The 72,089-nt window shown below is 43.9% G+C and overlaps 3 gene segments (V, D, J or C); all 3 read left to right on the top strand.

The window, feature by feature from the left end:
* Positions 1-2,559: 2,559 nt before the first annotated feature.
* Positions 2,560-3,034, top strand: LOC134495865 (immunoglobulin heavy variable 3-7-like; the record flags this gene model as incomplete). The annotated part of the segment is given in 2 exon segments: positions 2,560-2,605; positions 2,688-3,034. Coding segments are annotated over 2 exon segments (393 nt in total), but the record flags the coding sequence as incomplete, so codon positions are not given.
* Positions 3,035-20,519: 17,485 nt separating this feature from the next.
* LOC134495866 (Ig heavy chain V region 3-like) lies at positions 20,520-23,239 on the top strand (the record flags this gene model as incomplete). The annotated part of the segment is given in 2 exon segments: positions 20,520-20,565; positions 22,893-23,239. Coding segments are annotated over 2 exon segments (393 nt in total), but the record flags the coding sequence as incomplete, so codon positions are not given.
* A 19,805-nt stretch (positions 23,240-43,044) lies between these two features.
* LOC134495872 (immunoglobulin heavy variable 3-33-like) lies at positions 43,045-48,105 on the top strand (the record flags this gene model as incomplete). The annotated part of the segment is given in 3 exon segments: positions 43,045-43,090; positions 46,081-46,401; positions 48,068-48,105. Coding segments are annotated over 3 exon segments (405 nt in total), but the record flags the coding sequence as incomplete, so codon positions are not given.
* Positions 48,106-72,089: the final 23,984 nt, after the last annotated feature.

Raw genomic sequence — 72,089 nt, forward strand, 5'->3', positions numbered from 1 at the left:
ATTTATATTTAATACAATGTATCCCTGCTCTCTATCCTAGGTACGAATTATTCAACACTCCTGTCTTGACTGCTATAAGGACTTGCCCAAAATCTCAAAATTCTATAAAAAAAATGCACATTATCTGTATGGATAGTGTATCTTTTTTTTCGAAAATTATGTATAAATTTAGGGATGATAGAAGATTGTCCCTTAGTTTTCATGCATTTCTTGCATTCCAACTGGGAGAAGGCAAAGTGATTGATTATCTTTCTCAGCCATTTGGGGAAAGGTTTGTTATAAACAGATTTCTTGAGTTTGCGACATGCGGACCTTCAACGAATGTGCTACGAATATCATTCTCAATAGCTTAGTCTACATCATATGATCTTTTATTGTAAAATGTCCAGAGATGCTCTTCAAGTGAGATGGGTGATGATGAAAGCTGAAATATAAATGAATAAAAGGTCTAGTTTCATTGACACTGCATATTTACAGAAAAATCCCTCATACTTTTTCTTTTGAAATCACCTATGACTTCCCACTCTTTCTCTTCAGTAGCTACTAAATAATTCTTTGTCGGTGCTAGCCAATCCTAGTGACATGATTTGACATATAAAAAAAATATGCGTTTTATTTCTTCCAACGTCCTGACTGCTAGAACAACTGGCCCATAATTTCAAAACAGTTTCAAAGAAATATCTCATGTGAATGGAGAGAGTGAGTATTTTCCATGAATACATTTGTAAATTAAGGGATATTTCTCCCCTCCCCTCCCCTCCCCTGCCCTCCCCACCTCTCCCCTGTCTCTTGTGTGAAATATACTTTAAGGAAAGGTGGACCGTCAATGCACTGAGTGCCTGTTTTATCCTGAGGACTGTATATTCAGTGACAGCTTCTGCTTTAATTGAAGGATAGAAAATGGCCAAAAGGGGTCCGGTGAATGGAGAGATGGAGTTTATGTAAAAAAAGTGGGATACAGTTTGAAGAAAAAAAGAAAAATAAAAAGAGGATAAAATTACGTTTTCCTCTAAGTCTCATATATAGCAAAACCACAGTCATCCACCCTGAATGAATCGTAGAAGAAGGACAAGAGGTTTTATGAATTATTGTCTTATCCAACAGAATACAGAACTGGTACAGAGCAGATTTTGACCAACAAAATGCCCTTCCAACCCGGTCTGCCTGGCGTAAAACGAGGGCAAGGGAAGAACGAGGGGGACCTGCTTCAATCTGGCCAGAACAGCCTCTTTTTGTTGGAGGTCTGCAGAGGGGGTCTGGCTCCCCACCACATAGGGATAGTTTGTACTATATGACCGAGATGGTGCTTCCCAACTCGTTTTTACACGATTTCATGATATTTAGGAGAAAAAATAAGAATACACGACCTCAGGAAAATACAGTATCTCATAGAATAACCCATCACAGGAATTTCCTGTCATATAACAAAGGTGTGGTTTTTGAATACTCCCTAGAACCAGCTTCACTTTCCTGGAGCTCTTTCATTTCTTCGGAGCCCTAATTACCATTTCTTAATGCAAGAATCTGCTTGGAAAGTTAAGTAGATGCCTGCCCTCCTCAGGTTTTCCACCAGGGGGCGGTGTTGCCACACGGAATGGCTTTGCATATGTGTGGGGTGGGGGAGGGGGAGGGGAACCAAGGAAGGGTCTACAGGCCTTGTCTCACTTCAGAGGCATCATTACTTTTACCCTCATTTTCCTGAGAGATCACTGAAGGCAATTCAGAGAAATTTAACATCCCAAGAGATTACATTCCTCACCATGAAGCCACATCTGAGTTGAGAACAGATTTGCTTTGGTAAATATAGAACAAACTGAATTGTATGGAAAATGAAAAGTCATTTATTTCCGTTTCTCAGTCCATGGAATAAGTGTAGGAGAGGGTTTTTTTTGAGTCTTAGTATGAATTAACTCTGGGCAGGTAATAACAGATAAGAAGACCATAAAAATGGCAACCCCACAAAACCCCAATAATTGTAATCAGTACGGCTACTGAGTTAAAAACCAAACCAATAAGAAACATTACACAGGCTTCCAATGATTTATATTCCAACTTTGAGACTTGGATGTGTATGTAAAATTGATCTGTGGCCTATTAATTGCGCCTTATGGCTTGGTCTGCATTGACTTAATTTTGGTTTCTTCCAAAGAACGTGGCCAAGGCAACAACTGTGGAGCAACCATCCTGAACTCCGATGTGCCATCCTCTTTATTTCTGGACTGTAGCATGGCTTTTTGAGGAAATTTCAAGGCCTGATTTCTTTCTGTCACCTTAAAACACTTACATTAAGTGAGGAGCATATGTCAGAAGCTTTAATTATTCCAGTGTAAAGCTGCCCTTTCATCTACGTCCCATGTGTGAAAGGTGTGTCGAACTAAATCTATACCTCAAAGCCCAAAGGGGCTCTTTTATGCTGAGCAATATGTAAATCAGGCCACAATTTCCCCTTTAAAGGAGCCCCAGGGTGTCTCTTTTTAGGCTACACCCATAACAAAAAGTTTGTGCCCTTTCCTGAATCCTTTCCTGTCAAGTCCCCTTTAATCTTTAACGGGAGCAAAAATGATCCTGTGGCTGAATTTGGTTTCCTTCCTAGCAGTCCTCAGAGGTAATTGTTTCGTCCCTAGTCAGGTTCTTTCCATTTTAATTCTTGCATAACGGAGAGCTCATTAAAATATCTTTTATTTTAGGTGTCCTGTCAGAGGCCCAGCTGGTGGAATCTGGAGGGGACGTGAGAAGGCCTGGAGAGTCCCTCCGTCTCTCCTGCCAAGCCTCTGGTTTCAACTTCGGGGGCTATTGGATGAGCTGGGTGAGACAGGCCCCTGGAAAAGGGCTGGAATGGGTGGCACGCATATGGCCCGATTCCAGTAAGCAGTACTATGCAGAGTCTGTGAAGGGACGCTTCACCATCTCCAGGGACAACTCCAAAAGCCAACTCTATCTGCAAATGAACAGCCTTAAACTGGAGGACACGGCAGTCTATTACTGTGCGAGGGACACAGTGAGAGGAAGTGAGTCTGAAGCCTGGCAAAAACTCTCTCTTCCTCAGAGCCGCTCTCAAGTCAGCTCAGCCCCAGAAGGCTGCATTTTCCCAGGGGACTTGAGAGGGAGCTGAGAAAGCTGCCTGAGTGCCAAGAGGAACAAAGAGCTGATCTTGGCCTGGGCAATCTGGGAGCTGTTTTCCATTTGGATAGGATGAAATAGTGTCTTTTCTTTTTTTTAATCCTCCTGAATTTGGTTTCCTTACTAGCAGTCGTCAGAGGTAATTGTTTCCCTCCTATTCAGATTCTTTCCATTTTAATTCTTGCATAAAGGAGAGCTCATTAGAACAACTTTTATTTTAGGTGTCCTGTCAGAGGCCCAGTTGGTGGAGTCTGGAGGGGACGTGAGGAGGCCTGGAGAGTCCCTCCGTCTCTCCTGCCAAGGCTCTGGGTTCACCTTCAGCAGCTCCTGGATGAACCGGGTGAGACAGGCCCCTGGAAAAGGACTGGAATGAGTGGCCAGCACAATTACAGGCTCATCTAACTCTTACTACTCAGACAAAGTCAAGGGACGCTTCACCATCTCCAGGGACAACTCCAAAAGCCAAGTCTATCTGCAAATGAACAGCCTGAAGCCGGAGGACTCGGCAGTCTATTACTGTGCTGGAGACACAGTGAGAGGAAGTGAGTCTGAAGCCCGGCAAAAACTTTCTCTTCCTCAGAACAACTCTCCAAGTTCCTTCAGTCACAGAAGGCTGTGTTTGTGTCATTGGAGTGAGAAGCAGCAGATGAATCTCCATCATAGCAAGTTGGAATACAGGCCTGATCTTAGCATTATCACTGTGGAACCTGGTTAGCAGTTTGCTAGGGGAGACCAAGGAAAATTCAGGGCGGGAGAATAACCTGGGCAGTTTTTAAAAAGTTTAAATCTAATTTGAGGTAGAAAGGTGATTACCTACAATTCTTCCTTGACAAATGTTGCAGTTCAGTCCCCTTTGGTTATCCCTAACGCCAGCCCTCCCCAGTTCAGTTCTGTTCTACATGTTGCCCTTTTATCATTCTTTCCACATTAACATATATTCAGATCCCTTAATCCAGACTCTCTCCCCTCAGCTGGGCAGAGCCAAGAGAGTCAAACTATGTCAATTATGAGCCTCCTCTCCCAGAGGTCCTTGTTGGTATTTTGTTGTGCAAGGAGCAAGTCACAGAGACACCAGTTAGCCAGGTATCCATGGCAACAAATCATTGTCTTATGTGTTTGGCAGAGTCAAAAGGTCAGGCCTCAAGTGGTCAACAAGGTTGAAGTAAGCAAATGACCATATATGGGAAGCCGTCTCTAGGTTGAGTCATGGCAACTGGATTTCTTTCTTTTTGGTTGACACGTTTCTCTGCTTGTTGAAGCAGCTTCTTCAGTCTGGGCCAAGGTTGGCGAGGGGACCACTTATATGTCTTCCAGGGTGGCTGCATTGTCCCTGCACCTCAATGGCTGTTAATTGTGCCATAGAGGTGTGGATTTATTTTGGGATGTCTCACTCCTAGATCCTTTGTTCATCCCCGAGTCGATCATTAAGAGTGGCCTTACTGCTGGTCTTAACCTTCCTGGGGTCTGATGGAAGAACAGGATGAAAAATGGGGGACAAGCTGTGTCTGAGGCCTCCACCTCCACCGAGGGAAGGATTTTCCACTTTGGCATGAATGGATTCCTTAACCCCGCTCTCAAACCACCTATCTTCTCTTTCCAAAATGTGAACATTGTTGTCCTCAAATGAGTGTCCTTTTTCTTTGAGAGGAAGGTAAACTGCTGATACTGGTCCTGTGGTGTTGCTCCTCCTGTGCTGGGTCATCAGCTTCTCCAAAGGCTGTTTGGTTTCCCCAATGTACAGCTCAGAACACTCCTCACTGCCCTGGATTGCATACACTACGTTGCTCCTCATCTGTTTTGGTCTTGGATCTTTAGGGTGTACAAGCCTCTGTCTCAGTGGGTTTGAAATATACTGGTATGTGATCTTTTCCAAATGTCCGTTTTATCCTTTCCGACCTGCTGGCAATGTGAGGAATGACACGGTTCTTCCACTGACTCTGGGTCTCAGCCCTGTCGGCCATTGTTTTAGGTCTAGGGGTAGAGTTAATTTTAATGAAGGCCCAATTTGGACACCCACAGGCCTTCAGGGCTGTCCTCAGGTGCTGTTTTTCTTCCTCTGTGGCATCCATGGTGGTGGGGATGGTCTCTGCCCTGTGATATAATGTCCTGATGACTCCTATTTTGGTCTGCAGTGGATGCTGGGAGTCAAACATCAGGTATTGGTCTGTTTGTGTGGGTTTCCTGTACATCTCTATTTCTAGCTTGCCAGAGGTCCCAATAAGAACCTCACAGTCTAGGAATGCCAGTCTGTTGTCCTTGATGTCTTCCCTGGTGAACCTGATGTCTGCGTCTATGGTGTTTATACAGTCTGTGAAAGACTGGTACCAAGGACAAGAGATCTGCTTCGATCTCCAGGAGAACCTTCATGTCTACTCTCCTCCAGTTTTGTTGTTTATTCATTTAGTCGCTTCCAACTCTTCAAGACTTCATGGACAAGCCCAGGCCAGAGCTTCCTGTCCGTCGTCAACACCCCCAGCTCCCCCAGGGACGGGTTCGTCACCTCTAGAATATTGTCCATCCACCTTGCCCTTGGTCGGCCCCTCTTCCTTTTGCCCTCCACTCTCCATAGCATTAGCATCTTCTCCAGGGTGTCCTGTCTTCTCATTATGTGGCCAAAGTACTTCAGTTTTGCCTTTAATATCATTCCCTCAAGTGAGCGGTCTGGCTTCATTTCATGGAGGATGGATGGGTTTGATCTTCTTGCACTCCAAGGCACTCTCAGAATTTTCCTCCAACACGACAGTTCCAAAGCATCGATTTTCCTTCTCTCAGCTTTCTGATGGTCCAACTCTCGCAGCCATAAGTTACTACAGGGAATACCATTGCTTTAACTATGTGGACCTTTCTTGTCAGTGTGATGTCTCTGATTTGTCATTGCTCTCCTCTCTAGAATTTAAGGTCTTCTGATTTCCTGAGTGCAGTCAGCAACCACAGTAATCTTCACACATAGAAATACAATGTCTTTCACTGCCTCTACGTTTTCTTCCTCTATCTGCCAGTCATCAATTAAGCTGGTTGCCATAATCTTGGTTTTTTTGAGGTTTAGCTGCAAGCCAGATTTTGCACTTTCTTCTTTCACCTTCATCATAAGGCTCCTCAGTTCCTCTTCGCTTTCAGCCACCAAGGTGGTATCATCTGCATATCTGAGATTGTTAATGTTTCTTCCAGCCATTTTTACTCCAGCCTTGGATTCCTCAAGCCCAGCATGTCGCATGATGTGTTCTGCGTACATGTTGAATAGGTAGGGTGAGAGTATACAGCCCTGCCATACTCCTTTCCCTATCTTAAACCAGTCCGTTGTTCCGTGGTCTGTTCTTACTGTTGCTACTTGGTCGTTATACAGATTCCTCAGGAGGCATACAAGATGACATGGTATCCCATACCACTAAGAACTTGCCACAATTTGTTATGGTCTACACAGTCAAAGGCTTTAGAATAGTCAGTAAAACAGAAATAGATGTTTTTCTGAAACTCCCTAGCTTTTTCCATTATCCAGCGGATATTGGCAATTTGGTCCCAAGTTCCTCTGCCTTTTCTAAACTCAGCTTGTACATCTGGCAATTCTCGCTCCATCAGTCGCTGAAGTCTACCTTGCAGGATCTTGATCATTACCTTACTGGCATGTGAAATGAGTGCCATTGTTCACTAGTTTGAACATTCTTTGGTGTTTCCCTTTTTTGATATGGGGATATAAGTTGATTTTTTCCCATCTGATTGCCATTCTTGTGTTTTCCAAATTTGCTGGCATATACCATGCATTACCTTTACAGCATCATCTTGCAAGATCTTGAACAGTTCAGCTGGGATGCCATCATCTCCTGTTGTTGTTTATTCGTTTAGTCGCTTCCGACTCTTCGTGACTTCATGGACCAGCCCACGCCAGCATCATCTCCTACTGCCTTGTTATTAGCAATGCTTCTTAAGGCCCACTCAACCTCACTCTTCAGGATGTCTGGCTCTAGCTCACTGACCACACCGTCAAAGCTATCCCCGATATTGTTATCCTTCCTATACAGGTCTTCTGTATATTCTGGCCACGTTTTCTTGATCTCTTCTTCTTCTCTTAGGTCCTTGCCATCTTTGTTTTTGATCATTCCCATTTTGGCCTGGAATTTACCTCCGATGTTTCTAATTTTCTGGAAGAGGTCTCTTGTCTTTCCCATTCTATTGTCTTCTTACACTTCCGCGCATTGCTTGTTTAAAAATAATTCCTTATCTCTTCTGGCTAACCTCTGGAATTTTGCATTTAATTGGGCATATCTCCCCCTATCACTGTTGCCTTTTGCTTTCCTTCTTTTTTGGGCTACTTCTAGTGTCTCAGCAGACAGCCATTTTGCCTTCTTGGCTTTCTTTTTCTTTGGGATATATTTTATTGCCACCTGCTGAACAAAGTTGCAAACTTCTCTCCAGAGTTCTTCCGGCACCCTGTCTACTAAGTCCAGTCCCTCAAATCTATTCTTCACCTCCACTGCATATTCCTTAGGAATATTAGTGAGCTCATATCTGGCTGATCTGTGGGTCTTCCCTAATCTCTTTAGTCTGATCCTAAATTGTGCAAGAAGTTCGTGATCGGAACTACAGTCAGCTCCAGGTCTTGTTTTTACCGACTGTACAGATGTCCGCCACCTTTGGCTACAAAAGATGTAGTCAATCTGATTTCGGTGTTGTCCATCTGGTGAAGTCAACGTATAAAGCCATCTCGTAGGTTGTTGGAAGAGACTGTTTGTTATGCAGAGTGAGTTGTCTTGGCAAAATTCTATCAGCCTATGTCCTGCTTCGTTTTGTTCTCCCAAACCATGCTTACCTGTAATTCCAGCTGTCATCTGACTGCCCACCTTAGCATTCCAGTCTCCCATGATGAAAATAACAACTCTTTTAGGCGTGTTTTCCAGTAGGTGCTGCAGATCCTCATAGAACTGGTCTACTTCAGCTTCTTCAGCATCTGTGTTTGGGGCGTATATTTGGATCACTGTGATCTTAGATGGCTTGCCCTGAATTCGAATTGAGATCATTCTATCCTTTTTTGGGATTGTACCCAAGCACTGCTTTAGCCACTTTACTATTAATTATGAAGGCTACGCCATTTCTTCTTTGGTTCTCTTCTCCACTGTAGTAGATCTGGTGGTCATTTCTCGTGAAGTGGCCCATTCCAGTCCATTTCACTTCACTGATGCCCCAAATGTCTATCTTTAATCTGGACATCTCACCAATAACCACATCCAATTTGCCCTGGCTCATAGATCTTACATTCCAGGTTCCAAGGGTGTGTTGATCCTTAGAACATCGGATTCGCCATTCACCACCAGCATCGTCGGCCGCTAGCCGTCCTTTCGGCTTTGAGATAGCTGCGTCATCACGTCTGGGGCTAGTTGAACTCATCCTCTGTTCCTCCCCAGGAGCATTTTGACCATCTTCCCACCTGGGAGTCTCATCTTCCGATGGTATACCAACATATCTCCAGTTGTACAGATCCATTGAGTTTTCATGGCAAGAATACTGGGGTGCGATGCCATTACCTTCCCCAGGGATCGCATTTAATCTGACCTCTTTGTCATGACCTTCCTGTCCTGGGTGACCCTTCACAGATTAGCTCATGGTATCATTGAGGTTCTCAAGCTCCAGCACCACAACAAGGTAACGATCCTTGCTGAAGCTGCCGCAGTTACATCCTGGAAATAAAGCTACATGCCTGTCCTCCTGAAATTTCAGAGCAGGGGGCTGTGTTGTCAGATTACTTGCTTTGGCTATGCATGAGGTGGAGCCGGGTGGGGAAATAGATCCAGTGTCTCATTTGTCTCATTTTCGAGTGACATTTTTTTTTCTATACTGATCGTAAAAGTTCACTGAAAAGATCAAACCTGTCTAAGGTCAGAGCAGCTCTCCAATTCAGCTGAGCCCCAAAAAGCTGGATTTGCCAATGGGACTTGAGAGACTTTTTGGAAACCTGATAAAGATTTCTGCTTGCCAAGAGGAATGATGAGGGGATCTTGGCATGGGCATTGTGGGAGCTTTTTTCCATTAGGATGTGAGAAAACCAGGAAAAAATTGTTTAAAAAAGAAAAAAAAAGTTTTAGAGAAGGACAAGCTAATGGTAATGTGGTTTCCTTCACTATATCTTTGGGTGGTGATTGGACCCATGAACTGCACTTTGCAAATAAATTTTTTCTTCCCCTAGTGTTCTGTGGGAATCTAATCAATTCTAATTTATTTAACAAACTATAGATTAGAAAAAGTGGTTTAACACAATTTTAGAACCAAATTGTGTTCTACTCCAGTGGCTATTCAAAAACTTCTTGTCCATATTGGGTTGAAGAACTGATTCTCGAAATACCTTTCTGAATTGGTGAAGAGCTGCAATGCACAGTTTTACTTACCCTGAAAGAAATGCACCTTTGGTCATTCATAGTGATCAATCACTTGTTCCTCATTTCCAAATTGTGATTGTAGTCAGTGACACATTGCAGTGAGCTCCAAGGAGGGGTGGCAAGATGTTGAGGGGGCACTGCCCCTCCCTTCCCTTGGACTTCTCTCCACCTTTTTCCCCCTGAAAATTCTGAGAAGATGCTCTTTGAATTCTAATGTATATCTAAATATAGGTTCTATTTTATTTCATGAAGAGCACATTTATTATAAAAATCACATTTACATTTCTCTTTCAATTTTCCGGCCAACTCTGATAGGGCGTAGGAGGTGGAATGAGAGGAGAAGGACAAATGCAATACTTTTGCCCCAATTTGTTTCCTCTGTTCCCATTACAGGGGGATGTCTTCTGTCCATCTACAACAGAAGAAGAAATCAGCCCTCTAGTGAGATCTTTAGGACTCTTTTTTTCCAGGTATCCAACCAGAGAGTTTGCTGGAAGGAAAGACATAATTATTAATAGGGCATGAGGTTTCCAATTTCATCTTCACTGCTTCCAATCTGATCTGGATGAGACTGGCTTCAGACAAAATACTGGAATGGGATATGATATAGGGTCATGGCTGGAGGCAGGAAATGCCAATGTGGAATAATCCTTCCAAATATCCAAAGAGCCCTAGGCATACTGAGGAAAATTTTGCCTGGAAAGAATCTCTGTGTGGAATTGGGCCAAGGCCTACCCTCCTCACTTCCCACCCCTGAGGGCTGCATTGCCACACTTAATCCCCTTGCCTGTGTGTGGGGTCGGAGTGGGGTAGGGAGATAAAGCAAGTGCCATTGGACTTGGCCTCATTTTGCAGACCTCATTCCTGTTTCAGTTATTTCTTTAATTGTTTACTGAAAAAGTCTCAAGAACACTTCACATCTCGGGAGGCTACAATCCTTACCATGAAGTCGTGTCTTACTATTGCTGCTATTATTATTGTTATGATTGTTATTATTTCAATTAATATTGCTGCCTATTTTGCTGAATTAACTCTGGGCAACCAGCAACTGATAAGAACAGAACTCAAAACAGTAAACAAAGACAAGGAATATATAAAATCCAAACTACTTCTGAGTTAAAAAACAATCTAATAAGCACAGAACAAACCACTGGTTTTATCTAGTTTTTTTTCTCCCTGTGACTTCTCTGATTCAACTCCGACGTACAAATTCTGCCTCATAACTAGGTTGGCTTTCTTTTGGGTGTCCTCAAAAGGGCAAGGAAGTTGGAAAATTGTCCCAAACTCAGATCTGCTGTTCTTTTCATGTTCTAGCTCTAAAATGTCTCTTTCAAAAGTCCTTAGTGCATGTTATTTCTCTGTTGACTTGAATCACTTTGGAGAAGTGGGGAAATTGGACTTCTCTATCTTTTAATTACTCTAATGTAAACCTGCCCTTTCCCCTAAGTCCTCACAGTCCAAAAAAACAAAAAACAAACCTTGCGTTCAGTTTTCATAGAATTGGAAATAAATGCTGAAATCACTAGTATCAGATCTGTGCAACGAAATCTATGAGATCAAGGCGCTGAGGGGCTCTTTTATCCCAAGCAATATGCAAATCAAAACACAGTTTCCTCTTTAAAGAAGCCCCAAGGATTCCCCTTTTCAGGCCATCCCCACCAACACAAAGTTTGCACTTTCCTGAATCCTTTCCTGCCAATTCCCCTCCATTCATTAAACAGAGGAAAAGTGATCCTGTGGCTAAAATCGATGTCCTTATTCGTTATGCTCCAAGGTAATACTTCCCTCTCTACAGCATTTCCTTCAATTTCTGATTTTGTATTCAGGAAGTCTCATTGAAACACATTTTATTGTTTAGGAATTCTGGCAGAAGTCCAGTTGGTGGAGTCAGGAGGGGACGTGAGAAGGCCTGGAGAGTCCCTCCGCCTCTCCTGCCAAGCCTCTGGGTTCACCTTCAGCAGCTATCACATGGACTGGGTAAGAGAGGCTCCAGGAAAACAACTGGAATGGGTTGCAGCAATGGGTACATCTGACACTTACTACTCAGACAATGTCAAGGGGCACTTCACCATCTCCAGGGAAGATTCCCGCAGACAGTTGTATCTGCCGATGAACAGCCTGAAGCCAGAGGACTCGGCAGTCTATTACTGTGCGAGGGACACAGTGGGAGGAAGTCAGTCTGAAGCCTGGCAAAAACTCTCTCTTCCTCAGAGCAGCTCTCCAAGTTGATTCAGTCACAGAAGGTTAAATTTGTGTAATTGGAATGAGAAGCAGCAGATGAATCTCCATCAAAGAAAGTGGAGTCCAGAGCTGATCTCTTAACCTGGTTAGCATTTTGGCTGGGGAAATGAAGGAACTCTCAGAGCAATGGAATAAACTGGGTAGTTCATGAATAGTTATAAAAACTCTCGTCTCTCCCGAAACAGAGTGGATGAGATATCACCCACTTGTGCTCCGGATAGCTGCTGCTCGCAAAGAGGCTGCAGGACACCAGTAGACTCCTGGGGTGGGTACTGGGAGATGAGGAAACCCTTCAAGGTCTCAACCGCAGTGGAGCCAATATGGAAGCTGGGTTCGTCGAACCTCAACTTTGGAATTTATTTATTTAAAAAAAAAAGATTTTTTGAGCAGCATTCAGGAAAACAACAACAGCAACAACAGGAAAATGGATCTTGTCACACTTAAGACATTTCAAAGGATTTTTGAAGAAACTGGGGGAAAAGTTTGCAGCTACAAGAACAGCAACAGTATCTGCTCGTGCAAATGCATTATTCAACAGAGATCTTAATGAAGAACTGAGATATGCGAAGAACAATTTGGAAGCATCTTAAGGATGACAGCATGAAGGCGTAAAAAAAACCACACCTATATCTTATGCAGAAATACTGGAAAATAAAAGAGAAGAGGTTGACTATAAGGCAGAGAAGAAAAATGGAGATGAAATACAAATATTAAGCGAAGAGAGGAACAATGAGCTGGGAAATGACCTAATACAGGGCTTACTAAAGAGGGCACTCAAAGGCTTGGAAACTTTTTTGAGAAAGGATAAGGAACATTTGGATGGAGACGAGTTCCTATGACAGCACCTTAATGTTAAATTAAGGATCAAGAATGCTGGAATATTGAGCAAAACAGAAGAATATAAAGATGACTGGTTTGATCACAGTTAAAATAAGAAAGATTTCTATAAAATGCTGGAAACGTTTTGGAGCCGTTTCCTGACATTGGACAAAAATGTGAATTATTTTTGGATTTGTGGATGGATAAGGGTTGGATTGGAAGTTACTTTTTGTCTTTTCTTTCTTTTTCTTTTTTTTTTCTTTTTGTACATTTTCTTTCTGTTTTTCTTTTCTGTTAGATTTTAGTTCGCATTATGTTAACACTGCATTTTTTTCCTTTTGAAATCACCTATGACTTCCCATTCTCTCTCTTTAGTAGCTATTAAATAACTCTTGGTAAGTCCTTGTCAATCTTAATGTCAAGATTTGAAATGAGACATAACCCATTATTTGTTTAATTTCCTGTATTCTCCTGACTCCTCTAAGAACTTGCTCATAATCTCAGTATGGTTTCAAAGAAATCTATCCTGTGAATGGAGCTTGTGACTGTTTTATCCAAAGACATTTGTAAATTAAGGGACAATTCTGTCCTTTCCTCTCCACTCCTCTTCTTTATTGTCTGGAATATCTCTTCAAAGAAACGTGGAAGGTCAATGCACTGAGTGCCTCTTTTATCCTGAGGACTCTATATTCAGTGACAGCTTCTGCTTTAATTGAAGGATAGGAAATGGCCAAAAGGGGTCCGGTGAATGTAGAGATGGAATTTATCTAGGAAAAAAGGAATACATTTTGAAGAAATAAAGAAAACAAAAAAGAAGGTAAAATTATGTTTTCCTCTAAGTCTCCTACTTAGCAAAACCACAGTCATCCAGTCTAAATGAATGGTAGAAGATGGATGTTCAGAAATATTGTCCTATCAGAGAGAATTCAAAACTAGTACAGAGCAGGTTTTGACCAATGATAAGCCATGCCAACCTTGTCTGCAAGAGTAAAACGGGAAAAGGGCTGGAATGGGTTGCAATGGTAGATTATGATGGAGAAATCTACTACTTGGACAAAGTGAAGGGACGTTTCACGATCTCCAGGGACGATTCCTGCAGCCAGATGAATCTGCAAATGAGCAGCCTGAAGCCAGAGGACACGACAGTCTATTACTGTGCAGGAGACACAGTGAGAGGAAGTGAATCTGAAGCCTGGCAAAAACTCTCTCTTCCTCAGAAGAACTCTCCATGTTGATTCAGTCACAGAAGGTTGAGTTTGTGTACTTGGAATGAAAAGCAGAAAATAAATCTCCACAGAATGAAGTGAGAGCCCAGAGACGATCTTGGAAGAGGCGGTGGGTAATGCGGGGTCAGAAGGAGTCGAGATCTCTCTCTTCCTCCTTACTTTCTTCCCCAAATGCTGCTTTTCCCGCCATACAGATTTCCCTCCTCAAGCAAGGCAAAAAGTGAAAAGGGAACAGGAAGCACCCAGCTGTTCTGACAAAAGATGCCTTTCAGAATTTGCCAGAGATCTTTCAAAGAAAATGACCCATTCAGAAAAACATTCTTCCCAGGCTGAAGAGATCTCCAGAAAAGATTACTTCTCCAGAAAGTTCACCTTCCGATCTAGCAGCGCCAAAGATGAAGAGGTCCCAGCTCGGCAGGAAGCCAAACTGCCCCAAGCAAAGGGAACCCCGACCCAGCAGGGGCCCCACCACAGAGTGCCCCCGCTCTGAATGCCGGGGAATTGTCCCTTCCCAGAATTCCTAGAGAGCGTCCTCTTTCCATCCACCGGCTAAGTGCGCTTGCACGGACATGGCTAGAGGGCGGAAACACTTTCACATAACAATCGCAAAGCTTCTCCATAAAAAAGGCTGGCAGGAAATTCACCTCAAATGACCACCAGATCTACTACTGTGGACAAGAGGACCACAGAAGAAATAGAGTAGCCTTCATAATTAATAGTAAAGTGGCTAAAGCAGTGCTTGGATACAATCCAAAAATGATAGAATGATCTCAATTTGAATTCAGGGCAAGCCATCGAACATCACAGTGATCCAAATATGCGCCCCAACCACAGATGCTGAAGAAGCTGAAGTAGAGCAGTTCTATGAGAATCTGCAGCACCTACTGGACAACACACCTAAAAGAGATGTTATTTTCATCACGGGAGACTGGAATGCTAAGGTGGGCAGTCAAATGACACCTGGAATTACAGGTAAGAATGGCCTGGGAGACCAACATGAAGCATGACATAGGCTGATAGAATTTTGCCTAGACAACTCACTCTGCATTACGAACACTCTCTTCCAACAACCTAAGAGATGGCTTTATACATGGACTTCACCAGATGGACTACACCGAGATCAGATTGACTACATCCTTTGCAGCCAAAGGTGGCGGTCATCTATACAGTCGGTAAAAAGAAGACCTGGAGCTGACTGTAGTTCTGATCATGAACTTCTTCTTGCACAATTTAGGATCAGACTAAAGAGATTAGGGAAGACCCACAGATCAGCTAGATGTGAGCTCACTAATATTCCTAAGGAATATGCAGTGGAGGTGAAGAATAGATTTAAGGGACTGGACTTGGTTGATAGGGTCCTTGAAGAACTATGGACAGAGGTTCGCAGCATTGTTAGGGAGGCGGCAACAAAACACATCCCAAAGAAAGAGAAAACCAAGAAGGCAAAATGGCTGTCTGCTGAGACATTAGAAGTAGCCCAAGAAAGAAGGAAAGCAAAAGGCAACAGTGATAGGGGGAGATATGCCCAATTAAATGCAAAATTCCAGAGGTTAGCCAGAAGAGATAAGGAATTATTTTTAAACAAACAATGCACGGAAGTGGAAGAAGACAATAGAATAGGAAGGACAGAGACCTCTTCCAGAAAATTAGAAACATTGGAGGTAAATTCCAGGCCAAAACGGGTATGATCAAAAACAAAGATGGCAAGGAGCTAACAGAAGAAGAGATCAAGAAGTGATGGCAAGAATATACAGAAGACCTGTATAGGAAAGAGAACAATATTGGGGATAGCTTTGACAGTGTGGTCAGTGAGCTAGAGCCAGACATCCTGAAGAGTGAGGTTGAGTGGGCCTTAAAAAGAATTGCTAATAACAAGGCAGCAGGAGACGACGGCATCCCAGCTGAACTGTTCAAAATCTTGCGAGATGATGCTGTCAAGGTAATGCATGCTCTATGCCAGCAAATTTGGAAAACACAAGAATGGCGATCAGACTGGGAAAAATCACCTTCTATCCCGATACCAAATACGGGAACACTAAAGAATGTTCAAACTATCGAACAGTGGCACTCATTTCACATGCCAGTAAGGTAATGCTCAAAATCCTGCAAGGGAGACTTCAGCAATTCATGGAGCGAGAATTGCCAGATGTCCAAGCTGGGCTTAGAAAAGGCAGAGGAACTAGAGACCAAATTGCCAATATCCGCTGGATAATGGAAAAAGCCAGGGAGTTTCAGAAAAACATCTATTTCTGTTTTATTGACTATTCTAAAGCCTTTGACTGTGTGGACCATAACAAATTGTGGCAAGTTCTTAGCGGTATGGGGATACCAAGTCATCTTGTATGCCTCCTGAAGAATCTGTATAACGACCAAGTAGCAACTGTAAGAACAGACCACGGAACAATGGACTGGTTTAAGATTGGGAAAGGAGTACGGCAGGGCTGTATACTCTCACCCTACCTATTCAACTTGTATGCAGAACACATCATGCGACATGCTGGACTTGAGGAATCCAAGGCTGGAGTAAAAATCACTGGAAGAAACATTAAGAATCTCAGATATGCAGATGATACCACTTTGATGGCTGAAAGCGAAGAGGAACTGAGGAGCCTTATGATGAAGGTGAAAGAAGAAAGTGCAAAAGCTGGCTTGCAGCTAAACCTCAAAAAAACCAAGATTATGGCAACCAGCTTGATTGATAACTGGCAAATAGAGGAAGAAAATGTAGAAGCAGTGAAAGACTTTGTATTTCTAGGTGCAAAGATTACTGCAGATGCTGACTGCAGTCAGGAAATCAGAAGACGCTTAATCCTTGGGAGAAGAGCAATGTCCAATCTTGATAAAATAGTTAAGAGCAAAGACATCACACTGACAACAAAGGCCCGCATAGTTAAAGCAATGGTGTTCCCTGTAGTAACATATGGCTACGAGAGCTGGACCATAAGGAAGGCTGAGCGAAGGAAGATCGATGCTTTTGAACTGTGGTGTTGGAGGAAAATTCTGAGAGTGCCTTGGACTGCAAGAAGATCCAACCAGTCCATCCTCCAGGAAATAAAGCCAGACTGCTCACTTGAGGGAATGATATTAAAGGCAAAACTGAAATACTTTGGCCACATAATGAGAAGACAGGACACCCTGGAGAAGATGCTGATGCTAGGGAGAGTGGAGGGCAAAAGGAAGAGGGGCCGACCAAGGGCAAGTTGGATGGATGATATTCTAGAGGTGACAGACTCGTCCCTGGGGGAGCTGGGGGTGTTGACGACCGACAGGAAGCTCTGGCGTGGGCTGGTCCATGAAGTCACAAAGAGTCGGAACCAACTAAATGAATAAACAAAAACAACAATGTCTAATGCTAGTGACAACCACACTTAGCCAATGAAGTTAAAGGGAGATGATAAAGAAGTCAATGTAAAACAATATTCCCCTGCAATATGCCACAAACTTCAGAAAGGAGAGGCCAGGAGAGGAGAGGAGAGGAGAGGAGAAGAGCCGACTGCCGATCCCTTTTACTATGAGGAAAGCCAGGATGGATGAAAGACGCGTCACTGGCTAAAACAATCTTGGTCTTCTTTTGACCGATTGATAATTCTGAAAAAAAATCAAAGACAAAAAATTAACTTACTTTCATAGATGCAACGGATGGAAAGCAATGATAAGGAGGAAGATCTGTCCTAACAGCCAGGAACCAGGCTGAGACAAGGAACAGGTCTCTAGTCTTTTATTACTGCTACATAACAGAAAATCCTAACAAACTGAAGAAGCGTGGGAAAAACCCAGACATATAAACCCCAAAGGTTAAGGCGGGCTCGATCTGCATCTCTTGGAATGGCTACCTATTTCCTCAGTACTACGCCTGCGCTTTACAGCCTGGAGGGGAGCCCCCTGCTCGCCATCCTCACTCATGACATCACCCTCCCCTCCAGATTCACATTCCATTTCATCCCCCTCCCTTCCAGAGTCTTGATAAGATTCCACGTCTCCTTCTAAGGTCCAATGGGAACTGGGCAACGATGGAAAGTCTTCAAAGGAAAACTCCTCCAAGGACGAATCAGTGCTGCTCTCCATTTCTGATAATGCTTCTGGCCCAGGTGGCTGCTGCTGGAAAATAGCTAGATAATTAGAAGAGTCATCCCCCCTCCCCCCTGGGAAATGCACGCCTGAGGTGGAGGGCTGTGGGCCCCCCCTCCTCTGTAACTGGAGTCAAGGCTTCAGGCGGGGGTGGAAAGTGCAAACTTACGAACTCCTCTGCTTCGGATTCCTCTGCTTGCTCAGCCAAATGAGGAATCTCTGGTAGAGTGCGAGGCTTGGGTTTGTGAGGGAAAAGCTGATGGAATCGATGAACCAGTGCTGGTGCATGCGCATCTCTGGCATTTTCCCACGTGCACTCTTCCTCAGGGTACCCTTTCCAGTGTATTAAATATTGGATGCCCCTTCCCCTCTTCCTAGAGTGCAGAATTTCCTCGACTTCGTATTCCTCCCCCCCCTCCACATTTACTGGAGGTGGGCGGGGGATTTGCGAACGTAAGGTACTTGGGGGAGGGTCTTTGGCTAGCAAGGCTCTCTGAAACACTGGATGGACTTTTATGGATGCTGGCAGCTGTAAATGATAAGCCACTGGATTTATCTGCTGTACCACGGTGAAAGGGCCCACAAACGTAGAGTCCAACTTCTTGAAGGGCCTGGTAGAGGTCAGAAACTTGGTAGAGAGCCACACTTTGTCTCCTACTGCAATCGCTGGCCCCTCTTGTCTGTGAGCATCTGCAGCTCTCTTGTAAGCACTCTTTGCCCTGTTCAGCTGTTCCTTTAACAACTCCTGTGCGGCTTGTTGCTCTTTAAGAAAATCGGCCACGGCTGGAACAGTTCCCTGCTGAGAGGAGTTGGCAAGACCCGAGGGTTAACCCCGTAGAGTGCTTGGAAAGGAGACATCTTGGTAGAGGATGGCACAGAGCTGTTATAAGTAAATTCTGCCATGGGGAGCAGGGCTGGCCAATTGTCTTGCTGATAAGTCGTGTAACACCTGTGATACTGCTGTAACCATTGGTCAATTTTCTCACCTTGCCCATTATTAGCTGGATGATGCGATGATGATAGGTGGATCTGGACCCCTAATGACTGGAAAAGGGCCCTCCAGAACCTGGAAGTCAACTGAGGGCCTCTGTCACTCACCAAGTGATTTATCATGCCTCTATACCTAAAAACATGGTCCATAAATCAACTGTGCTGTGGCTTGCGCAGATGGGAGGCCCTTGCAAGGTTTAAAATGTGCCATTTTAGTGAAAAGGTCCACCACCACTAGTATGGAAGTTAGCCCCTGGACCGGGGGTAAATCAGTGATGAAATCCATGGAGATTGTATCCCAAGGCCTAATGGGGGTGAGTAGGGGTTGGAAGAGTCCTGTGGACTTCCCTGAGAGAGGCTTGGCTCATCTACTGGTATGACAAGAAGCCATGTAGCCCTTTATGTCTGCAGTCATCTTAGGCCACCAGTAGTTTCTCAGAGCTCTATGGAGAGTTTTGAAAACACGTCCATGGCCTGCTGTTTGATGGTCATGGCAAAATCTCAGTACTTCTTCCCTCAATGAGGGGGGAATGTATAACTGCATGCTATGCCAGCAGATTCCTGCCTCCACATTAAATGGGGAGGCAGAGTTTTGCGGGCCCCTCTGGAGGTCATCCATCCTGGCCATGGCATACGGGTCCTGTTGCTGCTGAACTCTGACTCTTGTAAATAGGTACTCTGCTTGTCTGTCTGCTGCTAAAATCTCTGTCTGGTTGCCCCTCATAGATTGCTAAAACTTGTGAGGTTGTAATATAGTAGCCTGTACCTCCTGGTGAGTAGCGGAGGTTGCGTGAATGGATCGAGACAGGGCATCTGCCAAACAGTTCTGCGCCTTGGGTCCATAAGAAATAACAGAATTGAAATTGGAGAAAAACTGGCTCCATCTGATTTGGCTTGAGGTGAGGGATCTGGTATTTTGTAGAAACTGTAAATGCTTGTGATTGGCGCAAACATTCACAAGAAAGGTTGCACCTGCTCGCCAGTGCCTCCACTCTTGAAATGCTGCTTTAATTGCTAGCAACTCCTTGTTAAAAACATCATAGTTTCTCTCTGCTGGTGAGAGCGTGCGGGAGAAAAATGCACAAGGGAGCAATGTATTCTCTGTTTTGTTAGTATATTGCAATAACACAGCGGCAACAGAAAAATCTGAAGCATCTGAATGCATTATGAATTGCTTCGTGGGATCGGGATACTTCAAACACAGCTGGGATGCAAAGACCTGCTTAAATTCTTGGAAGCCTGCTTGTAATGTGTTGATCTGGAGATCTACTCATTTTTGATGCTTTTGCAATGCTGCTGCCTGTTGTTGGATGGCTTGCCAAATTTCCTGGTTTTCCGAAGACATTTTCCCAAATGTCTCTTCCTTTTTTTCCCCCTCCCTCTTTCAATGGGAGTAGAGAGTTTGTTAGGATTGATGTCCTAACCGTCAGGAACAACACTGAGAAAAGGAATAGGTCTCTAGTGTTTTATTACTGCTACATTGGACAGAAAATCCTATCAAACTGAAGAAGGGTGGGAAAAACCCAGACAGAAAACCCCCAGAAGTTAAGGCGGGTCTGATCTGTGTCTCTTTGAATGGCTGCTTAATTCCTCAGTACTACGCATGTGTTTTCCCCCCTGGATAGGGGCCCCCTCCTGCTCGCCATCAGTACTCATGAGAATTAGCCTCCATTCATTAGACGGAACAAGAATGATCCTGTGGCTAAACTTGGTTTCTTTACTAGCAGTCCTCAGAGGTAATACTACCATCTACACAGAGTTTCTTTCCATTTTAATTCTTGTATACAGTCTAAAAATAAAAAGTCTAGTTTTATGGGCACTCCATATTTATAGAAAAGTCTCCCATATTTTTTCTTTTGAAATCACCTAAGCCAACCCATTCTGTATCTTAAGAAGCCATTACATAATTCTTGTTGGGTGCTTGCCAATCTTAGTGTCAAGAACTTAAATGACACATAAACCATTACTTGTTTTATTTCTCATATCCTGACATTATAGGCTTTCCTGTAAGAACTTGCCCATAATTTCAAAAGAGTTTCAAAGAAATCTGTCATGTGAATGGAGAGAGTGACTCTTTATCCAAAGATATTTGTACATTAAGGGACAATTCTCCCCTCCCCTCCTCTCCTCTCCTCTCCTCTGCTCCCCTCAGTGGAATATACCTTCAAGGAAAACTGGAAGGTCAATGCACCAAGTGCCTCTTTTTTTTCCGGAGGACCCTATACTCAGTTACTGCTTCTGCTTTAACTGAACCATACAAAACAGCCAAAAATGGTCCAGCGTATGTAGAGATGGAATTTGCCTAGGAAAAATGGAATAAAATTGGAAGAAATAAAGAAAACTAAAAAGAGGATAAAATTATGTTTTCCTCTAAGTCTCATCTTTAGCAAAATCTTTTGCAAATGAATGGTAGAAGAAGCACAAGAGGTGCTAAGAATTATTCTCCTATCAGAGAGAATAGAGAACTGGTACAGAGCAGATTTTGACCAATGATAAGCCCTTCCATCCCGCTCTGCCTGGAGTAAAAGGAGGGCGAGGGAAGAACGAGGGGGACCTGCTTCAATCTGGCTGGAACAGCCTCTTTTGGTTGGAGGTCTGCAGAGAGGGTCTGGCTCCCCACCAGTTAGGGATGGTTTGAACTAGACGACCGAGATGGTCCTTCCCAACTCGTTTTTACATGATTTCATGATATTTAGGAGAAAAAATAAGAATACACGACCTGAAGAAAATACAATATCTCATAGAATAACCCATCAAAAGTAATTTCCTATCATATAACAAAAAAGCAGCTTTGGATTTCTCCCTGGACCGGCTTAAGTTCCCTGGAACTCTTTCATTTCTTCTGAGAAATGAAAGAAATTACCATTTTTCAATACAAGAATCTCCTGGGAAAGTTATGGAGATGCCTCCCCTCCTCAGGTTTTCCACCAGGGGGCAGTGTTGCCACACGGAATGTGTGAGGTGGGGGTGGGGGTGGGGGAGGGGGACAAAGGAAGGGTCTACAGGCCTTGTCTCACTTCGGAGGGATCATTATATTTACTCACATTTTCCTAAGAGATCATTGAAGGCAATTCAGAGATATTTAACATCCCAGGAGATTTCATTCCTCACCATGAAGCCACATGTGAGTTGAGAACAGATGTGCTTTCCTAAATATAGAACAAACTGAATTGTGTGGAAAATGCAAAATCATTTATTTGTGTTTCTCATTCCACGGACTAAGTGTAGGATAGGGAGTTTTATTAGTATTTTTATGAATCAACTCTGGGCAGCTAATAACCCATAAGAAGACCATACAAAATGGGAACCGACCCCCCCCCCCCCATATACCGTATGTAATCCATAGAGTTGCCGAATAAAAAAAACCAAACTAATCAGGAACACTGTACAGGCTTCCAATACATTTTTTTTTTCTTTAATTCCAACTTTCAGACTTGGATGTTTATGTAAAATTCAAATGTAGCTTATAAATTGGTCCTTATGGCTTGGTCTTCATTCACTTATTTTGGGGGTCTTCCAAAGAACGTGGTCAAGGGAACAACTGTGGAGCAACCATCCTGAACTCCGATCTGCCATCCTTTCCATGTCCGGGCTCTAACGAGGCTATTTAAGGAAATTTCACGGCATGATTTCTTCCTATCACCTTAAAACCCTTAGTTGAATTGAGGAGGGTCTGTCAGATCTTGCTTTAATTATTCCAGTCTAAACTGCCCTTTCTCCTATGTCCTGTATGTGAAAGGTGTGTTGAAAGACATCTATACCTCAATGCCCCGAGGGGCTCTTTTATGCTGAGCTATATGTAAATCGGGCCACAATTTCCCCTTTAAAGGAGCCCCAGGGTGTCTCTTTTCGGGCTACCCCCACCAAAACAAAGTTCCTGCAGTCTCCCAAACCCTCACCTGTCAATTCTCCTCCAATCATTAGAGGGAGCAAAAATGATTCTGTGGCTGAACTTGGTGTCCTTCCTAGCAGTCCTCAGAGGTAACTGTTTCTATCATATTCAGGTCCTTTCCATCTTAATACTTGTATACAGGAGAACTCATTGCAATAACTTTAATTTTAGGTGTCCAATCTGCAGCCCAGTTGGTGGAGTCTGGAGGGGACATGAGAAGGCCTGGGGAGTCCCTCCGTCTCTTCTGCCAAGCCTCTGGGTTCACCTTCAGTGACTACAGCATGTACTGGGTGCGACAGGCCCCAGGGAAAGGGCTGGAATGGGTGGCTTACATAAGGCATGATTCCAGTACTATTAACTACTCGGAAAACGTCAAGGGACGCTTCACCATCTCCAGGGACAACTCCAAAAGCCAACTCTATCTGCAGATGAACAGCCTGAAGCCGGAGGACTCGGCAGTCTATTACTGTATGGGAGACACAGTGGGAGGAAGTGAGTCTGAAGCCTGGCAAAAACCTTCCCTTCCTCAGAGCCGCTCTGCAAGTCAGCTCAGCCCCAGAAGGCTGGATTTTCCCTGGAGGCTTGAGAGGAACCTGAGAAAGCTGCCTGAGTGCCAAGAGAAAGTAAGAACAGAACTTGGCCTGGGAATTGTGGGAGCTGTTTTCCGTTTGGATAGAAAGGAAATGGTAAATCTCAGTACCCTCCTGAAAGACAGCAGAGGGAAATTGTTCTCAAGTTCTGCTCTCAAAAAGTATCAGGAAATACAGAATTGATTCAGTAATTAGAACTCTTCATACTTTTATTGGTTTTGAATTTCAACCCTCATTGACTCTTTCTTGAAACGCAGATCTTCCCCTCTGCCTCTTTGGGTGCATTTATTTCTCTGTCTTTATATCCTCTCTCCCTTTTTCCATAGATGTACTACATATATGTACACACACACAGACAGACACACATGAATGCATGTACAGACATATAGGCATTTGAAAGTTTAAATACGTTTACAATCATTTCCTCTGCTAGCAGTCGAAATGTAGTAATAAATTCAGGATGCTGCAAGGCCTGCAAGAGTGTGGTGTGGAGTGACACCAAGGAAGGGGGCAGAAGTCAGAAAACAAGGCCTAAAAACTTTCTGCCAAGGGTAGCCTAATTGCGGTCGTGTTATAATACTTAGAATAGCAAAGGAACATAGATCGGGGGTTTCAGATCAGTTCCGGGGAAAGTCATGTTCTAGGTGGTTCAGGAAAATTGCCTCCCCACCTGCCGCCCTCCCCAGTAAATTCTGGATGGGAGAAAGGTTGGAATCGCTCAGCCTCTTTGCTCAACAGGGAAATTAAATGGAAAATAAATATTGAAATAACTCCTATGGTGTCACCTTGTAATTTTTGATACTTGATTTATGAAAATCAACACCAGAACTTCCACATGGGAATGCTAGGTCTTATTTATAAAATGTAACCTTGCTCTATATCTTAGGTAAGAAATATTGAACACGCCTGTCTTCAACAACCCTCCAAATTGATTCAGTCACAGAAGGTTGAGTTTGTGTAGTTAGAATGAGCAGCAGCAAATCTCCACAGTATGAAGTGAGAGCCCACAGCTGATCTTGGAAGATCTGGTGGGTAATGTGGTTTCATAAGGAATCAAGATCTCTCTCTTCCTCCTTACTTTCTGCCCCAAATGCTCCTTTTCCCGCCATACAGATTTCCCTCCTCAAGCAAGGCCAAAGGTGAAAATGGAACAGGAAGCACCCAGCTGTTCTGACAAAAGATCCCTTTCAGACATGGCCAGAGATCTTTCACATAAAATGACCCATTCAGGTGAACATTCTTCCCAGGCCAAAGAGATCTCCACAAAAGATTCCTTCTCCAGAAAGTTCACAATCCAAACTAGCAGCGCCAAACATGAAGAGGTCACAGCTCGGCAGGAAGCCAAACTGCCCCAAGCAAAGGGAACCCCGACCCAGCAGGGGCCCCACCACAGAGCGCCCCCCCTCTGAACGCCGGGGAATTGCTCCTTCCCAGAATTCCTAGAGAGCGCCCCCTTTCCATCCACCGGCTAAGTGCGCTTGCACGGAGATTGCTAGAGGGCGGAAAGACTTTCACATAAGAACCGCAAAGCTTGTCCACATAAAGGTCTGGAAGGAAATTCCAGACTGTGGCAACTGCCGTTGTTCTACCAGATCTTTGAAAATCAGCTTTCAACCTGTTCACACAACGGCCTGAGCATTTTTTATTCCCAGCTCTGAATGAAGATGACGAGATTTCCTTCCAACAATGGTTAGAACTTCGGAAGGGGAGATGAAGGGAATCTCAGGGCAGTGGAATATACTTGGCCGTTTTTAAAAAGCTAAAATTTAAGCTGAGGTAGAAATATGGATTCCTTACCGACAATTGTTCCTTGAGATATTTTGCAGTTCAATCCCCTTTGGTTCTCAATATCGCCACCACTCCCCAGTTTAGTTCTTTTCTACTTGTTGCTCTTTTCTTGTTCCCTCCACATCAATATAGAGGAAGTCCTCCTTTAACGACGGATTGCTTAATGACCGTTCAAAGCAATGAGGGCCTTGGAAAGGCTTCTTTCCATTTTAATTCTTGTATGCAGGACAGCTTATTAAAACAAGTTGTTTTTTTTAGGAGTTCAGTCTGTTGTCCAGTTGGTGGAGTCTGAAGGGGACCTGATAAGGGCTGGAGAGTCCCTCCGTCTCTCCTGCCAAGCCTCCGGCTTTGACTTCAGATGCTCCTACATGCACTGGCTGAGAGAGGACCCTGGGAAAGCACTGGAATGGATTGCAATGGTAGATTACGATGGAGAAACCTACTACTTGGACAAAGTCAAGGGATGCACCACCATCTCCAGGGACGATTCCCGCAGCCAGCTGTATCTGCAAATGAGCAGCCTGAAGACAGAGGACACGGCAGTCTATTACTGTGCAGGAGACACAGTGAGAGGAACTGAGTCTGAAGCCTGAAAAAAACCGTCCCTTCTGTAGAGCCGCTATCCAATTTGATTCAATCAATAGTATAGCGTAAAAGTAATATTACAGAGTATAGCAAAGTAATAATAGGTAACACTGTATGATATTGTCTCTTTAGTAATATAGGCTATAAGCTAGGATATTAATCTATAGCCCTGGAGAACACTGACATAGAAATTTGTAAGTTTCACTTTTGTATTTAGATATGTTTTGTTTCTTTCCTTAGAATAAAACATCACCCCACCTCTTATAGGGAGAGCCAGGCAGGTCTAGTGGTTAAGGAAACGGGCTAGAATCCAGGAGGACGTGAGTTCTCGCCCCGCCTGAGGCCTGAAAGCCAGCTGGGTGACCGTGGGCCAGTCGCTATCTCTCAGCCCAACCCGCCTCACAGGGTTGCAGTTGTAGGGAGAATGGGAGGAGGAGGGAGTATTTGGTAAGATCACTGCCAGAGTTATTAATAAAAAAATAAAATAAAAATAAAGGCAGGACAGGAAATGAATGAATGAAATGAATTAATACAAAAACTCCAATTGTCATAGGTTCTGCTGCTCTGGGGGGATCTTTTGAGCCTGAGGCAATCAAATTGGGCCTAGTTTAAAAAGATCCCATGACAGGTACAAGAAGGAAATATTAGGGCAAGAGAATGTACTAGGAAGCTTATATATATAAATGTTATAGTTTCTTGAGAGGTACAAATAGGGACTCATTAACTACATTTCTTCCTTGATCAATATTTCAGTTCATTTCCCATTTGGTTCTCCGAATACCGCCATCTCTCCTCAGTTAAATTCTTGATTGTTCTGAGATGTTTCCATCCATTCAAATTCATATGTAAAAGCTGTGTGCAAAGAAATCAAACCCCAATGGCCTGAGGGGCGCTTTTATCCAGAGCGATACGTAAATCAGGACACCATTTGCCCTTTAAAGGAGCCCCACGGTTTCCCCTTCATGCTACCCCCACCAGCACAAAGGTTGCGCTCTTTCCTGAATCCTGTCCTGTATTTCCCCTTTGTTCATTAGCAGGGGCAAAAATGATCCTGTGGCTAAACCTGGTGTCCTTAGTAGTAATCCTCAGAGGTAATTCTGACCTCTCTAGAGAATTTGCTTCAATTTGCTGTTCTTGTATACAGGAGGTTTCACCCAAACACGTTTCTTTGTAGGTGTCCAGTCTGAGGGCCAGTTGGTGGAGTCTGGAGGGGATGTGAGGAGGCCTGGAGAGTCCCTTCGTCTCTCCTGCAAAGCCTCTGGGTTCAGCTTCTGCAGCTATGGAATGAACTGGGTGAAACAGGCCCCCTCAAATAAACCAACTTTATATTCCTTCCCTTTATGTTTAACAATCTTGACCTTTAGTCTCTTTAATTTTGGGGTAAACTTTTTATTCGTTAAAATAGAATACAAAATCATAAAACATTGTCATGTATATAACATTCTAGAATACACCTAACACCACGTATACACATATAAACAAGAAAGACAATAACAATAACCACATACTAAAACATGGTTTCTGACTTTTGTAGCTATAGATCTACAAATAGTTATCTTTGTAAGGCTCTTATGCTAAATATGGCAACCAATATTAGATTGTATACAGGTAATCTAATATCGGTTGCCAGATTTCTTTAAATCTCGTAATATTTTTTTCTTTTATTAAAATTGTTAATTTTACCATGTCTGCTAGCTCCAATATTTTCATCACCCACTCCTCTATTGTTGGTATATTTTCCTTTTTCCAATATTGTGCATACATAAACCCAGCTACTTTGATCATATATTATAAATAATTACCATATTTTCTCTCTTAATCCACTTCCATTATACCTAAGAAAAATAATTCTGTTTTTTTGTTACAATTTCTATCTTAAGAATTTTCTGAATCATGCTAAATATTTGTTCCCAGATGTTTTCTTCTTTTTTACAGGTCCACAATAAATGGTAAAATGTTCTGTCCTTTTGTGAACGTTTTACAACAAATATTAGAAACACTTTTATAGAATTTTGCGAATTTCTGTGGGGTTAGGTACCATCTGTAAATCATTTTATACAAGTTCTCCTTTAAATGATAACACAAATAAATATTAATCCCTTTGTCCACATTTTCCCCCAGTTCTCTAACAAAATATTATATCCAAAATTTCTTGCCCAATTAATCATACACTCTTTAATTTGTTCATCTTCTTGATTTAATTCTAGTAACATTTTCTACATCTTTGTCATAATATGCTCATTATTTATATATAACTGTTTTTCGATCTCGTTTTTTCTTTTTAAAATTTATATATTTTTTAACTCATTTAAATAATTCATTTAACTTCATATATGTGAACCAATGACACCGGTGTCCTTCTCCTTCTATTTCTTCTCTTGTTTTTAGCATAGGTGTATCTTGTTCATATTTGATTATATCTTTTTATATTAACCAATTTATCTAATCCTCTGAACTTTCCCTCCTTGCAAAAGCTTCTTGTGGAGATATCCACACTGGTATTTTTTGTAATAATCTACTGTTATATTTATCCCAAGCCCTCAATAATACTTTTCTAATAGTATCATTTCTCAATTCTTTGTTCATTTTTACTTTTTCAGTCCAAATAGATGCAGCCACCCACATCTGAGTTCATGTCCCTCTCGCTGTAGAAGGTTTGGATTTTCTAACGTTAACCATTCTCTTATCCACAGAAAGCAACAGGCTTCAAAGTACAATTTAAGATCTGGTAAGCCCAACCCTCCTCTTTCTTTAGCATCTTGCAATAATTTTAATTGAATTCCCTTCTTTTTCCTTGCAAAATAAAATCTGAGATATCTTTTTGCCATACTTTAAATATTTTTTCATTGATTAGGATTGGTAATGTTTGGAAAAGAAATAGCATCTTTGGTAATACATCCATGTTGATTACGGATATCTTTCCAAGCAAAGATAGTTGTAATTTTCCGCTTCTTTCCATATCAATTTTTATTTCCTTCCAAATTTTCACACAATTCGTTTGAAATAATATATTATTATTTGTTGATAATATTACTCTGAACTATCTAATCTTTTTTTCTATTATAAAACCTTATTTAGTTATTGAAGTTTCTTGTTTTTGAGTCATGTTTTCACTCAACATTTTCGTTTTTTGTTTATTTACCTTAAATCCTGCCACTACAAATTCCTTTAATTTCTTCAACAAATGTTCTATATAATCTAGGGGATTTTGTAATAGGAATACTAGGTAATCTTCAAATGCTTTTAATTTATAAATCTGTTTTTTTCTAATTTTTACACCTTTTATTTGACCGTCCCCTCTTATATCTCTATTCAGGACTTCTAGGACTAGAATAAATAAGAGAGGTGATAGGGGGCATCCCTGTCTCGTTCCTCTTTCTATTTTGCAATTATCTGTCAATTCGTCATTCACTATAATCTTAGGACTTTGTGTTGAGTATCTTGCTTCAATCCCTTTCACAAATGATTTCCCAAATTTCATTTTCTCTAAAACTTTAATCATAAAACACCAGGTCAAATTGTCAAATGCTTTTTCAGCATCTTAAAATATTGAAGCTATTTGGCATTCGTTATGATGTTGTCCATATTCCAAAATGTATTTTCCCTGATTTTAATAATCATTTTATTCTCCCTATCTTTCCTTATTTTATAAGCCAGCCATTTTCCTGGTTTATTAGCAAATTCAAAGTGTCTTTGTTTTGCATACCTTAATTTCATTTCTATTTCCTTTGTTGTCAGCAGCGAAATTTGTTGCTGTAATAATGTTTTTATTACACAGCCCTAATTCATACAAGCCCTGATTCGTTCCCCACCTCTCTCACTGGACCTGTTTTGGTCTTCCGGAGCTCAGTAATTTCTTCCTACCTCCCTTTCCCGATTAGAATACAGGCATCTCCTTGGAGGGTTAAGCCTTCTGCCTCATCTTCTCCAGTTTTCCACTAGGGGGCACTCTTGGTCTGCAAAATCCCCCTGAATATGGAGCCTGTAGAAAGGGTGTATTCAGAGGGGATGACACTTCTGAGGCTGATCATTTCCACCATTTTTGGATGAAAACTCACTGCAATTACAGCTCCCTCTACAAGAGAAAAAAATACAATAATTATAAATTTTTCCTATGGGGAAGGTTCTGATAATTAATTCCAAACTCTTATTTCCGATCCATCTGTACCCTTAGACCATCTGTAACGATCACCAATTTTACACTAGTGAGCACTGGGTGTCCTTTCAAAGGTGCCATCTGTGGCTTGAGGAAAATGATGGCAATTCCCTTTTCTCCCAGAGGGCTAAACCTGCTGGAGACTGCTGTGTTGTGGCCTCCTCATGAGGAGCCACTGTCTGGAGGACATGTGGGTGATCTCAAGTCATCTTCTCCTTATCCAGAGAGGAATTATGAAGAGTCGGTCTACACGCCCACTATTCACTCCACTCTGGTCCTCAGTTCACCATCTCTTCCCCGGAAGTTCCCACACACTTTTACCTCCCCTAATCTCCCAATCTGCCTTGCCTGTTAGGACAAAAGAATAAGTGTCTCCAGATAGGAAAAAGTCCTTTGGAAAACCTAATGTATATCTGACTGGGGGATACAATGTATTTCACCAAGATCTAATTCATTATAAAATTAACCTTTGTGTTTCTGTGTCCATTTTCCAGCCATCTACAATACAGCATAGCAGGTGGAATGAAAGGACAAAGATAAATGCAATCCTTTTGCTCCAGTTTGTTTCCTCTACTTCCGTAACAGAGGGATTTATTTTGTGTATATTCTACCTGAGAAGAAGAAATCAGCCCTCTAGTGAGACCTTTAGGACTCTTTTGTTATAGGTGTCCAATCAGAAAGTTTAGTGCAGGGAAATGGAAAATTATTAATATGGCCTGAAGATTCCAATTTCAACTTCACTCTTTGCAATGTGATCGGGGTGAGCCTGGACTCAGATAAAATCCTGGAATGAGATATCATCATCCAATATCCTGGAAGCAGGTAGGAAATCAAACTTTTAATTAATTGTTCTAAAGATCTAAACTGTGCAATACACATTCCATATGTGAGAGGGGGGAAAAGCAGGGGTTCACAGAACCCCTGAATGTGCCTTAAACTTATCTAAAGGAGAAAAAGAGCTGCCTGAAAGGAAGGAGGGGGAGAGTGAAAATGGGTGCTAAAACAGTCATTAGGTTTAGAATTTGTAGCTGATGATAATAGGGGATAACTGGTGCCAGCAAGGTTATGCAACGGGGGAGGGATAGTTGGGATTGTGTAGATTTTCTTGTGAAGTAAGGAGGAAATACAGGCCCTGATATACATCAAAACGATAAAAATTAGCACGGAGTCGAACACATTCTTAAGGATGTAATCAATAACCATACATGTCTCAAGGAGGTGTTGATTACTGTCATCACATATCTGTTTTTCCTCTTCCTGACAAAAAGGCAGTCACGGTTATCTTGACCTTTTGTAAATTAAACTAGGATCTGGTGAGCCATCCGAGTCAAAAACAACGATAAGGATTTCAGGAACATCCTGACATCCCGCTGGCATTGTAAATTTGTAAATCAAAGTGGCTACTTCAAGGTAACAGAAAGAATGTGAGCTGAACCTTCAAAGGAGGAGGATGACAGGCAAGGAGGGTATAAAGGTATAGTGTTAACTTCGTTCAGGGTTCCTTCTTGCAAGGAGGAACCCGCCTTTGCAAACGCGTTACAAATAAACTCTTTTCTCTGCATCATCGAACCTTGTGGATTGGAATTCTTCTGGGAGGTTTTTCCCGCTGACACATATATTCAGGAATTATCTGCCTGAGAGGCAGTGATTCATCAAAGTGTCCAGACTACCAAGGCCATCTACCAAGAAGCTCTGCTTCTCTTTTATCCTGAAGGGTATGTTAATGCAGAGACACCCTTCCTCTTTATATGCCTCCTTCACCTCCCTCCTCTAGCTGTAGCTAGAGGTCCAGAGCCAGACTGCCTGGAACTTCTTCTCTGACACACTGAGAAAGGAACATGAGCCTTTTGCTCCAACTCATTTCCCTTTTAGCAGCCTTCCAAGGTAATGGTTCTTCCATCGAGAGATGGAAGCTAAAAGGCTCTTATATGCTAGAAATTAATGGACTGGAGCAAGATGGATAAAGTCTGCATTTCAATATTCCCTTTCCAGATGTCCAAATGGAGCTGAGGCAGGTGGAATCTGGAGGGGATATAAAAAGGCCTGGAGAATCCCTCCATCTCTCCTGCCAAGCTTCGGGCTTCACGTTCAGCAGCAATGAGATGAGCTGGGTGAGACAGTCTCCAGGAAAGGACTGGAATGGGTTGGGAGGATAGAGGATGAATTAAATTGAAGGTGTGGGGAACCTGTCCATCCACAGTCAGAAGGAGGGAGCAATGGCACAAAGAGAGCACACTACAAGGTCTGACAATGGCTGAAATAAGACCTGCGGTTGTAACTGTGACTTGCCTCCTTCTTCTGCTGCTTAAATAGGCTAAAGCAGAGATTAAACAGCAGTGGTCCTAGATGCAATGAAGGAGGGATAAAGAGGCTCTTAAAAGGATAGAAACAGTTGTCTCAATAGTAATTTAATATATAGCAAATAAGAAAGGGTAATGTTTTATGCTATGTCTCATGCTAGTGACCGCCATACTTAGCCAATGAAGTTAAAGGGAGATGATAAAGAAGTCAGTGTAAAAAATTATTCCCCTGCAAAATGCCACAAACGTCAGAAAGGAGAGGAGAGGAGAGGAGAGGAGAAGAGCTAACTGCCAATCCTTTTTTCTTTGAGGAAACCCAGGATGGATGAAAGACGCGTCACTGGCTAAAACAATCTTGGTCTTCTTTTGACCGATTGATCATTCTGAAATTAAATCAAGGACAAAAAGTTAACTTACTGTCATAGATGCAACGGATGGAAAGCAATGATAAGGAGGAAGATTACCCTTTATTGCAAGCATCGATCATCATGTTCCAGTTCATAGAAGGAAGAGGGATGAAGGAAAGGTGAGGGGTGTTGCCTGCGGAGTGGGAAATTCCAAGGGTCTGACTCGCTGGGGGGTTCCTTTGGCCTCAAGGGGTTCAAATCAGGTTTAATCCTTGCTAAGGAAAGGAGGAAGGATGACACACAGTATTTTCAAAAGGGGAAGGAGGGGACGTGAGAAGGCCTGGAGGGTCCCTCCGTCTCTCCTGCCAAGCCTCCGGATTCAGCTTCAGCAGCTCTTGGATGAGCTGGGTGAGACAGTCCCTTGGAAAAGGGCTGGAATGGGTGGCTTACATAACCTCTGGTTCCGGTACTTCCTACCCGGACAAAGTGAAGGGACGCTTCACCATCTCCAGGGACAACTCCAAAAGCCAAGTCTATCTGCAGATGGACAGTCTGAAACTGGAGGACTCGGCAGTCTATTACTGTGTGAGAGACACAGTGAGAGGAAGTGAGTCTGAAGCCTGGCAAAAAACTTCCATTCCTCTGAGCTGCTCTGCCAGTCAGCTCAGCCCCAGAAGGCTGGATTTTCCCCCAAGACTTGGGAGGGACCTGAGAAAGCTGCCTGAGTGCCAAGAGGAAGGAAGAGCTGATCTTGGCCTGGGCATTCTGGGATCTGTTCTCCTTTTGGATAGGAATAAAATGGCAAATCTCAGTACAGAATATACATTGAATAGTGTCTTTTCTTTTTTTTAATCCTCCTTAAAGACAGCAAAGGGAAATTGTTCTCGAGTTCTGCTCTCAAAAAGTATCAGGAAGTACAGAATTGATTCAGTAATTAGAACTCTTCATTCTTTTATTGGTCTTGAAGTTCAACCCTCATTTACTCTTTCTTGAGATGCAGATCTTCCCCTCTCCCTCTTTGGGTGCATTTGTTTCTGAGTCTATATATCCTCTCTCCCTCTCTCCATAGATGTACTACATATATGTACACACAAAAAGACACACACACATGAACGCATGCACACACATATAGGCATTTGAAAGTTTAAAAATGTTTAAAGTCATTTTCCTCTGCTAGCAGTCGAAATGTAGTAATAAAATAAGGATGCTGCAAGGCCTGCAAGAGTTTCGTGTGGTGTGACACCAAGGAAGGGGGCAGAAGGCAGAAAATAAGGCCAAAATCAGTATCCTCCCTGTACAGAAAATGCAATCATTCCTAGAATAAGACTTCAAAAGGAATTTTCTATCCTGTAAGAAAAGAGCATATTTAGATCTTTCCCTAGACCTGCTTAGACCTCCTGGAGCAGCTTCATTGCTTCTCAGCCTCACTTCCCCTCCTGGAATGTCAGAATCTCCTTGGACAATCAGGCAGATGCCGCCCCTCCTCACCCTCCCCAGCAGGGGGCAGTGGTGTCACCCTGAGTCCCATTGCCCGTGTGTGGGGAGGGGGTGGGGTGTAGGGAAGTAACAGAAGTGGCATTAGATATTCTCTCATTTTGGAGCCATTCTTGTTTCTTTCTGTTATTTCCATATGTGTTCACTGAAAAGGTCTCAAGAGAATGTCCCATCTCAGGAGGCAACAGTCCTCACCATGAAGCCATGTCTGAGTCGACAACAGAAGTGCTTTGCTAAATATAGAGCAACTGAATCTTTTGGGGAATATAAAGTGATTTATTAGAATTTCTCAGCTCACAGAGAGACTGTACTTGCTGGCATTTTTATTAGTATATGGCATTGGTATTACTATTGCTATATTATTATTATTATTATTATTATTATTATTTCAATTTGTATGGCTGCCCATTTTTCCAAATTTACTCTGGGGAACTAGCAACTGATAAAAACACAACTCAAAATACCAACCCAAAACCAAGGTAAAGGTAAAGGTTTCCCTTGACATTAAGTCCAGTTGAGTCCGACTCTAGGGGGCGGTGCGCATCTCCGTTTCAAAGCCGAAGAGCTGGCGTTTGTCTGTAGACACTTCCGTGGTGATGTGGCTGGCATGACTAAATGGAATGCCGTGACCTGCCCACCGAAGCGGTACCTCTTCATCAACTCACACTGGCTTCTTTTCAAACTGCTAGGTTGGCAAGAGCTGGGACTAGCAATGGGAGCTCACCCTGTCATGCGGATTCTAACCGCCAACCTTCTGATCAGCAAGCTCAGCAGCTCAGTGGTTTAACCGCATCCCCACAAAGCAATATTTTAAATTCATACAACTGCCAACTTAAGAACCCATCTAATAGGCCAAATACACCCCACAGGCTCGACCTATTCCATTTCTCCCTGTGATTTCTCTCATTAAACTCGGACTTATAAATTGTTCCTCCTGGATTGGTCTGCATTCAGTTCTTCTGGGATTCTTCAAAACGGCATGTTTTATAGGAGGGAAGGTGGAAAAATATTTCCTGAACTGAGATGTGCCATTTTTTGCATGTTCTATCTTCAACATGTCTCTTTCAAACATTCTTAGTGCAAGTTCACTCTCTGTTACCTTGACTTACTTTTGAGAAGTGCTGAAATTTTGCATGCCTCTGTCTTAATTACTCTAATGTAAACCTGCCTTTCCCCTACGTACTCACAGGAAAAATACAAACAAAATCTTCCCTTTGCTTTTCATAGGACTGGAAAGTTATTTCAAAAATCACCAGTGTCAGATGTGTGCAAGGAAATCCATGAGAACAATGCCCTGAGGGGCCCTTTTATCAGAAGTAATATGTAAATCGAGGCACAATTTCCTCCTTTAAAGGAGCCCCATGGTTTCCCTTGACAGGCGACACCCACCAACACAGAGTTTGTGCCCTTTCCTTTATCCTCTCCTGTCAATTCCATCCATTCCTTCAAGGGAGCAAAAATGATCCTCTGGGTAAACTTGGTGTCCTTCCTAGCAGTCCTCAGAGGTAAAGTTTCCTCCCTCTTCAGGATCTTTCCATTTTCCTTTTTTTACATAGGAGAGCTCATTGATTTTTTTTTTTTGTTTTTTAATAGGAGTTCAGTCAGAGTCCAGTTGGTGGAGTCTGGAGGAGACGTGAGAAGGCCCGGAGAGTCCCTTCGCCTCTCCTGCCAAGCCTCCGGATTCGACTTCAGCAGCTATGAGATGAGCTGTGTGAGACAGGCCCCTGGAAAAGGACTGGAATGAGTGTCTAGCATATTTCCAAAGTTGCTTGGCTCTACCACTTTCTATTCAGACAAAGTCAAGGGACACTTCACCACCTCCAGGGACAACTCCAAAAGCCAAGTCTATCTGCAGATGAACAGCCTGAAACCGGAGGACCCGGCTGTCTATTACTGTGCAGGAGACACAGTGGGAGGAAGTGAATCTCTAGCCAAGCAAGAACCTTCCCTTCCTCAGAGCAGCTCTCCAAGTTCATTCAATCACAGAAGGTTGAATGTCCGTATTCAGACTGAGAAGCAGCAGATTCCTGTCCATCGTAGCAAGTGGGAATACAGACCTGATCTTGGAATTATCACTGTGGAACCTGGTTAGCAGTTTCGTAGGGGAGACCAAGGAAAATTCAGACAGTAGAATAAACTGACAGTTTTTAAAAAGTTTAAATTTAGTTTGAGGAAGAAAGGTGATTACCTGCAATTCTTCCTTGTCCAATTAAGCAGTTCAGTCCCCTTTGGTTTTCAGTATCGCCAACTCTCCGCAGTTTTATTCTTTACTACATCTTGCTCCTTTCTCATTCTTTCCACATGAATGTATATCCAATTCCCTTAAACCAGAGGCTCTCTCCCCTTAGCTGCCAATTCTGTCTGCCCAGAGTAAAGCTAGGATGAAGGGAGAACAGCATTGCCTCAACCTTTCCAGAAGAGCCTGTTTTGGTTGGAGGTGTGCAGACAGGATCTGGCTGTGAGGGATGGTTGGTACTCGCTGACACAGATGTGATTCCTAAAATATTCTTCCGTGATTTCATTGGGTTTAGGAATAAAAATAAGAATTCACCCACCCCAGAGAATACAATCTGTCATAGAGGAACACTTGAAAAGGTATTTCTAGTCAGGTAACAGAACAGCAGCTTTGGATGTCTTACTAGACCTGCTTAGATTTCCTGAAGAACCTTAATTAATCAATCAATTAATTAATTAACCTTAATAAAAGGGAGCCAGTTTGATCTAGTGGTGAAGGCTCCAGGCTAGAAACCAGGAGACGGAGAGTTCTAGTCCCACCTTAGGCATGAAAGCCGGCTGGGTGACTTTGGGCCAGTCCCTTTCTCTCAGCTCAACCCACCTCACAGGGTTGTTGTTCTGGGGAAAATAGGAGGAGGAAGGAGTATTAGGTAGGTTCCCTGCCTTGAGTTATTTATAAAAATAATAAAGGCAGGAGAGAAAATAAATTAATAAGTAATAATAATTCATTCTCAGCCTCAGTTACCACCCTGGAAAAGAAGGTAGATGCCTGTCGTCCTCCCCTTTTACAGCAGGGGGCAGTGTTGTCACATTACTTGCATTGCCCATGCATGGGGTGGAGGGGGTTTGGGGAAGTAAATCAAGTGCCTCATTTTGTCTCATTTTGAAGTTACGATTATTTGTGATTATTTAGTGAAGCTATGTGTGAGTGGACCACAGACGTGCTTTGCTAAATATAGGGCAAAGTTAAATTTTTGGAGACTACGAAGTGCCATATGTTTTATTTCTCAGTCCACAGAGAGAGTGCATGTGATAGCATTATGATTAATGGTAGTATTTTTAGTATTAGTATTATTATTTCAATTTGTATGGCTTCCCATTTTGCAGAATCAAGTGTTGGCAGCTAACAACCAATAAACATATAAACCAGTATATAAAATCCATACAACTGCTGAGTTGAAAGCATTCACCTAAAAAAAAAAAAAGACCCCACGGGATCAAGCTATTTCTGCACTGCCTGTAGTTTCCTCAATTCTAGCTTTGCGACTTGGACATGTAAGTGTAAATTCAACTGTGAGTGGCAAATGTTGCCTTATGGCTTGGTCTGCATTCAGCTGTTTTGGGTTCCTTCCAAAGAACATGATCAGGGGAACAACTGTGGAGCAAATGCCCTGGATTCTCATGTGCCATGCTTTTCATGTAAGGTCTCCAACATGGCTATTTAAGTTAATCTCGGTGCATGTTTTCTTTCTCTCACCTTTAAACGTGTTCCGGAACTCCAAAGATCCTTTATCAGATCCTTACTTACTTACTCCAGTGTAAACCTGCTCATTTTTTCTAAATGATAATAACAACAATAATGCCAATTTGTTCCTCTCTTGACTGCTTTTTTTGGTCTAGAATGTTATTTAAAAATCACGTTTACATGGGGTGTGCACAGAAACGTTTACATGAACGCCCTGAGGGGCTCCTTTATCAGAAGTAATATGTAAATTGAGCCACAATTTCCCCTTTAAGGGAGCCCCACGGTTTCCCTTTTCTGGCTACACCCACCAACACAACGTTTGTGCACTTTCCTGAATCCTCACCTGTCAGTTCCCTCCATTCATTCAAGGGAGCAAAATGATCCCCTGGGTAAACTTGGTGTCCTTAGTAGGTAATTGTTTCCTCCCTATTGAGGTTCTTTCCATTTTAATTCTGGCATCCAGGAGAGCTCATTCAAACAACTTTTATCTTAGGTGTCTGTTCAGAGGTCCAGTTGGGGGAGTCTGGAGGGGACGTGAGGAGGCCTGGAGGGTCCCTCCGTCTCTCTTGCCAGGCCTCGGGATTCACCTTCAGCAGCTATGCCGTGCACTGGGTGACACAGTATCCAGGGAAGGACTGGAATGGATTACAGTGATAGGTACATACGCAACCCCAATTAATTATTCGGATAAAGTCAAGGGACGCTTCACCATCTCCAGGGACGACTCCCGCAGCCGGCTGTATCTGCAAATGAACGGCCTGAAGCCAGAGGACACGGCAGCCTATTACTGTGCAGGAGACACAATGAGAGGAGGTGAATCTGAAGCCTGGCAAGAACCTTCCCTTCCTCAGAGCAGCCCTGCAAGTTCCTTCAGTCACAGAAGGTTAAATCTGTGTATTATACCCGAGAAAGTTCAGATAAACCTCCATGAAAGGAAGTGGGAGGCCAGAGCTGATACTGGAAAAAAGTAGTCTGGAATCTGGTTGTGAGGCTCCAGCTGGCTTCCGACTCAGAAAATGAAACTCTTTCTGAATCAGAAGGAGAAAGAGAAACGTATCAAGCAGAAACCGGGAAAGCAAAACCCAGTAATGACTCAGCAGCACGGGAAAAGTTCCGGACGATGATTGGCCAGTCATCGGAGGAGGATTTGAATCCTCCAATCAATGTGCAGGAAAGGTGTGCAGAAAAGCGTGTGAAGGAGAAGGCAGCCTGATTGGCCGCAGAAGGAAATAGGTGCGCAAAGGACAGGCATAAAAGGCAGACACGAGAAGAGCAAGCTGCCGGAGACAACCGGTCCTTTGAGCTCACAGCCCAGTGGAAGAATCCTTACCTGTGTTGGAGATGTCATCTATAGCTGGAGAGGAATCAGCATAAATGTTTCCTATGGTAGAGGACCTGTATCCTGTACCTGCTGCCACAGAGGATCTTCTTCCTGCCAAATCCAGCAACCTCAGCCTTGTGTCCAGCTTCGGGCCTTGCCGCCTCCATTCTGCATGTTCCAGGCACATTCCGAATCTTGTTCGTAGCTGCCAGCTTTGCTCAGAGTCTCCAGTTCAGTTTCATCGTGCTTTGATTATCCAGCATTGTTCAGGAACTTCAGACCTATCTAGTTGTGCTCCAGGTTCTCAACCTTGTTCAGGATCTGCAGTACAGTCCAGTCATGTTTCAAGCTTCCAGCCTAGTCAAGAGCCTGCAGTCCTGCCTAGTCATGTGCCAAGCCCCCAGCCTAGTCCAGAATCTCCAGCCAAGTCCAGCCTTGTTTCACGTCATCAGCCTTGTCCTCAGTCTTCAGCCCAGTGTACCCGGTTCAGCCTGGATTGTCCAGTTCAGTCAAGTCCTGCCTCCAGAGCCAAGCATTGCCCGGTGGTTCCAGATCGGTCTTGCCTAGCTTCCAGGTGCCAGCCTAGTTTGGGTGGTGTTGCAGTTCACAGACACTCATCTCCAGTCCCAGTTGTGACATGTGCCCTATCTTCTTCCGGTCTCCCAGCTTCAGTCAGCGAATCCTGCTTAGCTGCTTTTCCACAGTCTCCTCCTGCAAACTTGCTGGTTCTCCTGTTGTTGCCAGCATGGTCTTAATAGGAACCTGCCTACCTCATTGATCACAAGGACTCACTATTGTAAATAGTTGTATTAATAAAGAGTGTTTTTGATAATAACCCTGTCTGGCCACCTCAGAATCTGAACAGGACACTGGTTAGCTCTTCTTTGGGGGACAAGAAGGAAATACTAGGGTGGGAGAATATACTAGGAAGGTTTTTTTTAAAAAAAATAACTTAAAATTTCATGAGAGGAAAAAATAGGGATTGATTATCTACATTTCTTCCTTGATGAATATTTCAGTTTATTCCCATTTGGTTCTCTGAATACTGTGATGTCTCCTCAGTTAAATTATTTTCTATATGTTGCTCATTCGTCATCCCTTCTATATTAATAGATATTCAATTCCCTTAATCCTGACACTCCCTCCCCACTGCAGGGTAGAGCCAAGAAACCAAAACTTTGGGAATTGCAGAGATCCTCTCCCAGAAGCCTTCTGTGTCTGTAGAGTTTGGACTCTCTTCCTGCCTTGGGGTGGCTTCCTGGCAGTTCCTGCTGCCATCCCCTCTCCACCCAGGGATGCCTCGACCTGCCGTCCTCCCCACTATCTTCGGGGTGGGGGAAAGATTGGAATAACTCAGCCTCTTTTCTCAAGAGGAAAACTGAATGGAAAATGAATATTGAAATAAATCCTATGGTCTCACCTTGTAGTTTTTGATCTGTGATGAAGGAAAATCAGCCCCTCAACTTACACAGGGCATGTTCTTTACCCTAGGTATGAATAATTCAGCATGCTTGTATTGACTCATATAATGATTTGCCGAAAATCTCAAAATTGTTGCAAAGAAATCCATATTATGTGAATGGATGGAGTATCTCCTTTACCAAAATTATATATAATTTTAGGGATGATAGAAGTTTGTTCCTTAATTTTCATATATCTTGCATTCCAGTTTGGGGAATGCAAAGTGACTGATTATCTTTCTCAGCCATTTGGGAAAATGTTGGTTATAAATTGATTTCTTGACTTTATGATGTGTGGACCTTCAACCACTGTGCTATACATATCATTCTTGATTGCTTAGTCTACATCACATGAACATTTATCGGAAAATGCCCAAAGATGCTTTTTGAGTGAGATGAGTGGTAACAAAATTGAAAATATAAATAAAAAAAAAATAAAAACTCTGGTTTCATTGACACTCCATATTTATAGAAAAATCTCTCATACTTTTTCCTTGGAGATCACCTATGACTTCCCATTCTCTCTCTTAAGTAGCTATTAAATAATTCTTGGAAGGTCCTTGTCAATGTTAGTGTCATGATTTGAAATGAGAAATAAACAATTACTTTTTCTATTTCCTCTAATCTTCTGACTCCTATAAGAACTTGCCCATCATATCAAAATAGTTTCAAAGAATTATATCATGTGAATGGAGGGAGTGACCATTTTATCCAACAACATTTGTATATTAAGGGACTCCTCTCCTCTCCTCTCCTCTCCTCTCCTCTCCTCTCCTCTCCTCTCCTCTCCTCTCCTCTCCTCTCCTCTCCTCTCCTCTCTGGAATATACCTTCAAGGAAAGGGGGAAGGTCAATGCACTGAGTGCCTCTTTTATCCTGAGGACTGTATAATCAGTTACTGCTTCTGCTTTAATTCAACCATATGAAATGGCAAAAGGGGTCCGGTGAATGTAGAGATGGAATTTATGTAAAAAAAGTGGAATACAGTTTGCAGAAATAAAGAAAAATAAAAGGAGGATACAGTTATGTTTTCCTCTAAGTCTCATATTTAGCAAAACCACAGTCATCCCCCTTGGATGAATGGTAGAAGATGAACAAGGGATGTACAGAGTTGTGCTCCTATCAGACAGAATACCAAACTCGTATAGAGAAGGTTCTGACCAATGATAAGCCCTTCCGACCCAGTCTGCCTGGCGTAAAACGAGGGCGAGGGAAGAACGAGGGGGACCTGCTTCAATCTGGCTAGAAGAGTCTCTTTTGGTTGGAGGTTCCAGAGAGGGTCTGGCTCCCAACCAGTTAGGGATGGTTTGTACTAGACGACCGAGATGGTCCTTCCCAAGTTCTTTTTACATGATTTCATGATATTTAGGAAAAAAATAAGAATACATGAGCTAAAGAAAATACAATATATCATAGATTAACCCATCAGAAGGATTTTCCTATCATATAAAAAAAGGACAGCTTTGGATTTCTCTTTAGACCAGCTTAAGTTCCCTGGAGCTCTGTCATTTCTTCAGAGCCCTAATTACCATTTCTTAAAGCAAGAATCTCCAAGGAAAGTTAAGAAGATGCCTCCCCTCCTCAGGTTTTCCACCAGGGGGCAGTGTTGCCACACGGAATCGCTTTGCATATGTGTGGGGTGGGGGTGGGGAAGGGGAGCAATGGAAGGGTCTGCAGGCCTTGTCTCACTTCGGAGGCATCATTACATTTACTCTCATTTTCCTGAGAGTCCACTGAAGGCAATTCAAATAAATTTAAAATCCCAAGAGATTAAATTCCTCACAAGGAAGCCACATCTGAGTTGAGAACAGATGTGCTTTGCTAAATATAGAACAAACTGAATTGTTTGGAAAATGCAAAGTCATTTATTTATGTTTCTCAGTCCATGGAATAAGTGTAGGAGAGCGGGTTTTTTGAGTCTTAGTATGAATTAACTCTGGGCAGCTAATAACACATAAGACGACCATAAAAATGTCAACCCAAAAACGCCCCAATATTTGTGACCAGTACGGTTGCTGGGTAAATAACCAAACCAATAAGAAACATTGTACAGTTTTCCAATGATTTATATTAAAACTTTGAGAATTTGTTGTGTCTGTAAAATTGATCTGTGTCTTTTTAATTTGACCTCATGGCTTGGTCTACATTCACTTATTTTGGGTGTCTTCCAAAGACCGTGGTCAAGGGAACAACTGTGGAGCAACCATTTTGAACTCCGATGTGCCATCCTTTCCATGTCCGGACTGTAACGTGGCTATTTAAGGAAATTTCAATGGCTGATGTCTTTCTGTCTCCTTAAAACCCTTACTTGAAACGAGGAGCTTCTACAGAGGTTTTAATTATTCCAGTGTAAAGCTGCCCTTTCTCCTATGTCCCATGTGTGGAAGGTGTGTTGAACTAAATCTATACCTCAAAGCCCAAAGGGGCTCCTTTATGCTGAGCAATATGCAAATCAGGCCACAATTTCCCCTTTAAAGGAGCCCCAGGGTGTCTCTTTTCAGGCTACACCCACCAAAACAAAGATTGTGCCCTCTCCTGAATCCTTTCCTGTCAAGTCCCCTCTACTCTTTAACGGGAGCAAAAATGATCCTGTGGCTGAATTTGGTTTCCTTCCTAGCAGTCCTCAGAGGTAATTGGTACCCTCCTATTCAGGTTCTTTCCATTTTAATTCTTGCATAAAGGAGAGCTCATTACAACAACTTTTATTTTAGGTGTCCTGTCAGAGGCCCAGTTGGTGGAGTCTGGAGGGGACGTGAGGAGGCCTGGAGAGTCCCTCCGCCTCTCCTGCCAAGGCTCTGGGTTCACCTTCAGCAGCTCCTACATGAGCTGGGTGCGACAGGCTCCAGGGAAAGGACTGGAATGGGTGTCGTATATATATCCAGCTTCCAATGCTATTTACTACTCGGACAAAGTGAAGGGTCGCTTCACCACCTCCAGGGACAACTCCAAAAGCCAACTCTATCTGCAAATGAGCAGCCTGAAGCCGGAGGACTCGGCAGTCTATTACTGTGCAAGACACACAGTGAGAGGAAGTGAATCTGAAGCCTGGCAAAAACCTTCCCTTCGTCAGAGCCGCTCTGCAAGTCAGCTCAGCCCCAGAAGGCTGGATTTTCCCAGGGGACTTGAGAGGAACCTGAGAAAGCTGCCTGAGTGCCAAGATGGATAAGGAAGAGATCTTGGCATGGGCAATGTGGGAGTTATTTTCCATTTGGATGGGAGGAAAGCAGAAAATCTCAGCAAAGAAAGTATACTGAATCATTAAAAAAGATAAAAAAAAAATCCTGAAAGACAGCAAAGGCAATGTGCTCACAAGTTCTGCTCTCAAACTATGCTTAGAAATAAAAAAAAATGGATTCATTCATTAGAATTCTTCATGCTTCTTTTGGTTCTGCAGTTCAACCCTCATTTATTCTTTCTTCAGACACAAATCTTCCCCCCTTTGGGTCCATGTGTCTCTGTGTGTATATATAATCTCTCTCTCTCTCTCCACAAACACACAAATGCATGCCTGCACACGTTTGAAAATTTACATATCTTTAAAATCATTTTCCTCTGCTAGCAATAGGGATGTAGCAAGGTAATAAACTCAGGATGGTCTAAGACCCCCAAGAGTGTGGTGCGGTGTGGCACCAAGGAAGGGGGCAGAAGGCAGAAAATAAGGTGTAAGAAGATCAGGAAAGGATAGTGAAAAAGAGGTCACGTTATAAGAAATATAAGGAAAATGTTGCTAATCAAGAACCTCCTCTCTCAGGAGCCCTCTGGGTCTGCAAACTTTGGACTGTGTAGCTTCTTGGTAGTTACTGGTACCACCTTCCCTCAAACTGGGGGGTGCCTAGACCTGGTGCCCTGTACACTAACTGCTTAGAATCCCTCAGCCTCCTTCCGTAACAAATATAGCCAAATAAATCCTGTGGTCTCATCTTGTGAGACCTGTAGTTTTTTCAGTGTGATTAAAGGAAATCAGCCCCAAAACTTCCACACTGTAGGCAGTCCCTCATGTAACCAGGCTCTATGCCACAGAGAGTTTTATAGGAAGTGACCAGCACCTTGAATCGAATCTGTGCAGCTTGCGAAGTAGAGTTATTAGGTAGGCATAGGGAGGGAAGCCCATCACTTCCTGCACCACTGCATTCTGAACCAAGTGAAGCTCTGGGGTGGTCTTCAAGGGCAGCCCCACATAGAGTGAGCATGAGTGACTTGGCCTTTCTTTAGGAGAAAAACCAAGAATCCCCCACCCACAGAAAATGCAAAATAATAGAGTAATGCTTCAAAATTGATTTCCTATCTCCTGGAGATCCTTCATTTCTCCTCAGCCCTATTTACCATTTTTGACTGCCAGAATTTCCTGGGAAAGTTAAGTAGATGCCTCCTCTTCTCATGTTTTAAACCAGCGGGCAGTGCTGTCCCTCTGAATCTCTTTCCTTATGTGTGGGGATGGGGGTGGGGCAGGGGAATAAAGGAAGGGTCTGCAGACATTGACACATTTTGGAGGCAACATTTCTTTACTCTTATCTTCCTCATAGATCACTGAAAATCTCTCAAGGAAATGTAACATCTCAGGACACCACGATCCTCACTCAGGACAGGTTTCAGCTGACAACAGATGTGCTCTGCTAAATGTTGAGGAATCTGAACTCCTTGGGGAATTAAGACTTTTATTTGTATTTTTCACTCACAGGGAGCTTATTTCAGGGCATTCGTATGAGTTTTAGTCTTGCCTTTTCCTTATTTCAATTTGTACAGCAACCCATCTTGTGGAATCAACTCTGTGCAGCTAGCAACCGATAAAATCACCGTACAAAATAACAACCCCAAAACAAGCAATATATAAAATCCATACAAATGTCAATTGAAAACCAATCTAATAAACAGAAAAGACCCAACAGCGTCCAACTGTTTCTGCTTTTTCTGGGGGTCCCTGATTCTGGCTCTGAGACTTGGACGTGTAAGTGCAATTCAACTGAAGCTTACAATGGTGCCTTAAGGCTTGGTCTCCATTCGATGTTCTGGGTTTCTTCAAAGGACGTGGTCGAGGGAACCACTGTGGAGCAAACCTCCTGAACTCACATGTGCCATCCTTTTCATGGTCGGTCTCTCACGTCCCTGTTTAAATTATTCTCAGTGCTTATTTTCCTTCCCTTAGATTAAAACACTTTCCTGAACTGCAGTGATTATATCAGATCTCCTTTTACTAACTCCCTTATTCCATAATAATAATAATAATAATAATAATAATAATTATTATTATTATTGACTGTCTTGACTATTTTTCGCTCTGGAAAATTATTTGAAATGGTGTGTGCAAAGAGATATTTACATCAAAGCCCTGAGCGGCTCTTATATCCCAAGTGATATGTAAATCAAGGAACAATTTCCCCTCTAAAAAAGCCCCATGGTTTTCCGTTTCAGGCTACACCCACCAAGACAAAGTTTCTGCACTTTCCCAAAGCCTTTCTTATCACTTCCCTCCATTCATCTGAGGAAGCAAAAATGATCCTGTGGCTGAACTTGGTGTCCTTCCTAGCAGTCCTCAGAAGTAATTCTTTCCACACTAATCAGGTTCTTTCCATGTGTTCTGCTTGTATACAGGAGATTTCACGGAAACACCTTTCTTTGTAGGTGTCCAGTCAGAGGTCCAGTTGGTGGAGTCTGGAGGAGATGTGAGAAGGCCTGGAAAGTCCCTCCGTCTCTCCTGCCAAGTCTCTGGCTTCACTTTCAGCAGCTATGGCATGCACTGGGTGAGACAGGCTCCAGGGGAAGGACTGGAATGGGTTGCAGTTATTTGGTATGATGCCAGTAAGCAGTTCTATGCAGAGTCTGTGAAGGAATGCTTCACCACCTCCAGGGACAACTCCAAAAGCCAGTTCTATCTGCAAATGAACAACGTGAAGCCAGAGGACACGGCAGTCTATTACTGTGCGAGAGACACAGTGGGAGGAAGTGAATCTGAAGTCTGGGGAAAAAATACCTTCCCTTGATGAGAGAATATCTGATTCTGAAGGCTGGATTTTCCACACTTGAGGGGAACCTGAGAAAGTTGCCTGATTGCCCAGAGAAATGAAGAGCAGATCTTGACATGGGCATTGTGGGAGATGTTTTCCATGTGGTTGGTAGGAAACCTGAAAAGATAGTTTAAAAAAAAATGTACAGAAGGACAAGTGAATGATAATGTGGTTTCCTCACTTTGGGTGTTGAGTGGACCTAGAAATTGCAGATTGCAATTCACATTGCAAATCACTGTTTCTTCTCCTAGTGTGTCATGTTCCCATTTCAATGTGCTGTTAACATTGTAACGTTTCACATGTCATCTTCTGTTCCGTGTTCCTTCACCCGGGGTTTTTCCATTCCTTCACCCTCCGTTGTTTTGAGGGCTTGGAATGTATGTTTGGGTTTGCGCTCCTGCTCAAGGTTACTTTCCCAGGCGCGTCTAACGGTTCCTAGCACCTGGGAGGGGGAGCGCCCTGACGAGGAATGTGGCGGAACTTGCTCACAGGCAAGGCTTTTAAGTTTGTATTTGGCGTGCTTTTGCTCATTCTCAGCTTTCTCTGTATTTGCATACTATTCCTTTAATAAATCAGTTATCTTTAAGCCCGAACTTGTGAGACTGAGTATTTGGGATTAGGCAACCGTTACATAAAGCTGAGAATCATTTCATCCATTTTCCGCTAGCCCCATCCAATCGTTGGATAAGAGGGAACGCTAGCGATGGCTGAACATCAGCTTCGCGCAAGTGATGGAAGCGAGGAGGAGCGGGAGGCAGCAAGGATCCGGCCAGCTCTAACCTCGAGAGTGCAAAGAGCAGCACGTCGGGAGTTGCGGGATGTCCAACTGGATGAGCTGCTGATATCCATGCAGGAGAGCCTCAGGAGTGAACATAAAACTGTTATGGAAAGAGCACCGGGGAGGGGGTCTCCACAATTATCATGGGAGCCCGAAGTCCCCTTGTCACCGAGGGTGGTGGTAACCAACCAACCCCTGGAAGAGCCGGTCACTCCAGCTCGTATGAGGGCATTAGAGGATAAAATGGATCTAATAGTGACAATCCTTAAGGATCTACCCAGAGATGCAGAGCCCACCCCGGAGGATTGGGAGGAAGAGCCGTCACAGTACCCCAGGCATAGTACCCTACCAACCAGGGGGAGAAGCAAGACTCGATCAGCCCGTCAGGCGGGGGGGCGAGAGGCAAGACCTCCTAGGGATCGGCCACCCATGGGGGCTCGGCGTACGCTGACATTCGCGGAACCGCCACAGCCAGCTGAGCCGGCAAGAAACTTCCCACCATTTGGAGTAAAGTTTGATGGGGATCCCACTACGCTCTCCTTCTTTATCACTAATGCCAAGCATTAAATGGAAGATTGGGGCCGGAACTTTCGGTCAGAACATGGCAAAATCAATTTCATTGCCAACAAACTGAGAGGAAGGGCAGCTGACTGGTATGTGCAACTGTGCCAGGCTGAGGCAACTGAGTTAGAGGACTTCGAGGACTTTTTGTGGGCACTTAAACAGCATTTCGAAGACCCTCTAGCCCAAGAAACAGCTAAAAATGCCCTGAGGAAACTCTACCAAGGGTCCCTCTCAGTTGCCAATTATGCGTTGGAATTTAAAGCTTTGTCGGGGAAAGTGGAAGACTGGTCTGAGCCAACCTTAATTGAAATGTTTAAGCAGGGGCTAGAACCAGAAATCCTTCGCTGGGCACTAGGAAGAGATGATCCCAAAACGCTGTATGGGTGGATTCAGTTGGCGGGCAGCGCAGAAAATGCCCTGCAAACCTATGCCCATACCAAAGAGCTTAGACAATCGCGTCTTGCTAGAGGAGCGCGCACATCTGGACTTGCCAGGTGCCCCAAACCGAAAACCTGGGAAGAAGAAAGGGAATGGCGATTCTCCAAAGGTCAGTGCCTGAGATGTGGAAAAGAAGGGCATCGAGCCACGTCGTGCCCGAGACGCCGTCCAGAGGAATGACAGACGAAACCTGCAATGAAGTCGCCTGCGCCTACTCTACCGCGGAAACTGAAAGCGGCCGTCGCAGAACTGGACCCCCCAGAACTACCCTTCGGAGAAGAGGAAGAAGAGTTGCAATTCGAGCAGCCGGCGGGAAAGGCCTACCACCTGCCCTGAAGGGTGCCCTAGGGCAGGTGGAAGAAACCGGGCGTAACCACGATTCGGTGAGTGGAAATTTCCCCACACTGACTGTTAAAGTTAAACTGAGCTCAAAAACCAAAACTGTGGAAGTTTGGGCCATGCTAGACTCGGGCTGCTCCCGTTCCCTTATGCACCCTGATGTCGTAGCGGCTCTGGAACTACCCACGTTTCCTTTGCCAAGACCTATGATCTTCACCCAATTGGATGGAACTATGGCGGGAGGGAAAGCAGTCAATCATTCCACGGGACTGGTCGCCTTGCAGATGGGCTCCCATCAGGAAAAGCTGCCATTTGTGGTAGCTCCAGTGGGGGGTCCTCTGGTTATCTTGGGGATGCCTTGGTTTGTGCAACAAAACCCTTTTATCAACTGGCTACATAGAACTGTGACTTTTGCAGATGGATTCTACAAAGTACCCGAAAAAGACCTACTGGAAGACATGGAGGGTGGAGGGGTAGCGTATACTACTGTGCAAACGCTTCAACCTCTTGAGGGACTACCCAATCAGTATCAGGATTTTGCTGAGGTATTTGGGGAAAAGGAAGCAGATCGCTTGCCACCCCACCGAAAAACGGACTGTGCCATTGAATTTTTACCAAACGTAAAATTACCTCACCCAAAAATATACCCCATGTCTCCCAAAGAGCTCACTACGCTAAGGGAGTTCATTGACAAAAACCTGGCTAGGGGTTTCATTGAGCCTGCAAATTCCCTGGTAGGAGCCCCTGTCCTATTCAGGCCAAAAAAGGATGAGTCATTAAGGCTTTGTACCGATTTCCGCGGGCTCAATGCGGTCTCAATATTAAATAAATATCCTTTGCCCCTGATCAAAGATATGTTATCACATCTGGCCAGAGGCAAAATCTTCTCAAAACTGGATTTGAGAGAAGCCTATTTTCGTATTCGCATAAGGGAAGGGGATGAGTGGAAAACAGCATTTAACTGTCCTCTTGGGGCTTTCCAATACGAAGTCTTACCCTTTGGTTTATCCGGAGCACCTGGGGTCTTTATGCAACTAATCAATGAGGTCTTGCATGACCACCTATTTAAGGGGGTACTGGTATACTTGGATGATGTATTGATTTATACTGAAACCATGTCAGAACATATCCACTTGGTGCGTCAGGTACTGGCTAAATTGAAAAAAGCAGAGTTGTACGCTAAACTGTCAAAATGTGCCTTTCATCAGTCACAAATTGATTACCTCGGCTATCGCATTTCAGCTAAGGGCATTGAAATGGACCCTGCAAAAGTAGAAGCTATTGTGGCATGGGAGCCTCCCCGTACCAGGAGACAATTACAAAGTTTCCTTGGATTCGCTAATTTTTATCGGGCATTCGCCCAAAATTTTGCTGAAATTGCCCTCCCCCTTACTGAACTGTTAAAAACTAAAGGACAGGGGGATACGCGACGTTCAAAGAACCCAGGCGCGCTCCTTAAATGGACTCCTGCCTGTCAGCAAGCGTTCGAAGCGCTCAAACAAATCTTTACCACAGAGCCAATTTTACAGCATCCAGACCCCTCTAAACCCTTCGTTGTACAAGTCGATGCTTCTGATTTCTCCATAGGAGCAATCTTGTTACAATCTGACCGCTCTGGCGCCTTGAAACCCTGTGCTTACCTCTCTCGCAAATTCACTGAAACTGAGAGGAGGTGGCACGTTTGGGAAAAAGAGGCTTTTGCTGTAAAAACGGCTTTAGAAACATGGCGACACCTATTGGAAGGCACTTCCAACCCTTTTGAAGTCTGGACTGACCATAAAAACCTGGAAGCTCTAAGCACCAGTCGGAAACTCAGTCCCAAACAGCTGCGCTGGGCTGAGTTTTTCAGCCGCTTCGACTTCACCCTTAAGTTCATACCAGGCAAGAAAAACTTTTTAGCTGATGCACTCTCCCGCAGACCCCAAGATGCTGGCCCAGGGCCAACGGTCCAAGGCACCGTCTGGACCAACAAACAATTAAGTTTGGCAGCGGTGACTCGCAGCCAGACCCGAGCGCAATCAACGCAACCTCCAGCTGCTCTGCCTTCCAGCTGCTCGCCGCGCTTGTCAATTCCATCCGATTTGCAACAACAGTTGCTTTTCCACCTTAAAACAGATACTTGGTTACAAACCAATAGAAACAGTTTAACCTTCACTGACGATCTTGCCTGGCACAACGATCGCCTCTATGTACCCGATGCTATGCGAAAAACCATACTCCAGCGCTGCCACGATGACAAGCTGGCTGGACATTTTGGCTATGTAAAAACTCTGCACCTTGTTCGCCGGCAATTCTGGTGGCCAACTTTACTCAAAGACCTGAAGGCATATGTTACTGCTTGCCCTGTGTGTGCAGCGATAAAGCGCAAAACAGGCAAACCCCAAGGTCTCCTTCAACCCGTTGCCACCCCATCTGTCCCCTGGCAGGACATTTCCATGGACTTTATCGTTGATCTACCCCCTAGTCAACGCAAAACTGTCATTTGGGTGGTCAAAGACTTTTTCTCCAAACAAGCCCACTTCATCCCATGCGCTTCTATCCCCACCGCACAACAGCTGGCACACCTCTTCCTCATCCACGTGTACCGCCTCCATGGTATCCCCGCCCGTTTGGTGAGTGACAGAGGCACACAATTTACGTCACAATTCTGGCGGGCGTTTTTAAAACTTTTGGGCACCAAACAGTCACTTTCCACCGCGTGGCATCCGGAAACGGACGGATCTACAGAGGCGGTTAATTCTACACTGGAACAATATCTCAGGGCTTTTGTTAACTACCAACAGGACAATTGGGTCGACCTACTCCCATTTGCAGAGGTCGCCTACAACAATGCCGCTCATCAAACCACTGGTCAAGTTCCTTTTAAAACAGTTTTTGGATGTGAGTTTGTTCCTATTCCTGAACTTCCCCATCCACAACCGCTGCCAGCTTCCCTTACTGACTGGGCGGACTCTCTCAAGCACTCATGGATTAATATTCAACAAGCTCTCCTCCATGCCCAGGCTACTTATAAACGCCATGCCGATGCAAAGCGTTCCCCAGAACCATCTTTTGCTGTCGGAGATAAAGTCTACTTGCCAACTAAGTTTATCAAATCCCCACAACCTCCAAGAAACTTGGCCCTAAATTTGTCGGACCTTTCCCAATTATCGCCCAAATTAACCCTGTTACGTTTAAACTTGATTTGCCTCACAACCTTAAACGTTTACATCCTGTTTTCCATTGTAGTTTACTCAAGCCCTACCTGCCGTCGGACCGCTGGCATCCCCAACCCATTCCACCACCTCCGCTCATGATCGACAACCAGCAACACTTCGAGGTGACATCCATCCTCGACTCCTGACGCCAGCGCTCCGCTTTACAGTACCTCGTCCGCTGGAAACATTTCCCTCATCCTGAATGGGTTGCTGCTCCAGACGTGCTTTCCCCTCGTCTGGTAGCCCAATTTCACTCTGCCTATCCTGACAAACCTGCTCCATAGTCTTTCTTTAGGGGGGCAATATGTCATGTTCCCATTTCAATGTGCTGTTAACATTGTAACGTTTCACATGTCATCTTCTGTTCCGTGTTCCTTCACCCGGGGTTTTTCCATTCCTTCACCCTCCGTTGTTTTGAGGGCTCGGAATGTATGTTTGGGTTTGCGCTCCTGCTCAAGGTTACTTTCCCAGGCGCGTCTAACGGCTTCTCGCACCTGGGAGGGGGAGCGCCCTGACGAGGGATGGGGCGGAACTTGCTCACAGGCAAGGCTTTTAAGTTTGTATTTGGCGCGCTTTTGCTCATTCTCAGCTTTCTCTGTATTTGCATACTATTCCTTTAATAAATCAGTTATCTTTAAGCCTGAGCTTGTGAGACTGAGTATTTGGGATTAGGCAACCGTTACATAGTGTCATCTTGGCATCTAATCAATTCTCATTTCTTTAGGAAACCATGGATAAGGAAAAAAAGGTTTTTCACATTTTTTGGACCACATTCTGTTAGATTCTAGTCCCTGTTCAAACAACTGTTGTCCATATTTGGTTGAAGAAATGATTCTAGGAACACTGTTCTGAACTGGTAGAGAGCTGCAGTGCACAGTTTTATTTAACCTGAAATAAAAGCCCCTTTGGTCATTCATAGTGATTCATCTCTTCTTCCTCAGTTCCAGGTTCGGCCTGTAGTGCAGAGAGACATTGCAGTGAGGTCCAGGGAGGGGTGCCAAGATGTGGAGGGAGCACTGCCCCTCCCTTTTTTTGGATTTCCATCCAACTTTTTTTTTTCCTGAAAATTTCTGAGAAGCTGCACTTTGAAATCTAATGCATATCTACCTATGGGTTCTAATTTATTTCATCAAGAACTAATTTCTTATAAACCTCACTTTTGTGTTTCTCTGCCCATTTTCCAGCCAACAGCAGTAGAGCTTGGGGGGTGGAATGAGAGGAGAAGGACAAATGCAATACTGGTGCTCCAATTTGTCTCCTCTGCTTCCATTAGAGGGGGATGTCTTCTGTCCATCTACAACAGAAGAAGAAATCAGCCCTCTAGTGAGAACTTTGGGGCTCTATTGTTTGAGGTATCCAATCAGAGAGTTTGCTGGAAGGAAACAAACAAAAATATTAATATGGCCTGAAGATTCCAATTTCAACTTCTCTGTTTGCAATCCACTCTGGGTGAGACTGGCTTCAGATAGAATGCTGGAATGGGGCATCATATAATGCCATGGCAGCGTGCAAGAAATGCAACTGTGGCATAATCCTTCTAACTATCCAAACAGCCATAGGCCCACGGAGGAAATCTTTGCCCGGAAAGGGTCTCATGGGGACATTGGGCAGAGGCCTCCCCTCCTCACTTTCCACACCAGGGGGCAGCGTTGCCACACTGAATCCCATTGGCTGTGTGTGGGGTGGGGGTGGGGCGGGCAGATCAAAGAACCCTCATTGGATGTGGTCTCATTTGGGGGGCATCACTATTTTTCTCTGTTCTTCTTGTAAAAGTTCACTGAAAAGGTCTCTAGGACATTTCACATCCGGGGAGGCTCCGGTCCTCCCTGTGAAGCCATGTCTGAGTTGACAAAAGGTGTGTGTCCTGATTACCAGGAAACACACTGAGGCGAGGTCTTGGTCTCTAATATTTATTAGTAGTACTTAACAAGAATCCTAACAAACTGAGAAAGCGTGGGAAAACCCAGCCATATAAACCCGAAAGGTTAAGGCGGTCCCGATCTGTGTCTCTTTGAATGGCTGAACAGTTCCTCAGTGCTACGCATGCGCTTGACAGTCTGGGTGAGAGCCCCCTGCTCGCCATCCTTACTCATGACATCATGCTTTGCTAAACACAGAGCAGACTGAATTCTTTGGAGAATGCAATGGGATTGATAAGTATTTCTCAGTCCACAGAGAGAGTGTATTTCCTGACATTTTTATTAGTTATGATTTTAGTATTGATATTGGTATTACTACTGCCTCTATTATTGTTGTTTTTGTTGTTATTTCAATTAGTATGGTTGCCCATCTCGCTGAACCAACTCTGGGCTACTAACAACTGATAAAAACCGCACACAAAGTAACAACCCAAAACAACCAGTTTATGATATCCATACAACTGCTGAGTTAAAAAACAATAGTAAGCAAAGAACACACCATAGGCTCAATTGAGTTTTTCTCTCCCCGTGATTTCTCTGATTCAGCTCCCTCTTACAAATTGTGCCTCATAGCTAGGTCGGCATTCTTTTGGGTCTCTTCAAACGGACAAGGAAGGTGGAAAAAATATCCTGAGCATAGACGTCCTGTTCCTTTCATGTCTCTTTCAAAATTTATTTGCAAATGACAAACCAAGATTGTGAGCTGGATCATTTTTTTCTTACTGGATTAACAAAAGAGGCTTATTAAAGGGACAAAGAGTGATGGGACAAATCTGTGTAAATACCCATGTAAGGAATATGCAGAGAAACCTGTAACTCAATGCCCTGAGGGGCTCTTTTATCCCAAGTGGTATGCAATTCAACACACAATTTCCTCTTTAAAGGAGCCCCATGTTTTCCCTTTTCAGGCTATACACACCAACCCAAAGTTTGTTCAGTTTCCTGAATCCTTTCCTATCAATTTCCCTCCATTTGTTTGAGGGAGCAAAAATGGTCCCCTGGCTAATGTTGGTGTCCTTATTTGTAATCCTCCAAGGTAATTCTTCTCTCTCTACAGAATTTCGTTCTATTATCTGCTTTTGTCTTCAGGGAATCTCATTGAGACACCTTTATTTATTAATTTATTTCTTAGGAGTTCAGTCTGAGGCCCAGTTGGTCCCCAGAGGGGACATGAGAAGGCCTGGAGAGTCCCTCTGTCTCTCCTGCCAAGCCTCGGATTCAACTTTGGGGGCTATATAATGGACTGGGTGAGAAAGGCCCCTGGAAAAGGGCTGGAATGGGTTGCAGTTATTTGGTACGATGCCAGTAAACAGTGCTATGTACAGTCTGTGAAGGGACAGTTCACCATCTCCAGGGACAACCCCAAAAGCCAACTCTATCTGCAAATGAACAGCCTGAAGCCAGAGGACACGACAGTCTATTACTGTGCAAGAGACACAGTGGGAGGAAGTGAGTCTGAAGCCTCGCAAAATCCTTCTATTCCTCAGAGCAGGTGTCCAAGTTGATTCAGTCACAGAAGGTTGAATATGTGCATTAGGACTGAGAAGCAGCATATTCCTGTCCATCATGGCCAATGGGAATAAGTAACCTGGAGTTATCAGTGTGGAACCTGGTTAGCCATTTTGTAGGGGAGACCGAGGAAAATTCAGGGCAGTCGAAAAAACTGGACAGTTTTTAAAAAGTTAAAATTTAATTTGAGGTAGAAAGATGATTACCTCCAATTCTTCCCTGATCTATTTTACAGTTCAGTCCCCTTTGGTTTTCAGTATTGCCAAGTCTCTCCAGTTTAATTCTTGACTACATGTTGCTCCCTTCTCCCTCCTTCTACACTGATATATGTTCAGTCTCCTTAATCCTGAACTGCTCTCCCCTCAGCCAGGCAGAGCCAAGAGAGCCCAACATGGTCTGTTGCTCATCTCCTCTCCCAGAAGCCTTCTGGTTCTGTACAGTTTGGACCTTCTTCGTGCCTCGGAGCAGCTGCCTAGTAGTTCCTGCTACCTCCAGCTATCAACCCCGGGATGCCTTGGCCTGGCATCCTCCCCTCTGACTTCAGATTCTGGGAAAGACTGGATTCCTTCCACCTCTTTCCTTAACAGTCAAACTGAAAGAGAAAGAAAATCATGAAATAAATCCTATGGTCTCATCATTTTTTTTACTTTTATTATTTACTTACTTACTTACTTACTTACTTACTTATTTATTTATTGTATTTTAATAATCCTTCTTAATATCAATGGCAATAGGCATATTAAGGAAATATTTGCCTGTAAAGCATCTCTGTGGGGAATTGGGCTGAGGCCTGCTCTCCTCACTTCCCACACCAGGGGGCAGCATTGCCACACGGAATCCCATTGCCTGTGTCTGGAGTGGGGGTGGGGTAGGGAGATAAAACAAGTGCCATTGGAGACGGCCTCCTTTGGGCGGCACCATTCCTTTTTCTGTTATTTCCATAATTGTTAATTGAAAAGGTCTCAAGAAAATTTCACAACTCAGGAGGCTCCACTCCTCACCGTGGAGCCATGTTTGAGTTGACAACAGATGTGGTTAGCTAAATACGGAGCAGACTGAATTCTTTGGAGAATAGAAAATGATTTATTAGCATTTATCAGTCCATGGAGGGAGTGTATTTGTTGGCATTTTTATTATCATAGGGGGTTGGTATTTTTTTTTTTTTTACCTTTATTTATTTTCTGTACCACCTTTATTATTTTTTATAAATAACTCAAGGTGGGGAACGTGCTCATTACTCCTTCCTCCTCCTATTTTCCCCAAAACAACATCCCTGTGAGGTGAACTGGGTTGAGAGAGACTGACGGGACCATGGTTACCCAAACTATTGTTATTGTTATTGTTGTTATTGTTTAGTCAATTTGTATGGCTGCTCGGCTTGCCAAGTTAATGCAGGGTAACAAGCAACTGATAAAAACAGAGCACCAAATACTAGCCCAAAACAGGCAATAAATAAAATCCATTCAACTGCTGTGTTAAAAACCAATCTAATAGGCCAAGAACACACCTTAGGCTCTATCTGGTTGTTCTCTCCCCGCAATTTCTCTGATTCAACTCTGACCTACAAATTGTGCTTCGTAGCTTGCTAAGCGTTCTTTTGGGTGTCTTCCAAAGGGCAAGGAAGGTGGAAAAAATTTCCTGAACCCAGATGTGCTCTTCGTTTCATCCTCTAGCTCTAAAATTTCTCTTTCAAAAGTTCTTATTGCTAGTCCATTATCTCTTACGTTGAATTAATTTTGAGAAGTGGTGAAATTTTGTATTTTATTGTTTTAATTACTCTAATGTAAACCTGCCCTTTCTTCTACGTCCTCAAAGCAAAAAAAAACACAACAAAAAACCTTTTTCACTTTTTGTAGCACTGGAAAGTTGTGTTGATAATCACCAGTTTAGAATGGATGCAGGGAAATCTAGGAGATTAATTGCCTGAGGGCCTTTTTATCCCAAGCGATATGCAAAGCAGCAGACAATTTCCTCTTTAAAGGAGCCCCGTGGTTTCCCCTTTCAGGCTACACCCACCAACCCAAAGTTTGTGCACTTTCCTGACCTCTTTCCTGCCAATTCCCCTCCAGTCGTTAGAGGGAGCAAAAATGGTCCCCTGGCTAAACCTGGTGTCCTTTTTAGTAGTCCTGCAAGGTAATTCTTCCCTCTCTACAGAATTTCCTTCTATTTTTGTTTTTGTATTCAGGAGATCTCATTGAAACACCTTTATTTTTTTTAGGAGTTCAGTCTGAGGGCCAGTTGGTGGAGTCCGGAGGAGACGTGAGGAGGCCTGGAGAGTCCCTCCGTCTCTCCTGCCAAGCCTCCGGATTCGACTTCGGGAGCTATGAAATGAGCTGGGTGAGACAGGCTCCCGGAAAAGGACTGGAATGGGTGGCATACATACATCCTTATTCCAGTACTATTTCCTACTCGGAAAACGTCAAGGGACGCTTCACCACCACCAGGGACAACTCCAAAAGCCAACTCTATCTGCAGATGAACAGCCTGAAGCCGGAGGACTCGGCAGTCTATTACTGTGCGAGGGACACAGTGAGAGGAAGTGAGTCTGAAGCCTGTCAAAAACCTTCCCTTCCTCAGAGCGGCTCTCCAAGTTGATTCAGCCAGACAAGGCTGACTTTGTGTATTTGGAATGAGAAGCAGCAGATGAGTCTCCATCTTAGCAAGGGGGAGGCCAGAGCTGATCTTGGAGGAAGCAGTGGGGAACCTGGTTGGCGCTTTGGGAGGGGACACAACGGAAATCTCGGGGAAGTAAAATAACCTGGGTAGCTTATAAAAAGATAAAATTTAATTAGAGGGAGAAACATGGATTCATTAACTACATTCTTCCTTCTTTTATTCCTTTGCCGTTAAGTCCCCTTTCCTTCTCTCAATATCATCAGAGGAACAGGAGAAGGAGTCTCTTTTCTCGTCTTTTTAAAGATGTTTCAATGTCTGAAGATCATTTTCTTCATTCTGTATCTTAAGAACTTTTAATTAAAATGGATATGTAAATTTTACTTATGAGGAAAACAAAAAACAAGTTTATTCTCAACATTTTACCTTTCCTGTTCTTTTCTTCTCATTATTGTTTTGTTTTGTCTTGTTTTTCTGAATTAAGAAAAAAAAAAATCCTGGAAAGGGAAGAAGAAAACTAGGATAGGATGAAATAGTGTTCTTTCCTTTTTTTTTCTTTTTTGTCACAATGAGGAAATTTGCATATGTAAACTGAATGCGTACTCTGGTGGGAGGAGATGGACAGTGACAATTTTGATAGATAGATAGATAAATAAATACCTTTATTTTGGTGTTTGTTTTTTTTCTGTCCCACCCTTGTGTGGCTTTAACTCAGTGAAAGATTATCGAGGTAGAAAATGAGAAAAAATGAATAAGGGTGGACATGATAAAGAGGATCTTCAAAGCATAGAAACAGTTAGCTAAATAATAATTTAATAAATCGTAAATTGTAAAGGATAATATTTTATGCTATGTCTCATACTAGTGACAACCACATTTAGCCAATGAAGTTGAAGGGAGATGAGATAGAAGACAATGTAAAAAATCATTCCCCTGAAACATACTGGAAAGTTCGGAAAGGAAAGGCAAGGAAAGTTAATCCTATTTTCTATGAGGAAAGCCAGGATGGATGAAAAATGGAGCAGCCTTGCCTCACTGGCTTAAACAGTCTTGGTCTTCTTTTGACCAATTGATAATTCTGAAAAATAATCAAGGACAAAAAGTTAACTTACTGTCATAGATGCAACGGATGGAAAGCAACGATCAGGAGGAAGATCACCCTTTATTGCAAGCCACAATCATCATGATCCAGTTCATATAAGAAAGAGGGATGAAGGAAAGGTGAGGGGTGTTGCCTGCGGAGTGGGAAATTCCAAGGCTCTGACTCACTGGGGGGTTCCTTTGGCCTCAAGGGGGTCAAATCAGGTTTAATCCTTGCTAAAGGAAGGAGGAAGGATGACACACAGTATTTTCAAAGGGGGGAGGAGCACTGGGAAATGCTCTCTGTTTCCATCTTAACAAATGGTGGACTGTTGGAGGTTAGATGCATTCCTTCAACAGAGGATGGGGCATCTGTGGTTTTCTGACCAGATACATTGCCACCCTTCCCTTAGAAGTCCCACTATAGGGCCATTGCAAGTCTTCAGTGTCTTTGGTTGGTTTTGTCTCTGTGAGCAATACTCCTTTTTTTCTTGCCTGAGAGGATGAAGGGGAGTTTCATTTACGGAAATGGGAAGATAATTTGGAGAAATAAAGGAATGGAGCAAAAGATAAAATAATGTTTTACTCCATGTCTCATCTGAATGATAACCAGAGTGATCCAATAACACTTAATGACAGGAGATGCAGAAGCAACACTTAGAATGAATTCTCCGATCAAAAAGAACACAGAACTAGTAAAGAGCCGATTGTGTCAAACGTTGCATCTTTGCAGGTCTGTCTACCCATAGTAAATTGAGGACGAGGGAAGAAGAGGGCAGACTTGCCTCAGTCTGGTTCAAATAATCTCTCATGGTTGGTGTTCTACAGAGAGGATCTGGCTGACCACCTGTAACGATTGCCTAAACCCAAATACTCAGTCTCACAAGCTCGGGCTTAAAGATAACTGATTTATTAAAGGAATAGTATGCAAATACAGAGAAAGCTGAGAATGAGCAAAAGCGCGCCAAATACAAACTTAAAAGCCTTGCTTGTGGGCAGGTCCCGCCCCGTCACCCGTCAGGACGCTCCCCCTCCCAGGTGCTGAAAGCCGTTAGACGCGCCTGGGAAAGTAACCTTGAACAGGAGCGCAAACCCAAACATGCATTCCAAGCCCTCAAAACAAGGGAGGGCGAAAGAATGGAAAAACTCCGGGTGAAGGGATACGGAACCGAGAATGACATGTGAAACGTTACAATGTTAACCAGACATTAGAATGAGAACATGACATATTGCCCCCCCAAAAGAAATTAGGGAGCCGGTTTGTCAGGATAGGCAGAGTGAAATTGGGCTACGAGACGAGGAGAATGCACGTCTGGAGCAGCAACCCATTCAGGATGAGGGAAATGTTTCCAGCGGACGAGATATTGTAGAGTGGAGCGCTGGCGTCTGGAATCGAGGATAGATGTCACCTCGAAGTGTTGGTGGTTGTCAATCATGAGGGGAGGTGGAGGAGTGGGTTGTGGATGCCAACGGTCCGACGACAGGCAGGGTTTGAGTAAGCTACAATGGAAAACAGGATGTAAACGTTTAAGGTTGTGAGGTAAATCAAGTTTAAACGTAACAGGGTTGAGCTGAGCAACAATTGAAAAAGGACCGACAAATTTAGGACCCAGTTTTTTAGAGGGTTGTGGAGATTTAATAAACTTAGTTGACAAGTAGACTTTATCGCCGACAGCAAAGGATGGTTCTGGGGAACGCTTTGCATCAGCATGGCGTTTATAGGTAGCTTGGGCATGGTGGAGAGCGAGTAGAATATTAGCCCATGAGTCTTTGAGAGAGTCTGCCCAGCCAGCGAGGGTGGCTGGTAGCGGTTGAGGATGAGGAAGTTCAGGAATCGGAACAAAGTCACGTCCAAAAACTGTTTTAAAGGGAACTTGACCAGTGGTTTGATGAATGGAATTGTTGTAAGCGACCTCAGCAAATGGGAGTAGATCGACCCAGTTGTCTTGCTGGTAGTTAACAAAAGCTCTGAGGTATTGTTCCAATGTAGAATTAACCGCCTCTGTAGATCCGTCCGTTTCCGGATGCCAGGCGGTAGAAAGTGATTGTTTCGTACCTAAAAGTTTCAAAAATGCCCGCCAAAATTGTGACGTAAATTGTGTGCCTCTGTCACTCACCAAACGGGCGGGGATACCGTGGAGGCGGTACACGTGGATGAGGAAGAGGCGTGCCAGCTGTTGTGCGGTGGGGATAGAAGCGCATGGGATAAAGTGGGCTTGTTTGGAGAAAAAGTCTTTGACGACCCAAATGACAGTTTTACGTTGACTAGGGGGTAGATCAATGATAAAATCCATGGAGATATCCTGCCAAGGGACAGATGGTGTGGCCACGGGTTGAAGGAGACCCTGGGGCTTGCCCGGTTTGCGCTTTATCGCCGCACATACAGGGCACGCAGTGACATATTCCTTTAAGTCTCTGAGTAAAGTTGGCCACCAGAATTGGCGGCGAACGAGGTGCAAAGTTTTCACGTAGCCGAAATGTCCAGCTAGCTTGTCATCGTGGCAGCGCTGGAGTATGGTTTTTCGCATTGGTTCGGGTACATAGAGACGATCGTTGCGCCAGGCAAGATCATCGGTGAAAGTTAACATGTGTCTATTGGCTTGCAACCAAGTATCTGTTTTCAGGTGGGAGAGCAACTGTTGTTGCAAATCGGAGGGAATTGACAAGGGAGGCGGGCGGCTGGAAGGCGGAGCGGCTGGAGGCGGAGTTGATTGCGCTCGGGTCTGGCTGCGAGTCATTGCTGCCAAACCTAATTGTTTGTCGGTCCAGACTGTGCCTTGGACCGTTGGCCCTGGGCCAGCATCTTGGGGTCTGCGCGAGAGTGCATCAGCTAAGAAATTTTTCTTGCCTGGTATAAATTTAAGGGTGAAGTCAAAGCGGTTGAAAAACTCAGCCCAGCGCAGCTGTTTGGGACTGAGTTTTCGACTGGTGCTTAAAGCTTCCAGGTTTTTATGGTCAGTCCAGACTTCAAAAGGGTTTGAAGTGCCTTCCAATAGGTGTCGCCATGTCTCTAACGCTGTTTTTACAGCAAAAGCCTCTTTTTCCCAAACATGCCATCGTCTCTCTGTTTCTGTGAATTTGCGAGAGAGGTAGGCACAGGGTTTTAAAGCGCCAGATTGGTCAGCTTGTAATAGAATTGCTCCTATGGAAAAATCAGAAGCATCGACTTGTACAACGAAGGGTTTAGCGGGGTTTGGATGCTGTAAAATCGGTTCTGTGGTAAAGATTTGTTTGAGCGCTTCAAACGCTTGCTGACAGGCTGGAGTCCATTTAAGGAGCGCGCCTGGGTTCTTTGAACGTCGCGTATCCCCCTGTCCTTTAGTTTTTAACAGTTCAGTAAGGGGGAGGGCGATTTCCGCAAAATTTTGGGCGAATGTCCGATAGAAATTAGAGAATCCAAGGAAACTCTGTAATTGTCTCCTGGTACGGGGAGGTTCCCATGCCACGATGGCTTCTACTTTTGCAGGGTCCATTTCAATGCCCTGAGCTGAAATTCGGTACCCTAGGTAATCAATTTGCGACTGATGAAAGGCACATTTCGACAGTTTTGCATACAGCTGTGCTTTTTGCAATTTAGCCAGTACCTGACGCACCAGGTGGATATGTTCTGACATGGTTTCAGTATAAATCAATACATCATCCAAATATACCAGTACCCCCTTAAATAGGTGGTCATGCAAGACCTCATTGATTAGTTGCATAAATACCCCAGGTGCCCCAGCTAACCCGAATGGTAAGACTTTATATTGGAAAGCCCCAAGAGGACAGTTGAACGCTGTCTTCCACTCATCCCCTTCCCTTATGCGAATGCGAAAGTAGGCTTCTCTCAAATCCAGTTTTGAAAAAATTTTGCCTCTGGCCAGATGTGATAACATATCTTTGATCAGGGGCAAAGGATATTTATTTAATATTGAGACCGCATTGAGCCCGCGGAAATCGGTACAAAGCCTTAATGACCCATCCTTTTTTGGCCTGAATAGGACAGGCGCTCCTACCGGGGAATTTGCCGGCTCAATGAAACCTCTAGCCAGATTTTTGTCAATGAACTCCCTTAGCGTGGTAAGCTCTTTGGGAGACATGGGGTATATTTTTGGGTGAGGCAATTTTACATTTGGTAAAAACTCAATGGCACAGTCCGTTTTTCGGTGGGGTGGCAAGCGATCTGCTTCCTTTTCCCCAAATACTTCAGCAAAATCTTGGTACTGATTGGGTAGCCCCTCAAGAGGTTGAAGCGTTTGCACAGTGGTATACGCTACCCCTCCACCCTCCATGTCCTCCAGTAGGTCCTTTTCGGGTACTTTGTAAAATCCATCTGCAAACGTCACAGTTCTATGCAGCCAGTTGATAAAAGGGTTTTGTTGCACAAACCAAGGCATCCCCAAGATTACCAGAGGCCCCCCCACTGGAGCTACCACAAATGGCAGCTTTTCCTGATGGGAGCCCATCTGCAAGGCGACCAGTCCCGTGGAAAGATTGACTGCTTTCCCTCCCGCCATAGTTCCATCCAATTGGGTGAAAATCATGGGTCTTGGCAAAGGGAACGTGGGCAGTTCCAGGGCCGCTACGACATCAGGGTGCATCAGGGAACGGGAGCAACCCGAGTCTAGCATGGCCCACACTTCCACCGTTTTGGTTTTTGAGCTTAGTTTAACTTTAACAGTCAGTGTGGGGAAGTTTCCACTCACCGAATCATGGTTACGCCCGGTTTCTTCCACCTGCCCTAGGGCGCCCTTCAGGGCAGGTGGTAGGCTTTTCCCGCCGGCTGCTCGAATTGCAACTCTTCCTCCTCTTCACCGAAGGGAAGGTCTGGGGGGTCCAGTTCCGCGAGGGCTGCCTTCAGTTTTCGTGGTGGAGCAGGAGCAGGCGTCTTTACCGTGGGTTTCGTCTGTCGTTCCTCTGGACGGCGTCTTGGGCACGACGTGGCTCGATGCCCTTCTTTTCCACATCTCAGGCACTGACCTTTGGAGAATCGCCATTCCCTTTCTTCTTCCCAGGTTTTTGGTTTAGGGCGGCTGGCAAGTCCAGATGTGCGCGCTCCTCTAGCGAGACGTGTTTGTCTAAGCTCTTTGGTATGGGCATAGGTTCGTAGGGCATTTTCTGCGCTTCCCGCCAACTGAATCCACCCATATAGCGTTTTAGGATCATCTCTACCCAGAGCCCATCGAAGGATTTCGGGTTCAAGCCCCTGCTTGAACAATTCGATGATTGTTGGCTCAGACCAGTCTTCCACTTTTCCTGCCAAAGCTTTAAACTCCAACGCATATTTGGCAACTGGGAGGGACCCTTGGTAAAGTTTCCGCAGGTCATTTTTGGCCGTTTCTTGAGCTAAGGGGTCTTCGAAATGCTCTTTAAGTGCCCACAAAAAGTCATCGAAGTCCTCTAACTCAGTTGCCTCAGCTTGGCATAGTTGCACATACCAATCCGCTGCCTTTCCTCTCAGCTTGTTAGCAATGAAATTGACCTTGCCATGTTCAGACCGAAAATTTCGACCCCAATCTTCTATGTAGTGCTTGGCATTAGTAATAAAGAAGGAGAGCGTGGTGGGATCCCCATCGAACTTCACTCCAAATGGTGGGAAGGATCTTGCCGGCTCAGCTGGCTGTGGCGGTGCCGCTAATGTCAGCGTGCGCCGAGCCCCCATGGGTGGTCGATCCCTAGGAGGTCTTGCCTCTCGCTCCCCCCCTTGACGGGCTGATCGAGTCTTGCTTCTCCCCCGGGTCACCATGGTACTATGCCTGGGGTACTGTGACGGCTCTTCCTCCCAATCCTCCGGGGTGGGCTCTGCCTCTCCGGGTAGATCCTCTTTGGGTAGATCCTTGAGGATCGTCACAATTAAATCCATTTTATCTTCTAATGCCCTCATACGGGCCGGAGTGACCGGCTCCTCCGAGGGTTGGTTGGTTACCACCACCCTCGGTGACAAGGGGACTTCGTGCTCCCAGGTCAATTGTGGAGACCCCCTCCCCTGTGCTCTTTCCATGACAGTTCTATGTTCACTCCTGAGACTCTCCTGCATGGATATCAGCAGCTCGTCCAATTGGATATCTCGCAACTCTCGACGGGCTGCTCTTTGCGCTCTCGAAGTTAGCACTGGCCGGCTTTTGACCGCCTCCCGCTCTTCCTCGCTTCCCTCACTTGCGCGAAGTTGAGGTTGCGGTTCTGTCATCGCTAGCGTTCCCTCTTATCCAATGATTGGATGGGGCTAGCGGAAAATGGATAAAAAGGATTCTCAGCTTTATGTAACGATTGCCTAAACCCAAATACTCAGTCTCACAAGCTCGGGCTTAAAGATAACTGATTTATTAAAGGAATAGTATGCAAATACAGAGAAAGCTGAGAATGAGCAAAAGCGCGCCAAATACAAACTTAAAAGCCTTGCTTGTGGGCAGGTCCCGCCCCGTCACCCGTCAGGACGCTCCCCCTCCCAGGTGCTGAAAGCCGTTAGACGCGCCTGGGAAAGTAACCTTGAACAGGAGCGCAAACCCAAACATGCATTCCAAGCCCTCAAAACAAGGGAGGGCGAAAGAATGGAAAAACTCCGGGTGAAGGGATACGGAACCGAGAATGACATGTGAAACGTTACAATGTTAACCAGACATTAGAATGAGAACATGACACCACCTGATAGGGATGGTTTGCAATAGATTAGCTAGAGGGTGCGTCCCAATTCATTTACTCCATGATTTGATGTGACACCAGGGAAAAGAAATAAGTATCCTCCATGTACAGAAAATGCAATCAGTCATAGAGTAAGCCTTCAAAAGGAATCCTCTATCAGGTAACAAAAGGGCATATTTAGATGTCTCCTTAGACCTGCTTAGACCTCCTGGAGAACCTTCATTTCTTCTCAGCCTCACTTCCCCTCCTGGAATGTCGGAATCTCCTCAGAGAATTAGGCAGATGCCCCTCGTCCTCACCCTCCGCAGCAGGGGGCAGTGGTGTGAGCCTGAATCGCATTGCCCGTGTGTGGGGTGGTGGTGGTGGTGGTGGGGTGGGGTAGGGAAATCAAAGTAGTGTCATTAGATATTGTCTCATTTGGAGGCATCCTTGTTTTTTTTCTGTTTTTCTGTTTTATTTCCATATTAGTTCACCAAAAAGGTCTCAAGAAAATTTCACATCTAAGGAGGCTCCAATCCTCACTGGGAAGCCATGTCAGAGTTGACAACAGATGTGCTCTGCTAGATAGAGAGCAACGGAATCCTTTGGGGAATAGAAAGAGACTTATTAGTATTTCCCAATCCAGAGAGAGAGTGTATTTCCTGGCATTTTTAAGGGTATATGGCATTGGTATTACTAACGCTACTGCTATTGCTATTATTATTATTATTGCTATTGGTATTAATATTACTATTATTACTCTTTCAAATTTTATGACTGCCCATCTGGCTGAATCAACTCTGGGCAACTGGCAACTGATAAAAACACCACACAAAATACCAACTCAAACAAAGCAATATATTAAATTCATACAACTACCGACTTAAAAACCATTCAAATAGGCAAAGAACAACCCACTTACTCCATCTATTCCATTTCTCCCTGTGATTTCTCTCATTAATCTCTGAATTATAAATTGTTCCTCCTGGCTCGGTCTGAATTCAGTTCTTTGGGGTTTCTGCAGGTTGGCCTGGTTAAGGGAAAGAAGGTGGAAAAGAATTTCCTGAGCTGAGATTTTGCATGTCTGTGTTTTAATTACTATAAAGTAAACCTGCCTTCCTCCTATGTACTTGCAGTAAAAAAACAAAAACAAAAAACCTTGCCTTCACTTTTTGTAGGATTGGAAAGTTATGATGAAAATCACCAGTGTCAGATGTGTGCAAAGAAATCTATGAGATCAGTGCTACGAGGGGCTCTTTTATCAGAAAAGTATGTAAATTGAGTCACAATTGGTGGAGTCTGGAGTGGATGTGACAAGACCTGGAGAGTCCTTCCACCTCTCCGGCAAACCTCTGGATTGCTGGAAGAAATCAGAAGCCTGACAAGATATTCTCTTCTTGAATTGAAGACGAAGGGAACCTCTCCCACTACAATTAGAACAGACTAGTAATGGTACCTGGTATTGGGAGCCCTTGCACACAATACCGTATCTGAGGATCACTGAAATAATACCTGTGGTTGTCCCTTTGAACTTGCCTACTTCTCCAGCAGCTTCCATGAGGATAAAATAGAGATTATAATAAACATTTGTGATGAAAAGAGTGCTGGTCCTTTGTTCCTTTTTCTCCAGCAGGCTAAATTGCCCAGCCTCTCCATCACTTCTCTCTTGCCCAAATAGTAGCAACCTCTTGGTGAAATATGAAAGAGGCTCACAACATCTGCCTGAATTAAAAGGGGCCCATCCAAGCAAATATGTAGAATTTAAACGATGGAAAAGGAATTTTCCAAGAAGAACTCCTACAGTTTCAAACAAACTTTTATGGAGGCTTCATTCTAACTTCATTATCCAGGAAGCCATGATTTGTGGTCCTCTCTACGAAGCAACACTCTCTGCTCCATACAGATTAAGGATGAAATGCCTGCTTCCCTCACTATTTCATGCTTCTCAGCTATATAGAATTTCTCAACAGCAGGGACCGTAAGAATTATTCTGCTCTCAATAAAGAGTCAAAACTAGTACAGACCAGAGTTTGACAGATGATCAACACTGCCATCCTTTGTGCCTAGAGGGAACCTGGGATGAGGGAGGGACAGGGCAGCCTCTGCTCAGTGTGGGTAGAGCAGTCTCTTTTGGTGGCAGGTCTGCAGACAGGACCTCAATGGCCACCTCTTAAGGACGGTTTCTACAGATGAGCGGGAAGGTTTAACCTAACTAATTCATTTTCTTCTCTTTTATTTCGTTTTTTCTCCTTTCACTGTTTACTCCTTCTCCCTATCCTCTTTTCTCTCTCTAAGTTTACGCTGTATAAGATTTTACTATTATAAACAAAATTCTTTATGAGAATTAACATACATAATATTAATTTAATAGCAATATAAAATTATTAGCATACATAATATTAGTAAATATTATCAACAAATAATAAATAAATATAATTAATATTTGTCAATGTAATTAATATATAATAAACATTAATAAATAAATATCATAACAATTGTATATATAAATGATCTATAATTGGTCTGGCAGAAAGGGCACGCTGGGGACCTCCTTGCCTAACGAATGCCAACCGGTGGGGTGGAAGAGGACCGCCTTCACTGCTGTTGCCCCGCCCAGTAGAACCTCTTGCCCCCCCCCCCCTGAGATGAGGCTGGCCCCCACCCTTCTGGCCTTCGGGAGCAGCGTCAAGACATGTCTGTGCCCACTACCTCAGGGGTCCAACAGGGATAGGCAGCCCTGGGGACGCTTGCTGGCCTAAATGCTCTCTCCATTTTTTATTTTCCCTCTTTCCTCTTCATCTCTCTTTTGTATTTTTTCTATTTTTATGATGGTTTTATAATTCTTAATTCTGAGCTGCCCAGAGTCACTTTCACAGTGAGACGGACGGTACATAAATGTATTATTAGATTTATATACCACCCATCTCACTGTAAAAGTGACTTTGGCCAGCTCAGAAATGAGAATTGTAAAACCATCATAAAAATAGAAAAAAAACAAATAAATCTAGCTACCTACCTATCTATCTCCCCCGTAAGATGTATGCCAAGAAACCGGCAAGTCGATGCCCTGAGGGGCTCTTTTATCCCAAGCATGATGTAAATCAGGGCACCATTTCCTCTTTAAAGGAGCCCCACAGTTTCCCTTTTTGAGGCCACACCCATCAACCCAAAGTTCGTGCACTTTCCCAAATCCTTTCTTATCAATTCCCCTCCTTTCATTAACGGGAGAAAAAATGATCCTGTGGCTGAACTTGGTGTCCTTACTAGCAGTCCTCAGAGGTAATTGTTTCCTCCCTATTCAGGTCCCCCCCTCCCCCATATTCTGTTCTTCCATGCAGGAGATTTCAATGAAACATCTTTCTTTGTAGGGGTCCAGTCTGAGGGCCAGTTGGTGGAGTCTGGTGGGGACGTGAGAAGGCCTGGAGAGTCCCTCCGCCTCTCCTGCCAAGCCTCTGGGTTCGACTTCACCAGCTATGGCATGGACTGGGTGAGACAGGCCCCTGGAAAAGGGCTGGAATGGGTGGCATACATAAATCCAAGTTCTGCTACTATTTCCTACTCGGACAAAGTCAAGGGACGCTTCACCATTTCCAGGGACAACTCCAAAAGCCAACTCTAAATGCAAATGAACAGCCTGAAGCCAGAGGACTCGGCAGTCTATTACTGTGCAGGAGACACAGTGAGAGGAAGTGAGTCTGAAGCCTGGCAAAAACCGTCCCTTCTGTAGAGCCGCTCTCCAATTTGATTCAGTCAATAGTATAGCGTAAAAGTAATGTTATACACTATTTTGTTGTTTATTCGTTTAGTCGCTTCCGACTCTTCGTGACTTCATGGACCAGCCCACGCCAGAGCTTCCTGTCGGTCGTCAACACCCCCAGCTCCCTCAGGGACGATTCCGTCACCTCTAGAATATCATCCATCCACCTTGCCCTTGGTCGGCCCCTCTTCCTTTTGCCTTCCACTCTCCCTAGCATCAGCATCTTCTCCAGGGTGTCCTGTCTTCTCATTATGTGGCCAAAGTATTTCAGTTTGGCCTTTAATATCATTCCCTCAAGTGAGCAGTCTGGCTTTATTTCCTGGAGGATGGACTGGTTTGATCTTCTTGCAGTCCAAGGCACTCTCAGAATTTTCCTCCAACACCACAGTTCAAAAGCATCGATCTTCCTTCGCTCAGCCTTCCTTATGGTCCAGCTCTCGCAGCCATATGTTACTACTTGGAACACCATTGCTTTAACTATGCGGACCTTTGTTGTCAGTGTGATGTCTCTGCTCTTAACTATTTTATCGAGATTTGTGATTGCTCTTCTTCCAAGGATTAAGCGTCTTCTGATTTCCTGACGGCAGTCAGCATCTGCAGTAATCTTCGCACCTAGGAATACAAAGTCTTTCACTGCTTCTACATTTTCTCCCTCTATTTGCCAGTTATCAATCAAGCTGGTTGCCATAATCTTGGTTTTTTTGAGGTTTAGCTGCAAACCAGCTTTTGCACTTTCTTCTTTCACCTTCATCATAAGGCTCCTCAGTTCCTCTTCGCTTTCAGCCATCAAAGTGGTATCATCTGCATATCTGAGATTGTTAATGTTTCTTCCAGAGATTTTAACTCCAGCCTTGGATTCCTCAAGGCCAGCTTGTCGCATGATGTGTTCTGCGTACAAGTTGAATAGGTAGGGTGAGAGGATACAGCCCTGCTGTACTCCTTTCCCAATCTTAAACCAGTCTGTTGTTCCGTGGTCTGTTCTTACTGTTGCTACTTGGTCGTTATACAGATTCTTCAGGAGGCATACAAGATGACTTGGTATCCCCATACCACTAAGAACTTGCCACAATTTGTTATGGTCCACACAGTCAAAGGCTTTAGAATAGTCAATAAAACAGAAATAGATGTTTTTCTGAAACTCCCTGGCTTTTTCCATTATCCAGCGGATATTGGCAATTTGGTCTCTAGTTCCTCTGCCTTTTCTAAACCCAGCTTGTACATCTGGCAATTCTCGCTCCATGAACTGCTGAAGTCTACCTTGCAGGATCTTGAGCATTACCTTACTGGCATGTGAAATGAGTGCCACTGTTCGATAGTTTGAACATTCTTTAGTGTTTCCCTTTTTTGGTATGGGGATATAAGTTGATTTTTTCCAGTCTGATGGCCATTCTTGTGTTTTCCAAATTTGCTGGCATATAGCATGCATTACCTTGACAGCATCATCTTGCAAGATTTTGAACAGTTCAGCTGGGATGCCGTCGTCTCCTGTTGCCTTGTTATTAGCAATGCTTCTTAAGGCCCATTCAACCTCACTCTTCAGGATGTCTGGCTCTAGCTCACTGACCACACCGTCAAAGCTATCCCCGATATTGTTATCCTTCCTATACAGGTCTTCTGTATATTCTTGCCACCTTTTCTTGATCTCTTCTTCTTCTGTTAGGTCCTTGCCATCTTTGTTTTTGATCATACCCATTTTTGCCTGGAATTTGCCTCCAATGTTTCTAATTTTCTGGAAGAGGTCTCTTGTCCTTCCTATTCTATTGTCTTCTTCCACTTCCGCGCATTGCTTGTTTAAAAATAATTCCTTATCTCTTCTGGCTAACCTCTGGAATTTTGCATTTAATTGGGCATATCTCCCCCTATCACTGTTGCCTTTTGCTTTCCTTCTTTCTTGGGCTACTTCTAGTGTCTCAGCAGACAGCCAGTTTGCCTTCTTGGTTTTCTCTTTCTTTGGGATGTATTTTGTTGCTGCCTCCTGAACAATGCTGCCAACTTCTGTCCATAGTTCTTCCGGGACCCTATCTACTAAGTCCAGTCCCTTAAATCTATTCTTCACCTCCACTGCATATTCCTTAGGAATATTAGTGAGCTCATATCTAGCTGATCTGTGGGTCTTCCCTAATCTCTTTAGTCTGATCCTAAATTTTGCAAGAAGAAGTTCGTGATCTGAACTACAGTCAGCTCCAGGCCTTGTTTTTACCGACTGTACAGATGTCCGCCACCTTTGGCTGCAAAGGATGTAATCAATCTGATTTCGGTTTTGTCCATCTGGTGAAGTCCATGTATAAAGCCATCTCTTAGGTTGTTGGAAGAGAGTGTTTGTTATGCAGAGTGAATTGTCTTGGCAAAATTCTATCAGCCTATGTCCTGCTTCATTTTGTTCTCCCAGGCCATACTTACCTGTAATTCGAGGTGTCATTTGACTGCCCACCTTAGCATTCCAGTCTCCTGTGATGAAAATAACATCTCTTTTAGGCGTGTTGTCCAGTAGGTGCTGCAGATCCTCATAGAACTGCTCTACTTCAGCTTCTTCAGCATTTGTGGTTGGGGCGTATATTTGGATCACTGTGATGTTAGATGGCTTGCCCTGAATTCGAATTGAGATCATTCTGTCATTTTTTGGGTTGTATCCAAGCACTGCTTTAGCCACTTTACTATTAATTATGAAGGCTACTCCATTTCTTCTGTGGTCCTCTTGTCCGCAGTAGTAGATCTGGTGGTCATTTGATGTGAAGTGGCCCATTCCAGTCCATTTCAGTTCACTGACGCCCAGAATGTCTATCTTTAATCTTGACATCTCACCAATAACCACATCCAATTTGCCCTGGCTCATAG

Source organism: Candoia aspera, chromosome 4 (assembly GCF_035149785.1).
Source record: "Candoia aspera isolate rCanAsp1 chromosome 4, rCanAsp1.hap2, whole genome shotgun sequence".
NCBI classification, from domain to species: domain Eukaryota; kingdom Metazoa; phylum Chordata; class Lepidosauria; order Squamata; family Boidae; genus Candoia; species Candoia aspera.